This window comes from Atractosteus spatula, chromosome 6 (genome assembly GCF_055471065.1).
Source record: "Atractosteus spatula isolate fAtrSpa1 chromosome 6, fAtrSpa1.hap1, whole genome shotgun sequence".
NCBI classification, from domain to species: Eukaryota; Metazoa; Chordata; class Actinopteri; order Semionotiformes; family Lepisosteidae; genus Atractosteus; species Atractosteus spatula.
In genome coordinates this window covers 11959399-12031487 of record NC_142711.1, presented here as the reverse complement: position 1 = coordinate 12031487, position 72089 = coordinate 11959399, and the positions used below count along the sequence as shown (strand labels likewise).

General features: G+C 36.9%; 4 protein-coding genes and 1 non-coding gene across 5 annotated transcripts in view; 2 read left to right on the top strand and 3 right to left on the bottom strand.

The window, feature by feature from the left end:
* Positions 1-22272, top strand: part of rgs20 (regulator of G protein signaling 20) — a 28173-nt gene extending 5901 nt beyond the window's left edge. Inside the window, exons 2-5 of the mRNA XM_088918647.1 lie at positions 11338-11486; positions 15852-15941; positions 17172-17406; positions 19302-22272. Coding sequence (XP_088774773.1) covers positions 11338-11486; positions 15852-15941; positions 17172-17406; positions 19302-19490 — 663 coding nt within the window. The 3' untranslated portion in view covers positions 19491-22272. The remainder of the gene's footprint in view (positions 1-11337; positions 11487-15851; positions 15942-17171; positions 17407-19301) is intronic.
* A 9206-nt stretch (positions 22273-31478) lies between these two features.
* tcea1 (transcription elongation factor A (SII), 1) lies at positions 31479-46889 on the bottom strand. Its single transcript, XM_088919072.1, has 10 exons — positions 46682-46889; positions 44308-44370; positions 43494-43599; positions 40407-40515; positions 38209-38354; positions 35769-35825; positions 35350-35504; positions 34981-35127; positions 33416-33487; positions 31479-31779 (listed from the first exon to the last, which is right to left on the bottom strand). The coding sequence occupies exons 1-10, from the start codon at positions 46754-46756 to the stop codon at positions 31771-31773; spliced, it is 939 nt and encodes a 312-aa protein (XP_088775198.1). The 5' UTR covers positions 46757-46889; the 3' UTR covers positions 31479-31770.
* trnac-gca (transfer RNA cysteine (anticodon GCA)) lies at positions 36713-36784 on the bottom strand. Its single transcript has one exon. It is a non-coding gene; the product is annotated as a tRNA-Cys (tRNA).
* Positions 46890-49245: 2356 nt separating the features above from the next.
* On the bottom strand, positions 49246-58020 carry lypla1 (lysophospholipase 1). The gene is made up of 10 exons (XM_088919754.1): positions 57886-58020; positions 56896-56979; positions 56217-56248; positions 55703-55768; positions 55258-55305; positions 53821-53891; positions 52664-52737; positions 52422-52523; positions 50141-50317; positions 49246-49715 (listed from the first exon to the last, which is right to left on the bottom strand). Exons 1-10 carry the CDS (start codon positions 57907-57909, stop codon positions 49662-49664), a joined length of 732 nt encoding a protein of 243 aa, XP_088775880.1. The 5' UTR covers positions 57910-58020; the 3' UTR covers positions 49246-49661.
* Positions 58021-58109: 89 nt separating this feature from the next.
* mrpl15 (mitochondrial ribosomal protein L15) lies at positions 58110-63628 on the top strand. The gene is made up of 5 exons (XM_088919652.1): positions 58110-58252; positions 59664-59821; positions 61042-61207; positions 62269-62392; positions 62949-63628. The coding sequence occupies exons 1-5, from the start codon at positions 58148-58150 to the stop codon at positions 63284-63286; spliced, it is 891 nt and encodes a 296-aa protein (XP_088775778.1). The 5' UTR covers positions 58110-58147; the 3' UTR covers positions 63287-63628.
* Positions 63629-72089: the final 8461 nt, after the last annotated feature.

Below are 72089 nucleotides of genomic sequence, written 5' to 3'. Positions count from 1 at the left end.
TCCTTTGATAAATTATCTTGATAATTAAGGATTATCTGGTGCAGAAGCTTAAAACTGAATAGGGCTGCTGAGGTTGACTACTCTTGATCAACAGTAGTGGCTCTTGACCTTTCACAGCAGCAATATTGTGATCTATATTGATTAAAGCAACATCTATGACATTATAAGTGGTGATTCCGAATCTGCAGGAAAACCAGAAAGACATCTCAGTGCTAAAATCACCACTTCGATACAAGGAGGCCTCCTTCAAGTTTCAGAATTAGCCATTAAAAGAGCGTGACTCAATTATGCACCAAAGACAACATGTGAACTTTGCAGAGCTCCTCAACCTACACTGCACAGAAGAGTCTAGTACATGGAAATGCATGTGATAGTTCCTGAGGTAGAATTGCCCTCTATAATAATGACCTCTTAAACCCACCAAGAGATTTGAGAGGGCCTTGCCTTTTATAATTTATCCACAGCAAAGAGACAACAGTTAATTTATTGTTTTTATCTGGAATGGGAGTACATTGTTATGACAGGGCTGTGTCATACATGCAAGTGTTGTGTGTAAATGCTCTTACTGGGTGTAAGATATGAAGTAAGACAACTGAACTTGAACCTTAAGGTGCCAGTGTTAATGCTTCTAGCTCAGTATCCTGAGAGGTATAAAAATGGGCAAACATTTAGGAGTAAATGTAGAGATAATGAAAGAGAAGGTTTAAATGGGACATGGAGGGAAGTGGAAAGAGCTTGCAGGTCATTAACTCATCTGTATGATATAATTGCCACCTGAGAGACCTTTCTTATGGAGAGCCAATTTAGTGGGTATTGTTACCATGGGTTTAATAGTGACTGTTAGTCTATCTAATCAACAATAATCAGCCAACAAGGAATACCACTCTACATGGTTGGGTGGATTGCAGACATTGTGCCTTGTGAATTTCCAGTGTCTTCTTCATGTGATAAGCTATGACTGTCAAACAAACATTAACCTTACACCTGGAACTGTGGCTTTACCTTAGCAAACTCAAGAACAGATAGGAGTCAATTTCATACTGGGATATGCAGAAAGGTATTCACTGCCATTCACTGTAAAATTTGGAGCTTATGAGTCTATCAACACTACTTCTCCGCTGTACCTAGAGCCCAAGGAAAATAATTATACTGTACAGATGGAAATCTGTTTCTTCATATTGCCAAGCCCCAAAAAACACATGTACTGTGTAGTTATATGCTTCAATAGATGGTTGAAGTATACCCATCCATTTTCTTAGCTCTTTATCCAATACAGGGTCGCATGGTTTTCAAAGGTGGAGTACACACTGGATGGGGTGCTAGTCCATCACAGGACACACACTGATGCAAACACACACACCGTGGCCAGATTTCCCAGAAGTATATCTTTGTACTGTGGGAGGAAAACGGAGCACCTGGAGGAAACCCACACGAACATGGAGAGAACATACAAACTCCACGCAGATAGCACCACAGAAATTGAACCCAGGACCCCAGTGCTGCAAGGCAGGAATGCTAACCACTGTGCCTTATCTGCATCTGCAATGGTATCTGCAAAACAATTTAAGCAATCATAAAAGAACATAATTTGTTATACATCTAACCATGTGACTTTTACAGATTCTAATTTTATTGTATTACAATGACATCACTGTTCCTTAAATAGCTGAACTTAAAACAGGATGTCATCAGACAACTGGCTTTTTGATTTAATACTTTCATGTGTTTTTATTGCAAAACTGCACAACTTATATTTGGCTCTTCAGGTGGCTAATTTATATACCAAATCCTTGTCTTGCCCATATTTTGCATAACGTTTGTAGAAAATAATGTTTTTCCCTCATATGGTACCAGCACACGAAAAAACACAGATGAAGAGGATCTATGTTTGACTGACTCAAACAAGATGATTCAGAAACAGAACCCATCCCATTGAAGGAGAAAGTTGAATTATTGAGAAGTTTTTTTACTCATTATTGATTTAAAAGATGTATACATTTTTAGATCTTTACAGTTTTCATAGCTTTAGCTCTACTTTTGACATTAGTACTGGTAAGTTTTTGAGATTCAGTTAAATACTTGTAATTAAAAGGCTCGTAGAGAAATGGAGGGGACGTGAAAAGACTCCAAAGACCACCTGAAGTTCAAATTGGGCCCTAGAGTCAAGAGGCTACCATGTCCAAAGTACATTTTGTCATTATATGGAAGGAGGCAGATAGTAATTGCTTTTTTTCTGTATAGCACTGACCCTCATGCCTGGCCTGGTACCTGTGAGCTTCCAACAATATCAGCGATCAGTGAGAACTGCCTCAAGTCCCCCAGCTAATGCCTGTAATGCACTGTATGCATGAAGCATAACAGGGAATGGATGACAGTGGTTTGAAGGCTATGTGTGTGGATTATTCTCCTTTAATGTTTTTTTTTTTAATGAAAATGTTTGTTGCAACCATTGAACCTGTGCAAGGAAAGTACTTTATTCCACTTCTCTTTCTCTTTGTCTTTCTCTCTCACACACACACAAAACACGTACACAAATAAATGCTAGCTTCATGAAACTGTCCTTTGCATGATTTACTGACTGTCATGAGATTGCAAAGGACTGTAGGGATTACTGTGTCGTCTGTGCCAAGTGCTGTCCTAGAATTCACAGACCTTTCTGCACATGTTAATTAATCTCTGCTTAAGCACTGCAATTGTCAGACCCATCCTGTTAGACAGCAAGTAAGATCATTTTCAGTGCTTGATAATTCTCTCCTTGATGGAACCCCAAGAACTCTTCTACTTACATGTCTCTAGATCAAAGACAAAATAAATACATTCCTGCTAGGAAGCCAGTTCAGCTGAGCATTCTCTAGGAGTATTAAGAAAAGTTCATCTTGACAAAATATTTACACACAATACAGATATGCTTTTTATAAATAAGAATTTTATGTAAAATTTATTTACAGGAACAGTGACAAACTGTTTGTTTTTAATAAAAAAACAAAAAAATAAGAAAAAAACAGCATAGAGCAACAACATTTACCCCACACCCTACCTTAGTGTTAACGCCCTGAACATTTCTGGCTGAAGATCTCCTGAACACAATCAAACATCTGCAATATAAGTACTGTGCAATAAAAGATTTCACAGCGTCAGCAGCAGCACCAGCGTCCTTTTAGCTGGGGTAAGACTAACCAGCCAGATGCTGCTGTGAGTTACCATGATTAAAACCAAACAATGGAGGATTATCTATATGGCAGGGCTTTCATTAACTTAAATTTAGAAAAGGTATGTCTTGTCTTGTTGATCTTTACAAACAACCAGTGTAACGGAAACAAACAAAGCATATTTTCTGGTATGTTTATATTTTCAGAAAGCTTTTGATGAAGGTCCTCATAAACGAAGACCTCAAATATTGGTGCTTTAAATAATGCATCTCTTTAGAGTGAGAACTGGATAATGGATTGAACACAGAGTGGGGGGGTGGGAATGCTCACACTGGGGTGAGATCATTCTAGTACCTCAGGGGTTAGTATAAGAAACACTCTCATTTATATCACTGATCTGGATTCTGGTATGGTAGTAAAATAGTCACATTTACAGATAATACCATAAAAGGACCAGCAAAGAACGTAGAAGATGGAAAATAAAATTAATAAGATTTGGATACAATTCAAGATAGGGAGACATGAACACCTACCTGGCAGACTTGTTAAAATTGTACTATGAATTAGTAAGACTTAATTTATAATATTGAGTACACATTTGATTAACATGTTACAAAAAACATATTGTTACTCTGGAATCTGTACAGACAAGAATAAACAGATACATTGCCAGGCTTAAAGGAATGAGTAGACTGTGAGGGGACATCATTCAAGTTTTTACAATCCTCAAAGGCATTGATAAAACCTTCCAAATGGACAGGGTCTGTCTTCACATCAAAAAAATATATTGTTGCACTGGAATCAGTCCAGAGAAGAGCAAACATTGGGGTTTCTGGCACTAACAGACTGAAGAAACTAAACCTTTTTTAAGTCTTTAACAGAGAAGACTACTTGAGGATTTTGAGTACTGACCCAAGTACTCAAAATCCTCAAACTGCACTGGAAGTCAACACAATGGATTGGGAAAAATCAGCAGGGAAAAGTGAATAAAAGGACACAGATTGTAACACATGGAAGTGTATTTAAAACTGAGAACAGGAGGCATGTTCCTACATGAGTGTCGTGAGAGTCTGGAACAAGCTACCCAGCTGTGTTATTTAACCTGATACCCTGGCTTCTTTCAAGAAATGGATAGATGTGATCACTAGATGGCTGAATGGCCTCTTCTTATTTGAAACTTTCTTTTATCTTCAAAACGTAACCACATCTAGGCCCCTGGCATTATACAGGGAATTAGCTTCATATGACTGCAGCTACAAGTGGTCTATGAAAAGTAACTTAAAGTGAATCATTAAATTACTAGAAATTATGGAACCCATATTTATATTGTTCCAAATTCTTTTTCTAAAAAAATGTATTCAAACTTTTCTTGGATATTTTGCTGTACAACTCTGCAACATTGAAGCTCCTATTCCAAATACCCGCAGCAACTGAAGTTTTTTTTATAGAGGCTACTAACAGAAAAGTCTAACAGAAAGCCAATCATTTTGTCTTGGCACCTGAAAGACCTACAGATACTACATGAGATGTATCAACAGCCTTGTCTATGGGGACACCATAAGTAAGCATTGCAGCACAGAACACCGAATTTATTTCTATTAATAACAATACGCCATCCTCATTGAAAATATCTACTAGCTTGAGAATTCCCTTGCTATTCCAAAGAGAACAGAAAGGAGAAATACCTGGAAGGAGTTTCTGACTATAGCAGTAGCATGTTTTCTGGGACTTCATGAGTCTTTCAATCAAAGGCAAAGTCGAAACTAATGGCGTGATTGTGGGGTCAGAAACTACCAGTGCAGTCGTGAGAGCCCTCCATTGCTCTGAATAACTTTTGGAATATAAAACTGAGACAAACATGAATTTAGGAGAAGGAAGGAATGACAAAAATATCATTATACTAGACTTGTGCATTTCCAAGCAAATATTTCAGCACCCATTGCTGTAGAGTTTATGAAAGATTATTTAGAATTCATGTCAGTAAATTCAGGATCCAGAAGTAGTAGTTGACATTTATATTTTTATATAAAGCAGGTTATTTGTTCTTTGTGATTTCTTTTGCTGTGGACTGCTATGACAAAAACCTAAATTGTTAACAAGTGTTACAGTTATTGTCATTTACAAGTATTTATATCTGTATAATTTTATCAACTCAGCCTAGTAGTAATACATAGTATATTTTTCTGACAGGTTTTCTCTAGTTTCAGAAGCATAGTAACTGTATACCTGGATTAAAGGAAGGTAAATGTATGAGCCAGAAAGCATTCAAACAGATTAATGTTTTATTAAAATGACGGCACTTATTTTTAGACTTATTTTTGTTTATTTCATGACTGGATTTGTTATTTTAGAGTTGTCAGGTGGTAAACTGTAGGCCTAATTAAACTCTGAGGAGAGCACCATGCTGATCTTTTTTTCATTTATACTTTAGTGTTTTTCCAGGAAATCCACCAGGGAATGAACATTTAGTTAATTAAAATAATGGGCCTATAAATTAGAAAGAAAAATTGTATTATATAATTGTTCATATTAATCACCCTACTGGCATTTGTGTCACTCTTATATAAACTTAACATTAAAATACTTTATACTTAACAATGAAATATAAATCTTTTCACTTAACTCTATAATTACAAAATAACTTAATTTATCTGATGTTTCTCTATGTACTTAAACGCCTTACATGTACACGACTTAACACTAAAATCTTTAAACCAATTACTTTTTTGTTTTAATGGAAAGATATAGAAACCAAAATGGTCATTTTACAACAAAAAAAACATATGGCAATACTGGCTTTAGCATAATATTAGACTTTTAGGTATACAGTGAAAAAACATATTAATATTTTCTTTTAGTGGAGTTCTAATTATTGGATGTTAAGATTTATGAAAAAAAGATCTGGGAAAAATGTAAAAAGGAGCAATGTGCGCCCATAAGCTTTTGATACTGTTATAATACAGTGCTCAGATTCCCATTCTATTTTGGATTTTAGCATTGATTTATAGTATTCAGCTCTTACATAAGATTCAAACGTCTGGCACCTGATGTTTTGAAGATGCCTGCTTTTCCTCCTGCACCTGCTATTATGTAATGTGTGTGCCCAACACAAAAAAGATGAAGAGAGTAGGAGACACAAATCCCCCTCCTAGGGAATTCTGCCTCCTGGAGGCAGATTGTGGGTATTTTTATTTCAGAGCGCTAAGTGCTCAGAGGCCTGACTTTTGAAATACAAACGTACACGCTGTACTTTTGAACAGCATGGATTGTTTAGCAGTAGATTTTCTTATTAGGCCTCTGCGATCAGTCAGATAGCTGTGTTTGCACTGCGCTTGGGCTCAAGTTCGAACATTAATCCCTTTCCGTACAGTTTCCAAACGGAATGGCATCATGGTTGTGTGTTTTCTGTGGTAGGCATTGCATTCTTGCTCTCCCTACTTAAATGAAGGATTAATTAGCCGTTACTAAACAGCAGTTCCCTTGTGTGACTTACATTAATAACCCCCGGGCCCCCGGCTAACCTGCAATTCTGATGCTGCTTTTTGTCTTAAATAATATTGATTAGGGAAGGGTCTACAATTTCAATTTATTTAAGGAACACATGATGGTTAACCCATTCCAAAACGCCGAGACTCAGTTAGTAGTCATACATTGATGTTATGAGTTTTTATGTTACAAATACACATAAAAAGATAATAGTACAGGATTTTCCTTTGAAACAGAGAACCTTTTAAGTGTTTTATTCTTATTACTATTTACTTTAATTTAGTGTATAATGTCTTGGGTAAATAGCAAGCTCCAAGAGCACTGAGTTTCAAATACTATAAGGGAATCATCATAAAATCAAGCTAATGAGGAACTAAAACACATAAGAGTTCTTACTTGCATGGGCATGCAAAGTCGAGAAATTAGCCACATTACTGTCCTCAGATAGATTAGATCAGATTAGATATCTGATTATCACTTTGATATATTCCATGATGGAATCTTGTTCAGACAAGCATAGAGGGATATAATTTTGTACTAACTTAGATTCATAATATATTGTACTTATCTGTAATTGTTTTGAATTGAAATAGTAATATATAGAAGCAATGCAGTCACTTCCTCAATGAAATATCTAATGAGTCACTTTTTAAATACTGAGAACATTTTAACTCAGAAGGCAAATTTGAGCACTCTAAAACATCAGGATCAGCATGCAGTTTATTAATATATAGCCTTTATATATAATGATAGAGGATTACAATAGCCAGAAATACATTTGGTTTGCTGTAGGTACAAGTACAGGTTGCAACTCAAATGTCTGTGTCTCCTAAAGAGGTGTTCACCAGCAGTGATCGGGCTTTGTAGTCAGAGGGGATTCATGAGTTCTTGTCTCTTCCCACTACAAGCAAATCTAGACCATGTGAAATACCTACAATGTACTTGTGTGACCCTAAGAACACTATCAAAGCAGTTAGAAGTCCAGCTCAGGCAGTCTGCTAAACCACAAGAAGCATATTTTGGGTTGGAGGCTTGTCCGTTCTTAACTATTGTAAATGTTATTTGTTGATATTTTACGTAACATAAGAAAAATGCATTCGAATGCCACCCAATGGCTACAATAGTTTACCACTGTGACCAATTAAACAAAATTGTTTTGAGAAGACTAAGGTTTTTGTATTCTGTTTCAATATCATTTGAGTACGATACACAGTAGTGTGACAGTTTAAGATACTTCATCTACCAAGTTTACCAACCTTTTTACAAACACACATAGATACATAAACACAAACTGCATGCTCTAGGAATCAGTTTATATTTTTTAAGAACACTTTTGAGATGAGTTTGAGAAAAAAATAATTTGGACAAAATGTCATCCCTTAATGCTATCCTAAATGTGGTTATGTGTTATTATTGTGCATCAATGATGTAATATATTGCTGTTGTTTTATTGTGCTTTAGAGTTTATTAATTATAATAACTTTATTTTATGTAGCACATTTCTAGGTAGCTTCACAAAGCACTTTGAGCCCTGGGAATGATCCTAGTTATGTCCGACCTTCTTTGACTTGACTGTTTTGGGCATGTTACCTAATTGTATCTCCCTCAAAGAAACAAGGTTCATTGTATGTGACTAATACTGGTCAGAACCAATTTTTCATTTCTCTCTCAGGCCATCCTGATGCTTGGGTCAACTTAAACGATAGAATTGCTATTGGCTGGTAGCCACAGGAGACACTCTAAACAACCTGAAAACCTGGCCTGGGGTTCTGCAAACTGTATAGCTCTTAGACATTGCAGAACCTATAGACAGGTGGTCTGAGCCTGAGCAGGTGGCCCGAGCCAATACCTGAATCGGTACTGAACGTAAAATGGGCTGTTCCATAACTCATATTAATATAACTATAATCCATCTATCCAATTTCTAGCTGCTTTATCCAGTGCGGGGTTGCAGAAGAGCCAGGCAAGCAATGGGCGCAAGGAAGGATACACCCTGGACAGGACACCAGTCCATCGCGGGGCACAGGCAAACACAAGCAGAGACACATACACACTCACAGCAGGGCCAGTTTTCCCATAAGCTAATTAAGCTTCCAGTGTGTCTGTGGACTGGTGGGCAGAAACCTGAGCACCCGAAGGAAACCCACGTGACCACCAGGGAGAGCATACATGCCACCATGCGGCTCCTATTCTTATAATTAACATCTGCACATCTTCCCAACATTAACCCCACAGCTGGGTTTGTGGTGAGGGATCCTTGGCTCAAGATGTGGTCAATATCATGTACCATGTATTCAACATGTATTCGAATTCAGCACACAGGTTGGCAGAATGCGGCTTTATGGTATTCAGTACCGCCATGAAATGAATAATGAAAGATCATCGTTATCAATTGAAATGTGGGAACAATCAATTGGAATAGTTCCAATACCGTAATTGGAATTCCAGTAGAATGGGAATTATATTGATAATTGGAATTATCAATACTATGTACTGGCTTAGTTCTGAGTTTCCATTATAAACAAGACATTGGCAACACAGATTTAACACCTTTAAGGAATTATAGATTTTTTTATTGCATCTTTCAAAAGGTATAAAGTTTGTAAAGCACTTAGGGACATAATACTTGATGATATATTAAAAGTTTTTTTTTCTGACACAGCTGCTCTTTGTTCTAACCAGTTGTCTTCAGTTTTACTATTTATTTTTATTGAGTAACAGACTTGTTGTGGGGTCATCTTTCTAAGTGCATATACTGCAGGTCATATTTATAATAATAATAATTCCTTACACTTATATAGCTTAGCTTATATAGTTTTGATGGACGCTCCTCTCAAAGCGCTTTACAGGTAAAGGGGACTCCCCTCCACCACCACCAGTGTGCAGCATCCACCTGGATGATGTGCCAGTCTGCTTACCACACATCAGCGATTAGTGGGGAGGAGAACAGAGTGATGAAGCCAATTTATAGATGGGGATTATTGGGAGGCCATGACTGGTAAAGACCAATGGGAAATTTGGCCAGGATACCAGGGTAAAACTCCTGGTTTTTTTGAGAATTGCCCTGGGATTTTGAATGACCACAGACAGTCAGGACCTCATTTTTACATCTCATCTGAGAGCCCATCACTATACTGGGGCATTAGGACGCACACAGACTGCAGGTCGAGCGCCCCTTACTGACCAGTAAGCAGTAGTGGAAACAGTATTCCTCAAAGTACAAGAAGGTCATTTATTGAGAACTGGAAGTAAACTAACAAGAACAAACGCAAGATAGCTTGTAAAATACTGTCGTGTATTTTAATATAATATTTTATGATTTTATATATATATATAATGTGAATTGTTTAAGACGTTTGTTTTAAATTTGATACTAATAGTCAACAAATTAAACAATATTTGGCATCACATGGATTTCAAAAGAGAACAAGACAATGGGATCTGAGCAAGCAGCATATCAGAAGATGTAAAGTTAAGAAGCAAGATAAAATACAAAACTAGGCATCATGATCTCAAAATTAAAAGTGGAATTATTTCTAAAGCTTAGACGTAGGTTCTCAAAGAATGATGACACAAAGAAAGAGAGGGCTTTACTTTAAAGCTTCATCGTACTGTGAGGACAGATGGTGGGCCATGAAGTGTGAACAATGGCCCAGAAAAATTCTGTGTATTTTTGCTTAAAGAAATGTAGTGACTCTCATCAGTGTCAGGACTGTGGATATCACTTTCATGCCATTTATAGAATACATTCTGATGAAAATTACGGGTATGGTGCACAAAATTTGGATTCATTGTGCTGTAAAACAGAAATTCAATTAGTCCACAAGATGATACCAAAGATTACTGTATCTCACAGACCAAGCAAAAAGTATGAAAAAAATCATCTGACAACAACTTCCTTCAGTAGAACAAAGATCTACAGTTAAAGTCTCTAAAGTTGATAGAGGCCACAGAAATTAAATTAATATATTCACTGTAGTTGGTGAAGTAACAAGTGATGGATTCTTTGGCAGTTGTACTCCAGTTGTATTTTTCCATGTGCAAAAAAGTTTCTTAAGATCTGATGATAAGAAAGATAAAAAATATGACTTAAGTCTGTTTCTACTCAGAAATCAATATCAGAATTACACTCTGCTGTGCAATGCTCTTGCAAAACTAAGTGTCAAAGGATAAAATACTTTTGTGTTACTAACAAAGGTTTGCCAATCTAATTGTCATTCAAGTTTGTCATGTTGCAGAAAATATTGTTCCAGAATATTGGGATTCTCATCATTGCTTTATTTCCATTTTGGACTTTTGTAAGTAGGAGTGTTTTGTCTACCCTTCAAATAATCATTCAATGATCACTCATACAGTACTTTTTCATCTGCAGGTCTTTCATTTCAAATGGTTTTAATTCATAACTTACTAAACCACATATTTGCGTTACAGTAGTGTTGGCTTGTGTTTGTAAAATTAACATTTCACCCAATTCATTCTTGGCGCTCTGTAGAATACACTGTAGAGAAACAAGCAAAATCTCAATATTTCAGACTTTACCTGTAACTGTCAGGCATTATACACAACACAAGCTAGGGATTGTGTACAGTGCCCGAAAGCTAAGAATTATATACTTTGCCTGTAACCTATCCATAGCTAATTCACCCTTCAGATGCAGTTTCCTTCACTGAAGACGTAGCTTTTTTCTCTCCCCCTGCGGCAGCCCATGGGATCGGAGCGGATGGAGATGCGCAAGCGGCAGATGTCGGGGCAGCAGGAGCTGCCGAGCGCTGCACGGGCCCAGCAGGATGCCGGGAACCGAGGGTCCAATGCCTGCTGCTTCTGCTGGTGCTGCTGCTGCAGCTGCTCCTGGTATGTTGTCCAGACAGATCCGCTCGTTCTTTTTTTCTTCTGTGAGCAACTGCTTCTGGCAGCTCTTAATGCGAAGGGCCTGCACATAACTTTGAATCGTGCGTACCTGGGGCAAGAAGTTAGATTATTTGCACCTCACAAGTCTCCAGGCAAAGATTATAATAATAAAAAAATAAACTTTATTTTGTATAGCGCTTTTAAAGGTGGCTTCTCAAAGCGCTTTACAGAATGAGAACAACAATAAATAATAAAAAGAATACACAAGATGAAACACAATTACAATATACAGAGGAGACCGTGGATGGTGGTACTAGGAAAAGCAGAGGGGTGAAGAATGGAACCAGTTCAGTAAAGGCTCTTCTAAAGAAGAAGGTTTTGAGCCTGGATTTGAAGAAGTTTAGAGAAGGTGACTCTGTGATATCCTTGGGCAGAGCTTGGGGGCATAACAGGAGAAGGCCCTGTCACCCATACAATGTAGAGGGGCTTGGGGGACAGTTAGGAGACCAGAATTAGAAGAGTGAAGGTTGCAAGGTGGGAAGTAAGGCAATAATAGTTCAGAAAGGTACTGAGGTGCCAAGCCATGCAGAGCCTTATAGGCGAGCATGAGGATTTTAAAGTCCACACGGAATTTGACAGGAAGCCAGTGCAAGGACTCCAGGATAGGAGTAATGTGACCACTTGCACTAGACCTGGTCAGGATCCTAGCTGCTGAATTTTGGACATACTGCAGTTTGTTCAAAGTAGATTTAGATACCCCAGCGAGTAGAGCATTACAGTAGTCAATTCGAGAGAACTCAAATGTGTTGATCAACTTTTCAGCCACAGTTAGTGATAGCATAGGGCATAGTCTAGCAGTATTTCTAAGGTGAAAAAAAAGATGTTTTGACAATATGCTGCACATGTGGGTTGAATGTTAAGCCAGAATCGAATATCACCCCAAGGTTTTTCAATTTAGTCTGAAGCACAAGTACAGAACCATCTACAGATGGGGTTACAGGATTGGCTTTACAAAGTTGATGGGGGGTGCCAATAAGCATGACTTCAGTCTTGTCACAGTTAAGATGAAGGACAGTTTGAGTCATCCAAGTTTCTATGTTAGAGATGCAATTAGATAGAATAGAGACAGCCACATCAGTGTCAGGTTTGGTATGGATGTATATTTGAGTATCATCAGCGTAGAAATGATGGCTGAGGCCATTGGATCTTAAAAGCTGACGAAGAGGTGGAGCTGGAATTGCAAAGTGTCTCAACAAAGGAATTCCTTCTGGGACGTTTCTCATTTGGTGAGGATGCCATGTGTTGTTTAGGTGTACTACTCTTTTTTTAGCTACACAAACTGAATCACCACAGTTGTTTTCCGCATAATTTTTTCTTAACTTCCATTTTAAATATCAGATGAGATTACATTTTTTTTCCTTCTGTGTCGTTCCCCCCCCCCCCCATCAGGTTTTGAAGCAAAATGCAAAATACATTTCTGGCTAGGGACACTTGTTCGGAAATCCAGATTTTGCGTTCATGGCCTTATAGAGTTCTATAGGCTGAATGGTAAAAACCGGAAAAATGGAAGTGTTGTGAGAAGGAGGATTCAAAATATGAACCTCACGAAGAAGTTGAAGCTCTGGGCTTCAGTCTGCCATGGATGCTTAATGTTGAGAAAAGCACTGATAAGGCCCAAGAGGGCTCATGGGCTTGGTTTTTGAAAATGTTTATTCTGACATGACTTTTGTGTGGCACGTCGTGTAAAAGCCAAGTTACAGGACCTAGGATTTATCAGCATTGTTTTTTTGAATCTCTTTCCCGTTGAATTTCTAACCGGCAAAGGCTGATAAGCACCCATGCCAGGAGGATTACGTGTAGATAAATAACGAGCTACACTGGGAATCTTCTGAGCACGAGTCTGTGGCATAGAGGAAACAACCCCAGATGGTTTCCTCTTTTCTGGCAGTGGTGCTTGTGTTAGGATTAAAATGCCATTCCCAACTTTAATCTTAATTAAACCCTACTAATGTTTCACAACTAGTTATTAAGATCTCTGAATGTTAATTGTTTTGGCTACAGACTGGTTTGAAAATCTTACTAGGTTTTAATGACATTCAAAAGATGAAAAGCTGCTTTTGCACCTGGTGAGAAACCTTGGCTCATCTTAATTATGGTAAAGCAAAACCTAAAGCCATTAGAGGAGCAGTGTTTACAAGATGTGCATCACTTGGGATATATGCACCAGGGATATCTGTTTTTCACAGATTGGGTACAAGTGTTTGCTTCATCTTGTAACATCTTTTAAAAAATTAAAGGGAATCTGTAATGCTATTTTTGTTTCAGGGTTAAAAAGAATCAGCAATGATGAGCACATTTTAAAACCATAATAAAAATAAAATGTACACAGTAGCTTGTGTAACCTCTAATTTACTGTATATTTATCACAAAATAGACTACTTTTCCAGGTATGCACTGCGCCATATTCTGCTATTCAGAACAAGGCAACAAAACTTCCAGTGACATGAAGCAACCCCATTACATTGTAAACAAGCAGGCTTGTGAATACATCTTTTAATCCTATAGAAATATTGCTCTCGATTTCGAGGCGGTTTTACCGATAAATGAAACTTACTTGTTAACTCTGCATGCACGTCACGTTGGGAAATTTTCTGCAGTGAAATATCTGCTGCACAACCTGTACTTAATTCGTTCATACATCACTTTACAGTAGTCATTACAGTGACTAGTGAGCAGGAAGGACAGCTCCCCATCACAATTTGTGGGAACTCCCGCCCATGGAGAGACCAGGGGTTTGTACTTACAGTACTTTCCCAAAGTTAACGATTTTGTGCTTAATTTGGAATTTCTAAAATTTTTCTACACTGTCAATTAAATTATTTTGTTACCGAAATTTAATAACCCGCCTTGTGACTGCAATTCCCCTTTAATCTACCAGAATGCTTTTGGATTGTGGGAGGAAACCACCACACCTCTACCCAGAGAAAAATCCATGTGAACACGTGGGCCACGTACAAACTCCATGCAAATAGCACCATAGATCTGAAATTGACCCCAGGGCCACAGAACTGTGAGGCAGCACTACAGTACTATCATTAGCACCATCGTAGCACAATGTAACAACACAATGAAGTTTAAAGTGTTTTATAAATCTTTCAGGATTATGGAGAAGGGGTCCGATTAGAACTTTCAAGGCTTTAAATTTTGCAGCCTTACAAATGTTTCCTTTTCCAAGAAAGCAGGGTAAACATGGCTTGCATGACTATCATATTATCTGATATTTATATTACACTAAGTGAGGTTTTGTCTTTTATTTTATTCAAGCTTTTGACAGATTTTATGTTATGTGTGGTTTGAAAATGTGTGACCCTATTTCAAAACAATTAAAAATGTAAATTATTGTAGGAAGCATCTATCAGTGTAATAACCTGTGTTTTGAATATAAGGCCTATGAATGTATTTCCCTGAGAGTTCAACAAGGACGTAAGACGGTGTTCAGCAGAATTATCTTGAGTTTTATCATATTATAGAAATAAAATGTTATGTCACCTAGGAAACATCTTCATTGTATCATTGTACTAATTTAAAGTGTGAAAAGAGTAATTTCTTCTTCTGCCAAAACAAAACTATCAACAAACAAAACAAAAGGATGACATTGATAGATTAGTAAATTAAACTATGGATGATTCATTTATTAATTGAAAAAAGTAACTTGTATCCAGCTGTTACAAAGCAATGAATGAATTAATGAATGAATGAATTAGAAAGCTTTTGTCAGATTGAAAACTGCATGTTCAACAGGTCTGTATGCTTTAGAGACATGACTGTTCAAACTGTGAAATCAGTGTGTCATGAATATAGAGCAAAAGTGCCTTTTATTTTCAGAATTATCAATGCAATTTGATTTTGTAAATTTTTTAAAGTTGAAATTTAAATGACAAATATATTACCATTACAGAATAATTCAAAGTTGTATTTGTACAAAGTTAAAGTCAGAGAAAAGTTGGGGGTATATCAACACAAATTATGACTTTGATAACTTAAAATAAACTATTAATGATTTACATTTTTGAAAGAATACCATGACTTAGTATACTCTTAGCTAACATTTTTTTTTGCTACAGACAGCAGGAGAGGTAGCAAAATAAGAAGTGTGACTGAACTAAAAAAGACCTTTCATATGTTCCCTGTAGGTGATGACTATAAAGCAATTCTTATTGCCCTACTCTCACAGATTATATTAACTGTAAATTTAGCCCTGTGGACTCTAGTCCTCTGAAATGTGTGAATTTAAATGAACTAAACTGCAGATAATTTTCCTGCTTGTTATCTGCATGTAGATCAAATGCTTTGTTTACTACCTTGCAGTCTCACTGTTAGGAATGAAGAGGGAGAGGGTAGAAGCAGGAGGCCCTCCTGTGATGTCAAGGCAGAAAGCACCACCAACTGTGAAGAAAGGTAATGAATCCACTGTTTTCAGTAGCGTTTGATGGGAAGTTTTTTTTTCTACTAGAAATGTACTTCTTTTGGAAATGTTGAAAGACAGCACTGCATTGTTGCTATGTTATAACCTTATTTTGAAAGAATTGTGATTTTGTTTTAAACGTAAAACTTTTGCATGGCCTTGCAATCTGTCATCTGTAATGCACAGTGTGCTTCATACAGGCTTAATTAGAATTTAAGCCGAATTTGAAAGGTTCTTTAAATGCATGTGTTGATTAGTTCATTATTTGCCCTTTTAATTTGTCACTATATTTATAGAGCAGTTTTTCAAAATTGTGGAATATAGTAGGATCTTTTGTCTTCATATAGTAGAAATTTAAAGAACCTACAGTAAGTGTGTCATTACAATAGAACATTGTTTGCTACTAGTGTTACTAGATACAGTGTTACTGTGTACAAATTTATTAAAACACATCTCCAAGATTTTGGATGTTCTCAAACACTGAATCTGCTGCTGTTAAAAAATCTTTTTTTTTAATTATTGTTACTGTTGTTGTTATATTAAGTATATGCAACAGGTACAATAAGGTAAAAAATAATTAAAATATTAATTACTTATACAATACAGACTTACTTAAAATGTATTTGGGTTCATGCTGTGTCTGCTTTGATGATTCTGAAATGCTCTGGTGCACTTTTAACATGTTATGCAGTTACTTTAGAGTGAACATGGGCGAGCTTACCATTGCCAAATGTCAATCTACAATATCATGTTGTTAATGATTAGGTAATCAACACATCACAGTATAACTAATTACAAACTGTGCTGTTGTCTTAATTATTTCTCAGACTGGTTTCTTTCTGTCAGCTTGAGGTTTCTGACTCAGGTGTGTCAGGTAATTCTAGTTCACCTGTGAATCCCCTGTGACTCTCCATGCATTTCCCTTCCCCAGGAAAAAAGAACCGTGAATAAACAAAGATAAGTGGGCTCTAAATGTTTCTAACAATTTGTAGTGCAGTACAGTTACTGTTAATGAGAAATCGGAAATTAATATTTGTCAAATTATGCAGGTCCTTTGCAACTAGAAAGGACGGCATAAAATATTATCAATGAAATAAAATGGTCAACCACGTTCATGGGCCTGGTGTTTTAAATCAGGATTTTTTCAGCGCTTTTCCGAAATTCAAAAAACAGACTTTCGCCATTTATCAAAATGTCTTGTCCTCCCTTTCCTTTAAATGAAGCCCAAACCCAACTTTGGAAGAGGTGTGTACATGGGGCCAGTCATTTGACAAACTCATGAGGAGTGCTGGGGGACGGAATGCGTTTCGTGAGTTTTTACGGACGGAGTTCAGCGAGGAGAACATGTTGTTTTGGCTAGCCTGTGAGGACCTAAAAAATGAAACCAACAAAAGTGTCGTAGAAGAAAAGGCTAGGCTAATATATGAGGACTACATTTCAATTCTTTCACCTAAAGAGGTAGGTGTTCTCAAGTTACTTGTAACAGACTATTGCAAAGGATGCTGTAATGAATTAGAAACCTGCACGTGTACATTTTAGAGACGTGATTGTACATCAAATTGTGAAATCAGTGTCATAAATATTAAGTAAAAGTACCTGTTAATTTCAGAATTATCAGTCCAATTTGTTTTGTACATTTTTTTAGTTTAAATATGAATGATAATGTATTACTATAGCATAATTGTAAGTGATATTTCTAAAAATAGTTCAGGAAATGTTCAATGAAGTCAGCTGAGGTGTAAATAGTTCTTTTGTTTTTTATGTGTATATAGCTAGTTCCAAACATCTGCTCTTATTTATAGTTCCAGACATTAGGTGAGGTCAAAGAACTGATCAGCCATTAAAAGTCTTCTCTGTCAGGGGTTTGTCACAATTGAGCATGAACACAGCATAATAGATGCTTGAAATGGACCAAAAGTAACATGATTCTCACCAGAGTAATACACAACAGCCAGTGTTGTTATTTCTGTGATATGTCAAGATGGAATCAAAAGGCCAGCAATATGATACAGTATATACAGTAAGTGCAATTAATTATGCATTAGGTTTACATTTGACCACATGTACAGTAAATGTTTTTTCTGTTTTTATGACTGTGAGTTATGATTTTATTACACCATTCACACACAATCTGTTTTTTTCCCATAATTTTCTAAAATGAACCCACTGATGTGTGCACAATCACAGTTTTATTCATTCACTATATGACTTTTTATAGATGATTGAGTGAAGCTGAGGGGTAAACACACAAAAAAGTAATATATTAACAAAATTAAAAATTGCAATACAGTCATATTGTATTAACAGTGCTGGCTTGTGCTCACATTAAAAATGAAAGTATATCAAGTTTTATTCATTGGATAATTATATATTATAACAAATTTTCCAATAAATCTCAGTTATAGTTACTGTGAATGTATCAGTGTTATAAAATAAAATGTTTCTATTTACCAGTAAATAATTAATCTCATCATTCTTTCCTTTCTCTCCCTCATTGGGACTGTTTACTAAATAGAAAGTTTACTATATCTCTATCTTATCTATCTACCTAAACCATAAAGTATATTGTCCACTTAAGCACTTTGACTTGAAAGGGATCAGATTGTATTATCTAGCAGTTGTAAATTAATTTGAAAATTCACATAGATAATAAAAAAGTTTTGCAGTCATTGATTGTTTGTTGATGTCTGAGCCGTGATCTCTTACAGCCTGTTCTGAATTTGTCACAGTAAATAATATACAGGTTGCTAACCATATTATATCTTCGACAGTGTTTTAGTATTGTTGCTCTGTTAGTTAAAGCTTTAAGAATTTAACATACTTAAAGCCACATATTCAGTACACTTAAACCACTTTTATCTTTTAAATGTAGAGTAACATTAAGCAACTGCATTTATTGATGAAAAACATTGGCATTTTTTGGAAGACATCCTTTTTTTTAATATGTTGATGTTCTGATCAATTAAAAAATCACTCTTACTATAAAAGATTTGTTGAATGATTATTATGTGTATTGTATATCTCCAGCTGGTTATATGAATTGATAAAGGCATTGAAGAGGGTAACTGTGTGATGGAATAGAAATTAAAACAAAGCTGTTATAAAAAGATCAGTAGATCACATACCAGTTCATTTTCCATTCAAATATGTATAAGCAGTGTCCTACATAATAAATTCACCCATAGTTTAATGGTAATAAATTAGTAGTGCTCAATTTCTCTATGTCATAGGATCTTTGAGGGAATATTTTTCTTCAGCAAAGGGCTGCGTCTAAAGAATACACTTCTAACTTTACCTGTTAAACTTTTTAATACTTTCCTTTCTCACAAATGTTTTGTCTTTTTTTTTGATAGGTGAGTCTGGACTCCAGAGTTCGTGAAGTGATAAACAGAAACATGCTTGAACCAACATCCCATACGTTTGATGATGCACAGCTTCAGATTTACACCTTAATGCACAGAGACTCTTACCCTCGATTTATGAACTCTTCAGTCTACAAGAGTCTGCTCCAGACCCTTTCAGAACCACCCACAGAATCATAGGAACTGGTTTACCCTTTCATAATTTGTTTCTGTTAGAATATGTCAGAGGGCCAATCAGCTCTTTACAGGGATTTTACAGCTAAGGGATCTGCACCTGAAAGTAATACTCAGGCTTCTTTTACTATGGATTTTAAGGTCTCAAATCTCCTGAGGGCTCAACACCACAAGCTTCAGATCAACAAAACACTCCAAAGGATAATAATGATGGCATTATTATTATTATTATTATTATTATTATTATTATTATTATTATAGCAGTGGGCTATTTTGGTAAAGGTGATTCTGGTGAGGCAAAAATGATTAGTGTAGTTTTTTTACAAAGGGTATGTAGAAAAGGGCATACCATGAAAAAGCAAATAATTTTTTAAAACTCAAGAAACACTTATTGAAGTAATGTGCCAGATATTTGTTTTTAACAGGGACAATGCTGTTAGCCAGTTTTTCTTTTTTCTCACTTTTGCTTTACCTACTTTTTAATGCACACATTTCACAAACATGCACAAAGATACACAGTACTCACCAAAAATAGCCGGGCAACTTCAAATTTTAAACTTAAAAAAATTCCAAAGGAAAGGAATTTTTACACCTAAAGGTGCAGTTTGTGTTCAAAAACTATAATTGTTTTAGGTTTGTCATAAGAGTGCACATACAAATAAGCTTATTACAGGGTAATTAAGGGTTACATTATATTTTAGGAGCTAGAAACATCAATATAACTTAAATCTGAATGAATGAAAACTGAATGAAATTATATAATCTTTAAATATCTGGATTATCTACCAATGTAAAGACAACTTTATGTTACAAATTAAATGAGAAGTCAGTGAAAGTAGCATTTTTGTAACGAGTTCTTTGAATGTTCAAAAGATAATTAGCTACACAGTTCATACAGTACATAAAAGATTAGTCTGAGTTCTAGGAGTGATATCAGAAGAAAAAAGTATACTCCCAATACTAGTAACACATGTCCACTGTTAAAGCAGCAGGAACCTCAGATCAGAAGAAGTTCAGATCAATCTGACCTTCTGGTCTTCCATCATAAACTACGAGATCTACACATACTGTACATGAGATAAGACTTTTGCTTGTGTTTTCTCAGAATGTGTTTCTACTGTCATCCAAATTTTGACAACAGGGGCTTGATAAAAATAGCAAATGGATTAAGATATAAAAAAGGGAACATTATGAAGCCAGTCTTTTTACAACATTATTTTACTTCTCAGCTGAAAAAAGCACTGTGCCATGCAGGTAATATTTTAAAGTAAACCTGCAAAATATATTGCATACATTCAATTTATGCGTTAATCACTTAAGAAAACTGCTTTAATATGTGACAGAATAATACAAATTATACCAAATTATTGGTTTAGCGCACTACATTTACTCTTAATTTTGTAAACAGGGACGAGCACTGCAAATGCGAAGCACAGGGCTCATTACAGTGTTTTTTAGTGCAAGAAATATATGTATTTGAGTCTGTCTCGGTAAAAATGATCACTGTGATTACATTTATTTTGTGGAGTATCTTCGTGTTTTCTGAATGGAATTCGAACTCATAAAGCTTTCCATAACTTCTTAAAAAATAAGAGAAGATTTTCATAAACCATTGTTATGTTAAGGTAATCCTCAACTGAAACTATTTGCAAAAACTGCATTCTTGTACAGCTATGGAAAAAATATGGTTTACTGGAATGTTACTATTGTGTTATCGTAAACTACAATAATGATGATGATGATGATGATGATAATAATAATACACCTCAACACTTACCAGGACAAGTTGACTAAAAATGGATGAGTGAATAATGATCATATCTGAAGTTCTTTTTTACTGAATATATACAACATAAATGAGTAATGTTTAAATACCATATTAAAATAATATATAACTTATTGAAAGACATTCAATAACATAGATTTGTCTGTAATAAAAGCACATGTATGTAGTTCTATAGAATGTTGGTATGGATCTATGGAAATACATTGTTATGACAATTTGCCTGTGAAATTTTAATCTTTTGAAACTTCTTATTTTTGTGTCCTTCCCTGTAGCTCTGAATGACCCAAAATAATGTACAGTGTGTAACTTCCTACTGATTCTTATACTGTTGTTTTTTATCCTGGCATTTTATATACAAATACACTCTTACATGTATAGCGAGAGTAACACTGAAGTGAAATTATAATATTGCAGTAAGTACAGAAGTTTTTATATATATATTATCTTATTCTGCCTTCACTTTCTTATTAAATGTTTCAAACTAAGACTTTGGAGTTGCCAAGTTACTTTTTGATAGAATTATTTATGTACTCAAAGACAAGAGCTACAATCAGGGAAGTGCTTTGAGATTTAGTTTGTGACATTTATGGCATGGGAAATCTTCATTTAAACCTCTAGTCACATTTACAAATGACAAATTTGTCTTAGCCTACACTCTGCCAGTTAGCAGTAGTACTTCCACTTGTCTTGGAGTATATAGTACTTCTTTTACACCGAATATCCATTCAATTTGAGCTGATGGAAAAATAATATAGATCAACCTCAAATAATCTACGCCAATGGTTTGGAATAATACTGCCTATTATTTATTTTGTTGTTGTAAAATTTGTTTTTTTATATCACAGTTTGCTTTAAAAATGCATTTTTAATTATCAACTTGTGAATGTTTATAATATGGTTTAAAAAAGTATTGGGTTTTAATTTACTGAAGAAAACAGTGGAAAAATTGTGGGCATTTGAATTCTTTTGAACTATAATAAAGCACAAGAATTTTATCGAGTTTTATTGGCGCCCTGTTTAATGCCTTCAGCTACATCGTGGGTTGCACAAAGCAGAAAAAGTCAACTTCATACAACTGAGTAAAATATTGCAAATACTATCGCTAAATACAATATTACAAGATACATCACACTAAAGGCATGTTGTTTTGGACAGAGGGTGAGGAAGTACAAAATGAAAATCAAAATGAAATAAAAAGCACATAGCTAGATAAAACTAACAATGTTTGGTGATCAGCAGGCAAGGTATGGCAGGTATTTTGTCCATATTTTGAAACACAAAGGTGTCCTAGATTTCCTTGCAGTTGTCATTAATTCACATCTTGTCACCAGCATTGCTTCACAAGGGGATTCCTATCAGAGCATCTCATTCCCTCATTAAACTGTAAATCCTGGCTGGAGAGGATACAAAACACTCATGCAGATTGCCAATCTGCTTACCGTCTGTTAAAAAGGACAGTGGAGGAAAAATGTTTCAGAGAGACTTATGACTTGAATTTGTACTTGAGCTTTTGATATATTACAAATTTTATTTATTTTGATTGACATTCTAAGAGTTTTTGTGTCCAATCAAGTGTCCACTAAATCTTCTATTACTTTCCTTAGAAATTACTTCTGTGCTTTTGTCAATATAAACTTAGTTTTATAAGATTGATGGCTGAGTGATGGCTTATACTGTACTTCCAGTGAGAAATAATTTGGAGATTGTTATTTTCATTAGTTAGGGGGATTCACTCTTGTCCGGGGAGGATAAGGTAGTCTGAGACATTTGCAAATTATAAGGGTTGTAGTTACAGATGTAGCCATTCAAAATGCACTACTTCATCTTTCATCAGTTCTTCAAAATCCCAAAGGTAGTGATTTACTAATGTTCAGTGAAAATATTCTAGTAGGAATTCTTTTTTGTATATTGAAAACATCTCATCATCCCTTAAATAAACCACTAAAAAATAAAGTACAGAAAGGTTGCTGCTGTTTGTGCGTATGTGTTATGTTGTGTCTAACAAACTGCAACTTCAATACAAGGCCTGAACAAAATGCTGAAACCAATTATATTATACCCACATGTTGTAACACACAGTACAGATTCTATGGGGTTTCTTTTGTATTCAACAACCTACACCAATCTTTAAAAATATATTATACTGAGTATGGTATATCTATCAGTATCTGTATTATATCTGGTCAAGGGGTTCAAATAAAGGGTGAAAACTTAAATTGGTGTGATACAATTAGCAGAGTATCACCAGGATCTGTACTAGGGCCACTGCTCTCCTTAAGTTATATGAATGATTTAGATTCCATTATAGTTGGTAAACTAGTCAAGTTGTCAACTAATACCAAATTAGGAGGATTAGGAATCGCTGTGGAAGCAGCTCATGAAATTCACAAAGTCTTAAAATTCAAGTCAGGGCAAACACTTGGCAGAAGATGCCTAATGTAGACAAGTGTTCAGGATTTCAGATGTAGATCATGAAACATGAATTATAAATACAAAATGGGAGAAGCTGAGCTAGAAGAACCTGCTTAGAGTTAGGTGTTTTTGTTGACACTTCATTTAAATCATCTTCTAGAAATTCGGAGGAATATTGTGTCCAATTTTATGTAGCATATCATAAAAAAGTTATTGCTGCTCTGTAAATAGTTGAGAGTGGACATTGAAATATGAACCAGAAGAGACAAATTGAAACTACATGGAAGTGCATAAAACTGAGAACGGGAGGCACTTCTCTTCCCAAAGGGTTGTGGGAGTATTTATCATGCTACTTAACTTTGTTGTTAAAGCTTCTTTCAAGAAACTGCTGTAATATATGCCTGGATCAATTATCTACTAACTACCAAACAGGCTAGATGGGTCAAATGGCATTGTCTCATTTGTAACCTTTGTGATGTTTTCATGAGAAGTTAACAATACTTTACATATACAATAGTTTATAATACTTTAATTCTTGGGAAAAGCCAAACAATGTTTTGGTACAGTAAATAAGAGCTACATGCCATTGCTTGATAAGTAAAGGGTTAAGTGCATCAAGAAAACAACAGAATCAATGAGGGTATTCTTAAGATTATCATGGTCCATGTGACAGAATGTGACTTTCCAGAAATAAGTTATGTGCTTATTTTAGCCATTTTGAAAATATGTGTAACACACAGGAAGCTTACATATGGATATGTTTTAATGGCTGATACTAAATATAAGTACCGTGCAAATTACAGTTTTCCTGAAGACAAAGTGCTTAAGCTTCAGCCATCTGAAAAGCTGTAATCAAAGGGTAATCAGAATTTTCTACAGGACACCTGCCATTTTACAGGTAACTTCAAGGAGCAAACTGTAGTATGTACAGTTTTTATACATAGTGCCTTGAAAAAATATTTACCCCCTTCCAAATATGTCCCATTTGCTTAAATTACAAATACAGATGAATTGAACACTTTTATGGGTGAAAGAAACACTAAAATGCATTGCACAATTATTCACCCCCTGTATGAATATTTGGTGAAGCACCTTAGGTTACAAGGTTAACTCATTCTTCTTTGCAAATGTGCAAAAGCTGTTGGTCAGTTGGTTTTTGGATCATTGATGAATAACAATTTTCAAGTCTGTCCACAGATTTTATATAGATTTCTTCCTGTTAATTAGCTTCAGTGTAGTTTTGTTCCTTTGTTTTGGGTCATGGCCCTGTAGAAAGTTGAACGTTTGTCCTATTAAAGGTTTCTTTGGAAGACTGAAGCAGCTTTTCCTTTAAGATTTGGTTATACATTGATCCATTTCCCCATCAATATTGACAAGCTTCCCAATCGCTGTCGATGACATGGCCCCAAAACATAATGCTGCCACCACTATTCTTGACAGTAAAGATGGTATTAACAGGATGATACCTTGGACTGGGTTTGCACTAATGTAACATTTTCCACATTAAATAAAAAGTTTCAATTTTGATATTCACTGACCACAAAAACTTTTGCCATGTTCTGGCTGTGTCTCTTAAATGTTTGTTCCAAACTCCATGCTGGATTTTATACAGTATGTTTTTGTTCAGTACATAAAGGTCACCTTGTGAGTGACTGGTATGACGTTGACTTATGAACATTTTTTCCATTCATTAAATCCATTGAACTCAATCACAGTGGAATCTAACCAGTTTCTTCCATTTCTGGCAACTTAGTTAGGAAAGACTAGGCAGTATCTGGGTGGTTTGATAAACCAATTGATCAACTTCAGTATTTAAAATGATATTCAGTGTTCCTCTTCAATTATTCATACCTTCCCCTGATTACAGTTTTTATGCTTGATTTGTTTTGAAAGCTCCTTGCTTTTTATATTTTAACTGATGTTTGAAATTTACTGCCTGACTATAGGATCTTACAGAGGTGGATTTAAAATAATGAGAATCACTATTATTGTGCACAGAGGTCATTCAACTAATTGTATAACTTTCCTTAGAAATTTTGTACACAGATAGTAATTTAGGATTTAATTCAGATTTGACATAGCATGTGGGGATAGTTATGCAATCAACATATTTCTATGTGTTAAAGGGGGTGGGTCATTTGCATTTCACATCTTGAAATTCCACATCTAAGAAAAATGTTTGCATTTCACAGACTCTGAAAACAATGGGTGGAAACCTAAGTGTTTGTCTAGCTACAGGTAAAGGCTTAAAGGCCTGTAAACAAGGAGGATCAAAGGGAATATTCTGGTTTACTCTAGTTGGTAGAGTAAATCATTAGAGTCTTCATCAGTCCATAAAAAGAGACATACTGTAGGTAGGAAGGAAGAAGACACAGGAGAAAAGGAAGACAGAAAAAGAGAGGCAGATTGAAGAAACCTCTCTTGTTCTAAGTTTGTGCCAGGTGAGACGACCTTCTACTGATCAGTTTTGGAGACCAGATTCTGGCTAAGTAATTGGAACTTCATTTTAGAGAGCTTTCTGTCCTGTTTTTTTAAACAAATGCTGATTTCTTTTATTGTGGAATCATCAGGCTAAAAATATTCTCTCCTATTTTGGTGATGCATCTTTAGAATACAAAGATAGATACCTATTCATGTTTGAGTATCCATGTTACAGGGAGGGGCATTTAGTGCTGGGTTATATTCTTCTGGCACTACTAGCCACTACAACTGACTGTTACGTTGCATACTGCATGTTTTTTTTTGTTTATTATTGTATATTGTAAAATATATATGTTGTATTGCACTGTATACTAGAAGATACACTACTCGCCTACTGCTTTTATTTATTGTTTCACCTGCTTCAGTCTTCGCCTGTCTGTACAGAGAACAAGCACAATTAAGAATTCCAATGCACTTGTTACAAATGGCAAATAATCTTTGAACTTGAACTTTACTTAGGATGCAAAGTATTTCTCTTCTTGGCTAGGTGTTATATGGTGTTTCAGGTTAAAAAGTTAGCATTCTGGGTTTTCTGGTCTGTAGAAAGTAGTATGAATTATATATTTGTTCATCCTAGTTTGCCTCTGATTTATTACTCTTTCACCAGAGCTGTGCCAGAGAATAAAAAACTTACGTGCCTCAAATAAGATCTAGCATTCAGGTTATTTTTGATATTCGGATCTAATTATTTAATTTAATTTAATTTCCAACAAAAGTTTCTTGAAACCTCATTTGCAACAATATATTAGTTTCTGATTTTGCTTTGCAGTAGTTGCTGACAAATTAAATTTGTCGATGTAAATGTCTACACACAATTTGTAATTCAACAAGATGTGTGACAGTTACAATATGATAATACTTTATTGTCTTGCAAATTTGTCTTCCATCAAAGCATCTTTGAAGAAACATACAAACAGTTAAAGTGAACATTACATTACGTTATATTCACTGTTCAAAGTGAATATAACACCACTCCTACAGGAATGCACACAAATACTGTACACAGCAGTACCATGAAAACTTGCTTGAGCTATAATCACACCAAACCCATATAATCACCATTACCCCTTCAGTCTTGAACATAATCCACCAATGGCACTTGCCCCTAAACCATTTCTTCTTTATTGTGAACTCAATTATTGATAGAGTAATTTAACTCAATATGGGATGAAATAATTCCTCATTTTGTTAAATCTACATTGAAGGCAAGAGCTGATATAGGCAGAATATGCAATGGATCAGAGGACATACTAAACACTGTGGACATACTAAACACTAGTTTCCATCTACTGTTAGCCTAAACAGTTGGAAAGTTACAAGGTTACAAGTTTGAAAAAAGTTAACTCATGTAAGTTTGAAAATAAGGAGCAAAAATGTGAAAATTGTGAGCCTACCGGAAAGGACATTATGAGTATTAGATATAATAATTTTGTTGAGTCTTGAATAAAAGGGCAGAGGATTGAAGTAAAAAAGCATAGTCTTTAACTAAAGAATTCAGGTTTCTCCAAGTATCCGCAAAACCAGTGTTCCTGCACAGCTTTGTGAGGGTGATCTGAAGTTGAGAACAAGGACAGGGGAGGATTTATCTAGATTATAGCCTACAATACCGTTGAAATCACCTGCTAGAAAACCCAAATCTTTGCAATGCATGTTAATCAAAAGCAGCATATCAGCCTTCAATTTATTGGAATTGTAAACATTAAGAATAGTGACATGCTGTCCAAATATTGAACCTGATATGAAAACAAACCTTCCACGTTGTTGACTTGCTGCTCTAAAATAAATGGAACTGGTTTGCTTATGAGGATAGCTGTGCTCTTTTTACATTAATTAAAAGGTGAAAAATAGACCTGCCCTATCAAATCTGCCTTGAGATTTAGATGCTCCTTTTTAGTAAAATATGTTTCTTGAAGCATAGCAGTGTCTGATCTTTGTCAGCATTTTTTTTTATTTCATGCCCTATGCAATTAATATTCCATATAATAAACCTGGGTGAAGTGGTCATTGATCAGTATACAAAAGCTAAACACATTCAGGTACATTCTATGTGGGTCAATTAAACTTAACTGATGTCTGACAAGCAGGGATGTGGACACTGCATATTCACAACCCAAGAGAAGTATAGAAGTCTGGTTCTAACCAAGATTAATGAAATGAAAACAGACAAGGCCCCAAACAGTGCATTGGGTATTCAAAACACACCACATTATTACTATGTAAATATTGTAGGGACAGAAAAGATATAGCAGTCACTGATCAGCTGGGTACTTTAAGCAAAGGGCGAACACAGTTATGATGGAAGACTTACTTAGAGTCTTACGTAGAGTTACCAGATTCTAATATGTACTGTTGCGATTTTCTCTGTCCAAACATTGGTTAATATAAGAAGGGCCTAGGAACTAATTCCTTTCCTTCATTTATATTATTACACAATTTCTTGAATGTGACGTGAAATGTTAGTCTTCAATATTGTCCAAAACAGCTTTCACGGATGCAGGTCAAGTGAATAAATGTAGTTTCCCATTGAGCATGCAACTAAACGTGGCCAGGCAGGCAAATTCTGAGACACATGTTCCAGTCAGAAAGTTTCCTTCACTGTTAAAACTCCTGTTGTTTCCTCATGACTTCAGTCAAGAGATCCTGGTAGAATGAGACAGCTACAGTTGTGAATAATGTTGCTCTTCTTCAGTAGAGTTCAAATGCATCCTCCTTTGTCAGAGCAATGGAGAAATCACACTGGGGTTTCACAAACGCTTGTCAGGGACTGGAGAAGGCCAGAGTGATCTGTTGGCTCATTGAATGTCCACAATTTTATCTGAGGGAAAATTAAGACACTTTAGCAGCACTGACTGAAGAAATTTGGCAAGCAGTGTAGAACCCCTTGAGTTTTCCAGTAGGCCCACGATTTTCACATTTTTGTGCCCTGTGTTCGAAAACATCTACTTGATCTTGCATGTTTGACTTGATGTCTCAATAATTTGGTTGGCTTTTGTGGGTACAGCCAGCATCTTCCACTGTGGAAATCTGATTTTTCACCTTCATCACCCACACTTCAACTTTAACTTCTTTTAAAGAACACAATTTGTTACACGCAATAAATCAGGCCTCCATTTTACACCACATATTGCTGCATTGGTTGACCCACCTGAAGAAGGCTCCACGGCCGAAACTTTGTTTTCTTACTTCTTTCTTCAGCATGGAATAAACCTATTACTTGTTCCTTTGCACCCTACGCATGCTGACACAGCTACCCACCTGAACCATTCACAATGCAGTTGTGTAAGTTGTCTCCTGCTTATCCTATTGACAATCTTCATTTAATGTTAATTGTCATCTATCAGAACATGTCTTAGTCTTAGATTGTGTGTGGTGAGAATGTCACTGTGATGAGTAACAAAGTTTGTGAGTTTCTTATAGATTAAAGCTGGCCCAAATCAGCCTTGATTGTTTAGTATTTGCACAGCTGCCCCTAGTCATCCCTTTAATTGAATTGAAGTAGAGGGAGTTAACTTTTCCACACAGGCATATTGGATGTAGGGTGACTTTATGAATAAAATCTCTGATAACATTCAGCAGCAAAATCATGCAAACATCCAGAGATCCTGAAAGGGGGTGGATACTTTTTCACGGCACTGTAGCTTGTCGGGTGAAATTAAGTTAATTAGCCTTATTTCATAAACTAGTATTGGTTCTCATTACCTGGGTTGGTACGAAACATTGCACGCACAAAGCCAGAGCAAGAATCCATTTGCTTCAAAACAAGATCTGGCAAGCATTGTTCTGGGAGATGATCCCCCCTGGGAGCCTTCAAGAAACTGCAGGCATCACTCCATAAACAACAAACGAAACCTACGTAAAACTAGTATAAGTTAAAAATACCATGTAATTAAACCTTCACAACAGCAAATGTATGGGGAAAGTTTATGATATCTTAAAGACAAATGGAACTCTTTCCTGTTCAGTAAAAAGGTAAAGTACTCGTGTGTTAATCACAATGACTGAAACAGGCATTATTTTGACCAAAACATTAACCCATTCAAATGCATCAAGGAAGAGATTTCTGACAGGGCCTTGATAGTGCACCACTTCATACAGTCGGCAACATTTGTGACCACGGATAATGAATGGATGACCTTGTATTGTTGAACACTTAAGTGGATGCACCTGCGAAGATCACAAAGCAGAGTGCATTTCCAGCCTAATTGTTAGTTCATGTTCCCACTATACAAGATTAATAATGCATAAGATTAAAATTCAAACACTTCTAAACAATAACATCTCATTTAAATTTCTCTCCTGGTCAGTAGCCTCCAGCATGCATACTAATACAATACTAATAGCCCAAGCATACACATGAGCCTGCGTCTAATGATTTTTAGTAAAAGGGAAACAGATCCCTCTGCACATGGGTCTTTTCCTCAAAAATGAACTAATATCTCCCTTAATCATTATTAAGTAGCACAACAAAGTGAATACAGATTACTTTGCATATGTTTAAAATTACTAAATCCCCATAGGACCAAGAATGTCGTTTACACTGCTGCTAGGGTTAAATTATACTGTTCTAATATCCAGAAACAAGCTTCTTTTAGACCCGTTTCAGCCTTAAGAAATTACAGTGGCATTTTCTAGCCATTTTACAAAATGGCTAATTGAAGCTAGATTTTTTTTTAGCAATGCTTCAGTTTTCTGCCAATTCTAACACATTCTCAGACACCAACTTTCATTATATCTCAGTAGAACACTTCTTTTTCTAAATATATTCACTACAGGATGATACAGCTGGCATATTTTCCTAAAAGTATCAAACACATAAGGAGACGTACAGACTCTAATCAACAGGCCGATGGGTTATAGAAAGCCATTCAGATGAGATTGGAGACGGTAATTGGAGAAGATGGCTTTGAGTGGTCTTTCATTGAATTTACCAAATTATTTTAGCAAAACATTTAAAATATTATTCCAAGAAACAAAAATGTTTTTGCATAATATCTATAATATTATGACTTCCATAATTTCTAAATTAACTCTTGATGGAACGAAAATGAAAACCAATGAGCTGAGATATTTAGTGATGAAAAATGTGAAGACATAGTATGTGTACTCTATGAACTATAACAGACAATTACAATTATACTTTAAATATGTATTTCATGTTTCTTAATGTACAGACTTTGCATATATATTTTATGTATATTAACTTCAACTAAAGGAAGCACATTCAGATTCCACATAAACACGTGTCAAATCATCCGTAAGTTGTTAAAGCATGACATGACATTTTTCTTTATAAGAGAACACACATGAAACAGAAATTATTGATAAAATTTTAATGTCAAACTACATATAAAAAAGAAATACATTAACATCAACCATAGTCTGAGAGACTGTTCCAACTACCTAATGTTAATACAAGGAATAGTTCCAAGGACATAATGGTTAAAATCAAATAGTGGTGATGTTTTTCTGTGGCCATCTGTGTACCAGGTTCCACTAATGCAAAATTCCTAACTTTTCTTTAATCAACAAATATAGGTAAAAAAAACAACAGAAGTCCTGGTCCGGCAGTCTATATCCTCTTTGACTTCGGGAAATTCACTTTCCTCCTCAACAGAACTAAAACAGAAGGGAAACATCATTAATGCACAAAATGTTTTACAATTTGGGTTTCAATGTGGTGGGCTAGTGCTACAAGAGACTAATCTACTTTTCTTAAGCAGAAACAAAAGTGCTCACAAACTTATTTTGTCTAGAAGAAAGCCATTTGAAAGCATATCCTAACCTGTCACAGGAATATTCATTAAGTGATAGTCTTTGGAAAGTCTGGTAGTGGATAAGGTAAATATAGTTACAATTCTAGAAAAAAATATTTATTAAGATGCATAGCTGACATTGTCTATCGTTGTCTGTGCATCTATCAAGATTAGAGATCTGATCTAGGGATGGCCATAAAATGTGGTTTCTGATGAACAGCATGACCATCCTTTCTGATCTAATCAGATCGCAAAAACGAAGCAAGGTGATACATGCGGACTAGAATTCCAAACCAATGCCTTAGTATGGTGACAGAGGACAATGTCCTGTAGGGGGTGTTGTCCTTCAAATGAGAAATGGACTGCCAGTCATTAAAGATGCTATGGCACCATTTGGACATTTAGGGGTGTTAGCCACAGTGTCCTGGCTAAACGTCATGCTGCACTCTCTGGCTGTTCAGTGGAGCTGCTGACACCTAAGGGCTGCCACTGTCACCCAGCAGTGGGTTAGGTGGGCCCCTCCTATATGTAAACAGATTTGAATTCTCTGAGATAAAAGTGCCATATCAATACAAGCATTATTACTTTTTCCTGCTACTAAAAGCTAACAACAATCCTTTTATACATTACAAAACCAAAGATGATCCATTTTACCTAAAAGCCCCTTCACGAATTGGAAATAATGTGCAAGAATATATTGTAATTTATGCAAGTCTCAAAATAACATAATATTACATCACTTTATTAGCCCTATACAATTTCTTGGATTAGGAATTTGTCTTTTCGCATACCCCAGCTTGCTCTCCATGAGACACAGACACACAGACAGGGAGAGAAGCTTGGGGTCAGAGCGCAGGGTCAGCCATTGTACAGCTCCCCTGGAGCAGTTGGGGTTAAGGGCCTTACTCAGGGGCCCAACAGAGTAGGATTCCTCTGCCGGCCGCAGGATATAAACCGGCAACCTTCCAGCCACAGGCGCAGATCCTTAGCCACAGAGCCACCGCTCTGCCCTAAATAACTTAAGGAACCTTGTCACTGAAAATAATACCACTTAAAGATCTGGATTTACAATACCAACCTATTAAAAAAAATCTTTAAAAGTCAGTTATTAAACATGGTAAAATTACATTTTTGTCCAGAAGCACAGTGAGGACTTCTAACTGTAAATAATTTTATAAAAGGATTTATTTTATAATAACTAAATTAATTATGTTGATATTATTTGCATTGGAATTTTTATTTTTTATATATATTTTATTCATTTTAAGTCATTGTACGCTTGCTAAGCAATTAACTGCAATATACGTACAATGTATAATGGGTCTTCATATTTATGGTTTAGTTTTTCCCTAATAACGTCCAAGTGTTTTAAAGTTAATACAAGCAAACAGAACAATCTTCAGATTTTTACAGCACTTACACACCTGTGTAATATATTCAATTAAAATGAAAAACAAGAAGAAACGCAGCCAAATAGCTTAAATATTGAAAAAGGTTACCTTCCACCTATTTCCACATTCATTGCAGAAAACAAATGTGGTCATTGGTTCATCAGCGCTACGAGTCTGAACCTGCAGGACAGTAACAAGGGAAAACATTAATTAGGCCTGTTGACAACTTGCATACAGTGTAACATACTTGCTCATCCAGGCGAGAGACAAAAGTGTGTTTAATTGGAGAAGGGTTCTTAGAAAAACTCTTGTTTAAAAAAAACTGTTTACAAAACTATGCATACATATACAAAATGATCATATATTTCATAATGTAGGTAGTTAATATCAATTTTCAATGATTCAATCACTGATTCAAAAGTATTCACATGTGTAAATGAATAACTTTTAATGTGGACTATTTAGCTTTAACTGTGTTAAATCACACCTTAGAAGTGTAAGGATGTTTACTGTCCACTTTTGAAATGGCTCATATCCAGAGACAGGGCAGTCAAGCACCTCATACTATGCAGGCATAGGGGAACAGCAACTGCAATTTTTACATTACGGGCTTAGAAAGAATCGGCATTGATGAGTGCTTTTCAAACCACAATGAAAGTAAAGTGTACACAGTAATGTGCAAAACCTCCAATTTACATCACAAAACAGACTAAATTTTTAGGTATGCGCAGCATTATATTCTGCGATTCAGAACAAGGCAACAAAATGTCCAGTGACATGAAGCGGCCCTATTACATTGTAAACAAGCGGGCTTGTGAATACATCTCTTTTAACCCAATAAAAATATTGCTCTCGACTTCGAGATGGTTTTGACCACAATTGCAACCTACTTGCTAATTCTGCATTGAGATAATACTGGAACATTTCTGCAGTGAAATGTCTGCGGCACTACCTGTACTCATTCACTCATGCATCGCATTACATTAGTCATTGCAGTGACTAGTGAGCAGGAAGGGCCGCTTCATGTCGCAATTCTCGCAAGCTCTCGCCCATGGAAAGAGCAGGGGTTTGCTACAAAATGGAGACCACACAGCATTTTCACAAATTTCACGATGCACTTAATTCGGAATTTGTCAAATTTTGCAATACCGTCAACTAATTAATTTTGTTACCGAAACTTAATAACTTGTCTGAGAAATCGGGACTGCAGCTCTCCTTTAAATTTGTAATAAGAATTGGAGCACTGTTACAACTATGATGGTAAACTGACACCTGTATTTCAAATCCTTAAGAAATTCTTCCACCTATTGAAGTAAAACGTAGGGGATTTCATCATAACCAAACTCTGGGGACACTCCTAGAATTCTGCAGTAATAAAGAAAGTGGGCTTTGCTTTAGAACAGGGTTCTCAAACTCAATTCTTGGAGGACCTACAGTCTTCTGATTTTTGATCCACCCACATTCTCAGTTACACAGTCGGCCTAATCATTTAATTAGACTCAAAGGACTGCCCTGCCGACTCAGAATGAATGAAAAGATCAGGGAGACTGGTCTCAAGTGGGTAGAGACTTGCTTGGAAGCTCAATTTGTTTGTTTTGTTTTTACTACTGTACAAGTTTCTAGAAAAATGTGTCGAAAAATGATAATGCTACAGTAACATTGCTCTCGTGTACCTGGGTGTATGTACAGTTCTTCTTTTTGCATTTGCCACAGCAGAAGAGATCAGTCTGAGTGCCTCCTGTTCTTGCCATCTGGTGCTCTCGGATTGCCTCTTTGGTCAGGTTTTTACGCATCTCTTTAAGTTCATCACTGGCCATTTCCTACAGGACAAAAGACATAGGACATTTGAGTTGCTGTCTGCTGCTCTACTTTGTACTACACTTTGTGTGTAAAATCAGCTGTAAAACACCATTCGGCACAACTATATTAAGCCATTACAACCTGACTGAAGCTGTGTGTTAACATCGTAGGCTTAATTTAATTCACACAAGAAACTTCGTAAGAATAGATTTCGCATCTCAAGTAATCTGCCGTGTTCACACCTCTGCTGTCATCTTGGCCATTCTGTCTGGAGGTACGTTTCCACAAAGGACATTCCTTCTCAGGTTTGGGTTCTTGACATCTTTCAGGTTAGCGATTCTGCTCCGTACCCTGTTTTTGTATTTCATGTCAGTGTTTTTGAATTCCTGAAAAATGCGTATCGATTGGTTAAGGAGGTCATCAGGGCACTTGATTAGGTTTAATCTCTAGCACTCCGATTTGAAGTCATACAGACAAATCAACAGGAGCAGAGCCAAGTAAAGTTCTATACAAAATGCAACTGACTACTTATAATTTAAGGCCTCACTTTGGGAACTTTAATAACAGTACACTTTCAAGAACCTGTAACAGACTCCTTAAAAATAAATTAAATTGATTCAACTGAGGTTTTTGTTTTGCGATGGTTTAAAAAAAAGGATATAGTCTTCAATCTGAGCTCCAAGTTCATCACAATCGGCACCAATAGCAATGTAGTCATCTGAAACGGACAAATGAGGAACTATGATTAAAAAGGCAGATGATTATATAGTGAATAATGAAAAAAATAAAATCCTTGCATTATAACAAGTGCTTTTAATCGCTAAAGCAAAAAACCTCAGAGCCATCCACAACCTGAAGTGTGCAATGAAACCACAAGACAAAAGAAAATTAACTACATAATTTTGTCAAATCAAATATAAATGATCATTTTACAATTCTTACTCCTATGTGAGGGACTAGTTCCCAAATACTCAATCACATATATAAGCATTTCCTTTTGTAGGTACTCTGATAAAGTAGCTACAAAATCATCAACCATGGCATTTTGGTTTCTGCTCCTGACATTTCTATAGGGGATTTCCCAGTCTATGGGGGGAAAGTTAACATCTCCCATAAATACTTCACAAAAATTCTTAAATTTCCTTATACTGTTGAATTAGAATTAGCATCTGCACTACTAACACTATACCTTCAGATTTTTTTACAAGTCTGACTCATTTTGAGACTCCTTTAGAATTTTTAAAAGTTTATTTCTTAAATAAGAATATAATAAGATAATAATAATAATAAGATAATAAGATAAGATCACTTCATTGGCCCTATACAACTTCTTGCATTAGGAAATTGTCTTTTCGCATACCCCAGCTTGCTCTCCATGAGACATACAGGGACACAGACGGGGAGAGAGAAGCTTGGGGTCAGAGCGTAGGGTCAGCCATTTATACAGCGCCCCTGGAGCAGTTGAGGTTAAGGGCCTTGCTCAGGGGCCCAACGGAGTAGGATTCCTCTGCCGGCTGCGGGATTTGAACTGGCAACCTTCCAGCCACAGGCGCAGATCCTTAACCACAGTGCCACCACTCCGCCCTACATAGAAAACCAGGGTACAGGGGGCACCCGGATTTGAACCGGGGACCTCTTGATCTGCAGTCAAATGCTCTACCACTGAGCTATACCCCCACAATAACAAGAGTGAGCGTAATACACAAGTCTGAACAGTACAATGTAGGGTAATTAAATGCACAGTTTTCATAAGATGAGATCACTTTATTGGCCATATACAACTTATTGTATTAGGAAGTGTCTTTTCACATACCCCAACTTGCTCTCCATGAGACACACAGACACTCAGACAGGGAGAGGAGCTTGGGATCAGAGCGCAGGGTCAGCCATTTATATAGCGCCCCTGGAGCAGTTGGGGTAAAGGGCCTTGCTCAGGGGCCCAACAGAGAAGGATTCCACTGCCGGCCGCAGGATATGAACCGGCAACCTTCCAGCCACAGAGCCACTGCACCGCCCCATTAATTCATTAAACGGTATTTATTATTCACGTACTACATTTGGAGTTTTATTATTCTAATTATAGGGATAGGGTTTTAAACATTTTTACATTTATTGTTACTTTATTTCTCTCCCTCTTTACAGAGGATGTCTCCTTTCTCAACCTTACGGACTGCTTGCTGCTGCTACATTCTCCCTCTTGCTGTCTACCTTATCACTTGTTAACCATTAAAGTACAATAAACCCAGCAAGCCTGCAGTTCTGTTCTCCTGTCCCTTTTTCCTCACTGACAGACCAGCTTGAGCAAATACGAGAGGATTGCTGCAATATGACAATGGTAATTGACTATTTATTCACAAAATAACTAAGAAAAGCTCACTGCTGACCTGCATAAGATTCAGATTACATAAAGACACAAGGAACCGAACCCTTAGGTAATCTTGGGAATGGGTGTATAGTCCAGAACAGTGTGTATTCACTAGTGTTACACTTCTTCTCTATCGTTTTTGGGTCACTATGTTTCCGTGATTTAAATTACATGCTGCATTTCCTGCTGGTGTTGGTAGCTTTTACCTCATGTATTCTGTTTCTAACGCTATAATGATTTGTCAACATAATTACCAGTAGTGAAGGATCAGCGCTCCAAACACGGCCGAGATAAGCTTAACTAACAAAAAGGCTAAAATGTCAAAATATGGCCATTTATTTGTAACATTTACAATAAATAACTGCTCAGGATTTCCCAACAGGTCACTGCAAAGGAATGCAAAGTTGACATTGCATAACTTGATTATCTTTTTCTTATTATCTCATCTTTATTATCTTGTTTATACCTGTACAATTACTAAGTGCTGCATGCAGCATAAATACAGCAACAAGAATGAAAGCTTCACAACTACGCCATCGTCTGGCCAGTCACCAGAGCTATCTCAATGTGAATAGTGATCCCATTGTGGGCAATATCATTGGTAAAGCTCATCACGACTCACTGGGGTAAAAGCAACATAGGTTCTTAAAAGCCTCACCAGGCTGGTAAATCTTGGGTAAGTGAAAGGAAAAGGGGTACAGGGTACATGTGGTGGAATAATGAATACTGAACTTACTCCCAGATTGAAGAGCACTGGAGAGCATCTCTCTGCATTTAAGCCGCACTGAGTCTGAGGTGTTGGGAGCTTGAGGGAAAGTGGTGATCAGTGTGTTGGGTGGAGCATCACCCGTTTCACTTTTGCTGCTTGAGTTGCTGCTCGAACTGCAAGGACAAATTAAATAAGCACTTTTAATACAGACGAAACAGCAAATTAATAATAATAAATGGGCTTCTTACTTGGAATTCAGTGAGATACAGTATCATTTATTAATAAATACTACAAGTAAGGCACCAAATAATGTGACTTATTTGCGCATTAATAAGACATGTTCAGGTAGGTGGCTGCATCAGCATGTGTAGGCTGCAAGGGAACGGGTAAAGATTTATTCCAAGCAGAAAAGAAAAGAGACTGTTTTGGCTGTGAAGCCTTCTTCCACAGCTGAAACATTGTCGCTTTTGATTTCCTTTCAGCATGGAATAAAACTTTACTAATTCATCTATAAGATACGTCTTTTTTCCTCAAAAAGGAAACCTAAAATAGACTTGAACCCTGTCTGTGATATAATACCGTTAATACTCAGTGAAATATTTTTAGCTTTGTCATTTCTCAAGATAAACCTTACTGTGCAATAACACATATTCACCTTAAAATGATTTTATCATGTATTTATTATTAGGTAATACATTTGATATTCACAATAAAAAGACAATACATATTGTGAATATTGAATAGTGGTAATACTGTGTGGAACAATTTTAGCCTATGCATTCCTAGACTCAAATGCAATATGAGGTTAGAAGAATTTATTGAACCCTGGGTGGAAATACATCACTCTCAATAAATAATAAAATATAAGTACTTTACCAGTACTCTAACTAATAAGGTAAACTAATGTTCAGTGAAACAATTTTAGGTCTGTCTAGTGAGACACATCTGTAGCACTGAACTATATGCTGAGGGTAGACTTCTTTCATATTACCTATATTGATTAAGGCAGTATCATTTTAAAATACTTTTGTGCAAACTTAAAAAATACTGTTATAAGACGAGTCATATACTGGAAGTAGTAAGAGATCATAAAGAATGGCAAAAGAGTAACCGAAAGACAATTTGATATACATTCAACCTTTGTTTTATACTGTACAATTGAATACTAGTATTTACCTTATACTATCATTCACAGATGCATTTTCCAGTGAGCTCCAAGTAAATATTATACAAAGTAGGAATCAATTTTTTTCCCCAAAATATTTACTCCTCAGGTTATGGTGCTTTATAAATCAGTGTATCCTATACACCAGCAAACTCAAAATGCAGCAATGCGTCCCATCTTATGCTAGAAGTGAAATATACTGACATGTTCACTGGGGATATATCAGTATTTAAATTTCAAAGGACGTTCTGTTTAACATTCCTGGCAAGATGCTGGCAAATAAAAAACCTTGAATTCCCTACATGCAATAATAGAAACACTGCATTTTGGTCTTTTTAGTGTCACTCTATCTTTATAATTTAACAGATTATTCTTCATAAGAAGTAAGCAATCTATGAAGATTCCATTACTGTAAACCCTCACTTTAAAGGACTTTGGATTTAAAGGACAAAGTATGCTAAAGGAGAATTTTGTCTGTAAAATCAGAAATACTGGACTTTCTCTGCAATACATGAGAAATGCACCGATGTTAAAACAAGGAAAGAACAAATACTACATAGGTTTAAAATGCAATGTCCTACAGGGGTAGTCCAATTGCTTACAACAGATGTTGCGTGTTTCATGTGCTTAAGCAAACTTTATACCGTATATTAATTACATAAAATACAGTGTATTTTTAAGAAAAAAAGACAGGAATAGTTTTCAATGACTGTGTTGATTGTAATTGTTCAAAATATAAGTAAAAAGATTCAGAAAGTATATAAAATATACACACTCATATAATATTTACGGGGCTGAACAAAAAAAAAGTGATTTAACGGACACCCCTTCCCCACTATTAGTCTGATAAACTTTATAGGATTTACTATATCTTTACTTCCCACCACAAATCAGTTTAGTTCAGAGAAGAGAATAATTATAATGATAATAACTGAATTATAATTGTTTATCCTACATTTTAGATTTTTATCAGTGCAATATTTATCACCAGCTCCTATAAGTCAACACAGGGGCAGACAAATGGAAAGATATCCTTGCCACCCCTGTGGGACACATCTACCTCTCCTCTCGTGGCTCAGGGCTGCTCCGTGTGGAGGCTGACGTGGGAGTGGGAGGTGTTGGCTCCTTTTTCTTCTCTTCTGATACCTTCTCACCTCCTCCTGGTTCATCTGTAAATAAGTCAAAGGGGGGAAAAAAGCCAACACAGAAAATGATTTATTGTAAAGAGATATATTGTAAAATTGAAAACGCCCACATGGCACACTGGCACAATGATTATCACTGGTGCCTTGCAGCTCTGGGGTCCTGGGTTCATTTCTGGATCTGGGGCGCTATCTGGACAGGGTATGTATTTTCTCCCTCTTTATGTGCGTTTCTTCCGAGTTTCTCCCACGGTCCAACAACATACTGGTAGGATCACTGGCTTCCAGGAAAACTGGCTCTGGAGTGAGTGTGTGTTTGTATCTGTATCTGACCCTGTGATGGCCTCGAGTCCCATCCAGGGTGAGCCCTGCCTTACACCCATGGCTTGCCAGGTTAGGCTCTAGCTCCCCTCAACCTTGTACTGGTCTACGCTGCTAGATGATGGATGGAAATTAAAATATTTCATTTTTTAAAATAAATTCTGGATTCTTAACATACAGAATAATTGTGTCCACTGCATCTAGCGCTAAGTAGTGCATTGGCTTTTTTTTCTTCACATGCATAAACTAACACATTACTACAAATTTGACTGGCCGTGGAATGTGGATAGAAGTGTCGCCAACAGCAGATAAATGTCTTCTAGAGGAGTATATGATAATCATTTACATATCATCACCATTTTTAAAGATTACATTTGGGATTGCCATTAAAACATGGACACCACATATTTATTTTCCAGGGAAAACATTCCAGGTCTATGCTGACCTTTACTCTTCTGTCCAAAGAGGACAGCATTCATAGGCACGATGGTAACCCAGCCCACACCCCATATGCTTCGTAAAGATGGGATAATCCCAGCTCTGCTATGACTCCAGCTAGTGGACACCTACAGCTTATGTATGCGCTTCTTGAGTAATCAATGTTAAAAGCCAAGATCCTAGCAAATCATTTTCCTAGTAATCTTTTAACAGGCATCGAGTCATGATGCATAAACCAGTGCAGCCCACCCCTGTCTGTGTACATATAAATACCACATTTTTCCAATAAAAAGCAGATACTTCTAGAGCAGGGGTCGGCAACCTACAGCAAAGGGATTTTTAGTGACAGGCAAAATAAACGCATCATGTGCAATAAAGGTCTATTAAGCCACAAAGAAATTAAGCTAAAAAAACAATAAAAACTATGCTTGACTGTTCTGTAATTCTCTTCAACATGCCACCCAATGAAATCTCCTTAGAGTAGAACTCAGTTTATTTACTTCATTATTTTTAATGGTACAAGCTTGTAATCTGTGACGGTTTATAAAATGTTTTACACTTAAGTGTAAAGTCAAACATATTGCACAAAATGGCAGCTGCTTACAAAGGATATTAAATTGGCTCATTTCTATCATTTTGAAGAAATGAATGTGGATTTGTTCAACATAACCACTGAGCTATTTGTGCTGTATGTTGTACTCCGAACTCCATGATGAAAATGGGATGCAAAACTAATTCTAATCGACCGGTTTCTAGTCGACATGCATATGAATGAGCTCAACCTCCGTGGAAGGCATTTCTTTCAAAATCTGACATTTTTTCTCGGGACACTGACACCTCAACCTTCCACTATTTCCAACATCTTAAAGAAATTCCAAAATATTGTACAATCTGTGTTGCTAATTTTGGAGTGTGCATGCGTGAACTAGTATAAGAATTCTGGCCAAATATTTTTTTTTTCTGTCTAAGCCAGATAGCTTTGGCCCAGTGTTTTATTTTCTGATTAAACCAGACAGTTTGGATACCAGCAACATGGGTTTTTCAGCATTTCAACGAGTGTTCAGGATTTTGAAATGCAGCTGATTGAATTGCACTACACAGACTTATTGAATGTCGGGGAACTGCAAAACACTCTTGAGGCTACTAAAAGCAATCACAATGTCTCCATCGTGACCTGTTGAAAGTCCTTGCCAGTGAAATGTGACTGCTTGAAGAAAGTGTCATTTTCACTGCTCCCAGCATTTGGATCAACATACCTCTGGGAACAGGTGTTTTCCTACATAAAGTCAGTTTTTGTCAGTCCCATAGCCAGCTAACTACACAATACTACTCTTGCATGCTGCTTAAAATGTTGAGCTACAACTCTGAGATTGGAGAACTCAGCAATGGAAAGCAAGACCAATTATTACATTAAATGGTAGGGCATGCATGTAAATTTATTAATCTTAGATATGGTTATATTTTAATATATCACATTAATACAGTATTGATACAGTATTAATACAGTACTGATGGCACACAAATCCACAAAAACAAGTGCACGTGTTAATTCATGGCATACCCCTTCTGAGAGGTTACCAACCCCTTTTCTACAGGATAGGTAGTATATATGTCCTGATGTTCTGTATTACAAGATTTTTACTTGCTTTATTTACTTCAGAAATGTAATATAAATTCAAACCAAATGTGAACATTTCTTCTATTTTTTAAGCTCACACTATAAAAATTATTCCGTGCTTTCTATAATGACTGTTCTTCATTGCTTTTAACACATTTCTTTCATTAAGCAGTTAAAAAATATATATATGACTGCAGCAAAAAATTAGCGGTTAAACTCATAGTACTCAACCCAGTATGGACATAAATACAGTGCCCTCTCCTGGTACTATAGGCAAACAGCTTCTCAAAGGAAAATGGTCACAAGGAAGCTTGGTTGTTAGAATGTCATAGATTTCAGAATGTCATCCAGCTCTGACCGGCAAATTTCCAGAGAGGCACCTTCGACCGGACTGCTGGGCAATCTGTTCTAGACTCTTTACCATGTCACCACGTTAAACAACATCAAGCAGATAAAAAAAACACGAGACTGAAAGGACCAGACAAATGGGTAGATTCATTGCAAATGCTAATTTATTCTTTTTTACTGTATCTGCAAAGCTTTCGTTGGCAGATGATTTCTTATCATGTGCACTCTTATATGGATTTATTATGGATTAACAAAGGATGTTTTAAGTATTTTTGTTTACCTAACAGCTTCTTCCAGGATTTGATGAGCGATTTTGCAAGTGAGGTGACCTCTTCATCTGTGCTCTGTTTCCGAATAGCATTCACAGACATTCCAATCCTGGTAGACTGCAAAAGAAAGCAGAAAAGACTGAGTACATTGAAAACTTGAATGCTACAAGTTTTCCTTATGGTCTCACAAATTATCATAAAAAATGCCCTTAATTAGGCTTTACTTCTTTCTTATGCTCAAAATGAAAAAGTTCAACAATGTGGGTCCTACAGCGTGCAGAGAGCAAGAAAAAAATAAAACTATGAATTTTTCACTTAGTCAACTCCTGGGGCAGTGACTTATCATGACATGCTGCCGTAAAAATATACTGTCAATCTAAAGTGTAAACTGGTGAACACTAACAATACAGCAAATGGTCATATCTCTTATTTTCCGAGTTAACATCTATTAAATTTACTATTTTTTTGCCTGTTCATATTCCAATATATAGGGGATTGGGTCCCAGTTTACCAGAAACTGCAAAGAAGGAATTCTGATCAAATTTCTGTACCACAAAAACGGAATGGCTATTAACGATGGAAGGTAAAGTCATTATTACGTGTAACTTTCTGCAGAAAATTGGATAACTAGGTGGCTAGGATTGTTTTTTTAAAAAATAACTGATATAACAATTTTTAATTATTTTAACGTAGATTGCAATTTCTGGCAGCTTCTAGACAAAAGGTTCTTTTCTATGTTTACATTCTTAGGCTAATGTTTATTCACAGGAAGTGTTCATATTGCAACATACTCTTAACTGCTGCAAAAAAACTTTAAAAGTTTACCTGTAGTAACTCAAGAGTCATGGGAATGTTCTTTAGCTCCTTCAGCAAATCCAAAGCTCCAGACTGCATCAGAAAATACATGGTAATATGTTTCATGAGATATAACTTCAGTTTTGTAAGTAAACAAAAGCACATTTGTAGTAAGTAGAATACATGAAAATGCTTAAAATCTGAGTATATTTTGGCAATCCTTCTGCACTGATCTGAAGACTTACAATTACATTAGGGAAAAAACGATTTCCATTTCTATGGCCTTCTTGGTTTATTAAAAGAAGCAAGACCTGTAGATTTTGATGATACAGCCTTCGAAAATTCAACAAAACACACAAAACCTGTAGACCCCAAGGCTCTGTATTTGTTCATCAACAAAAACAAGAACTTCCCCTAAGCAGCAATATCACCCTGCAACTCACAACTGGCACCCCACTGAAGCTCAGCAGGTGTGAGCCTGGTCAGTCCCTGGATGGGAGACTCCTGGGAAAAACTACGGTTGCTGCTGTAAGAGGTGATGGTGGGGCCAGCAGGGGGCGCTCACCCTGCGGTCTATGTGGGTCCTAATGCCCCAGTATAGTGACGGGGACACTATACTCTAAACAGGTGCTGTCCTTCAGATGTAAAACCGAGGTCCTGACTCTCTGTGGTCATTAAAAATTAGAGGGTGTTTCTTGAAAAGAGTAGGGGTGTAACCCTGGAGTCCTAGCCAACTTTCTCATGGGCCCTTACCAATCATGGCCTCCTAATCTTCACAACCTATGAATTGGTTTCATAACTCTGTTCTCCTCCCCACCAATAGCTGATGTGTGGTGAGCGTTCTGGCGCACTATGGCTGCCGTCGCATCATCCAGGTGGATGCTGCACATTGGTGGTGGTGGAGGGGAGTCCCCATTACCTGTAAAGTGCTTTGAGTGGAGTCTCCAGAAAAGCACTATATAAGAGTAAGCAATTATTATTATTAAGTCAGTTTTTTCCTAGGCTACCTTCTACAGAAAAGGCGTATGTTGGTAAATAAAGAAAACACAAAAGCAAACACAGATATGCGTTTTACAAGCACAAACCATTAACTTTTAATGTTAAAAATGAGACAAACACATTACTCCCTTAAAAGTATTGAGCTTTGATTAAAAACAAAGCAAAGACGTTATATTATCTATTAATGGAAACTGAATTTTCATTCCAGGGGAGAGATTGAAGCTGAAGCTGTTGTTCTAACAGAGAACAACTGAAATCGGAACCCAAACTGTAAAAAGCACAGCTGACTGAGAAACGCACTTTCCCATGTACCGTAAATACTCGAATATGGTCACACTGCGTTTTCATTTTATCACTGCGATTTAGATGCGTAGTAGCTCCTTCTGTTTATTTTGACCGTCAACTGCTTGTTAAAAATAATCGATTCAATTAGAAGACCTTTGTTATCTCAGACGTCGGAAATTCATTAAAGGCATAACGGCAGCTCCGCTTTTTCTATTCAAAAACGTGTAAATATCTGAACTATATATAGCTCCCGAAGTTCTTTTCCTATTCAAAGAAAAAAAAACAACACATCTATACGCACAATTCTTTAGTACGCTTCTAATTAAAAAAAAACTACGCAAAAGCTTATGAATTATAAACAATCAGTTCAAATGAACTTTCATTCAAAACAGCGTTGTAACGGAAAGATCCGAAGTTATTTCGCTATAGTATAACTCAGTTTACGCACATTGCCTTGGAATACTTAAAAAAACTATTTTTTTGCTACATTGAGTCATTATTGACGTGTCTATACTTCTAACAACGTTGTTGAAATTCGTAATTTAGTCGAATTTCTTCAGCTAAACCACAAAAAAAAACAGTAATCGCGCATCTCGACAGATTCCGTGTAAATGGCGCCCCAGACAACCCTCGCCTCCTCGGCTCCGTGCTTCACTCAAAGCCCAGGCTCTTAGGCCCTCACGGTTCAGTCCCGTAAATACTGAACCCGTGGGGTGCTCCCGAGTACACAATCCAGGTACTTCATGCCAATCCGAAAAAAAAAAACAACCGCAGGGAATAAACAGAAACCCCGCGCCCAGGGACAGCATTTCCGAGGCGCCCGCACCTGACAGGTCAGTGCCAGGCTGCCAGGCTGCAGCACCCCAGGACCGGCGTCTTATCCTGAATGAAAAAGCAGCAGGCTGTCCATGAAAGTGACGACAAAGAGACAGGGGACAGCCACGACACTTGTTTGTTTGCAGTCGAGGGCATGAAGCTCCGTATTAGAAGTCACCCGCAGTTTACGGTGAACTATTACAGCGGGGGGGTTATGGAAGAAAAACACACCAGCTCTCGCGCAACCAAACCAACGGCATCTATGGCTCTCCGTCGGCCAACATGTCAAGAGACCCCATCTCACCGCATTCTTTTTCTGCGCCATTTTATCCATCTTTTTCGCGATCCTTATGATCTCTTCTTCCTCCTTCTTCCCCATTATGATCCGCGTGGTTGTTTGGTTTTCCCTACAAATAAATATTAAACGTTAAAATTCACCCTCCCGCCTCACAGCACAACATAGAGCGGCGGCCGGCTCAGCGGGCGCATAAACCGCAGCGCAGCAGGCGAAACTAATCGCCCAGAGATTCCGAGGGTAGGGCGATGTAATGGATACACGAGTGACTGATGGGTAACGGGACTGACGGAGTTGATCGCAGGTTTTGCGCCAAGAGTGATTTCTCCTTGAAAACGTATAGCATCTCGGAATCCATTACTTATCGGGGGTGAAGATTTGACTTGGATACAGATGATAGACCGCGAACTTCAAGATTTATGATACTGTATTCTTTAGTTCTGTCTGTATTCTAAAATATTAAAAACACGTATTTTTGAGGAAAATGAAAAGCTGTACAAATGTTTTAATATTACTGAGCATAGCTTGAAAGGTCCATTTCAATGAAAATAAACGATAAAAGAAAGTTACAAACAAGGCCATAGCATCTAAAGATCTCATCCAGCTGTTTCTTGGCTCCTGTTCTCCGTCTTAGAACGGAGACTGAACTTCCTCACAGTTTTCACTTGTCTCTCCTGGTTCACGTTTTTCTGATCATTCTGAAGTCAATTGGATTGACTTACAATCTTTGAATCAAGTCCCTTCCTAATCTTTTCTGTTGAAGACTATGGCAATTCAGTTAATTTAATCGATCAACAAAAGGCAGTCCTTTAAACCTGGGACATCTTGTCACACCAAGCCAGAGCAGTAATATCATTTATGTGGCAATAAGAATTGTAACCAACGTTCCCAACCAGGTCTTAAAACAAGCTAAAGGTTTTAATATAACATTCTTTCATTTAATGTCACAATATCACGATTAGCTCACAATTAAATTTAGGTGTACTGATGTTGCCACCACTTTAATTGCTTCCCTATAGTGCCCAATGTGATGTGCGACCACTCTTTTTAATTTCTTTTTTTAGACAGCTTGAGCACAGCATTTTCCATCTTTGGAAAGAGAGCTACATACTGGTCCACCAGCTCCACTTACTGTAGCACCTGGTCTTCCTAGGTGTTCTCCCACTACAGGACAGACCAGACTCAGAACCCTAGAACCCTGATAAAAAACCAACCTCTTAAGGTAATACAAGATATTAAGCATTACAACTGTAAATAAAAGTAAATAAGAGGACTGTAGGCACACTAGCTCTCGTAGGCGTGCTTGGCGATTTTTTAAGAGAATAAGACATTTTTCACCCCCCAATATTTATATTATTTTCCAGAGCCGACCGCCTAAAGATGAGACCTTGTAAATTGACAGCGGGGAAGTTGTGTACTACAATATGATTAATTGGAACCATTCGTTTTCAGCTCTTAAATATGTTGGAGCTTTAACGGCTTTTATTTTATAAGTGTAAAATCCCCAACTTATATCTGGAAACAAACTGCAAATATTTCAATGAAGCAACTTCTTAGATCCATGTAGGCTTCAATTCTCCAATTTAAGTGGGGTGTAATGAAAATCAGGAGATACAGTATGAGAGTCACCAGGACCAGGATTGGGAAGCCCTGTCCTGGAAGGTGGTAACACTTCCTTGACTGGGACAGAGTTCCCAATCCTGACCACTTTACCTCCAGCGCGAACTAGTTTCCACCTTAGACCATCACCTTTATATATTGTACACCACAGAGTTACAAAAAGACCAAGGCCATTACACTACATTTGTTCTGTAATCCCTGAAGCCTCGGATTACCAAAATGAATTGACCATGCCAGTTTGCTCTGAGCTTAAATAGCAAGCAGAAAGGGTTCTGAAAATACAGCAATATAAACTAAAATCACCACATGTTGGTGCAACTGTGGGAGCATAATGTCTGTATATTTCTAAACTTCCCAAAGCTGCAAGTGCAATGCAATGACTTTCAATATATCAAGGATACATCCACAAAGACAACACACATCTCACATCACTTCCAGCTGTCAAAAGAAGACCAGTTACCAAAAGGTCCATTACAGTACTTGGCCCTTTTTTTAATATTAACCGGTCAGATACTTAAAATAATGTATAAAATTGCATTGTGATGGAAGTGAATTATGTGGTTGCAAAGCATGTTGTTTGACCAATAGTTAGATGCTCTGATGAGACAATTGATCTTACCTGGGTCTTTTTGAGTTTATTACAAGATGCCATAAGGATTCAATGGAAGGAAAGTGATTTTGCAAAGCTCTAGTCATTTAAATAATGATTACTAATGCAATCCACAACTTACGTTACTGAGACTGAGCACTATGTGCTAAATAAGTAAATAATTACTGTATTATAAAAACAAGTATATTTAGCATTTCCAACTTTATTTAAAAAAATCCATACTTTGGAGATGCGTGTATAAATAACCTATTTTTTAAGAATGTAATATCATGATTTTTCTTTTCCTTTGATGAAGAAAAAAAATCTTTAAACACGCAAATAAAAAAAAATACAGAGGCCCCCAGTACAAGAATTACAATATTTCCATTTATTGTAAATCCACATAAATTAAAACTTTAAGATGTCCGTTCTTACAGTGTATTAATCAAATGCATCGTTTTACTTGGAAAAATGGCTTCTTCAATAGCAAATAGTTACAGCCACAACAGTTGCGACAACACGTTAGCCACCTAAATAATGTAGGTTCCTTGCTGTTCTCGCAGTGAACTTAACAGTTAATAAACTACTAAAGTATACCTTTTCACTGCTTCTCCACAAGTCCCAGAGTTGTATCTCTGCATGACAGGCAAAATGTGGCAAATATACAGCAGGTGTAGAACAATGTATTTGGAGTTTTGCAGTTTCTTGGGGAATTAGAGCTTAAGTAGAATTCAGTTATAGCTGGTGCTGGTGTCTCATTAAAAGGCCTCAGTTGTGAAATTAATTGATTGGAGGTAGTTGCTTTTCGATAAACTGCTTGATATCCATCATTTCCTGTGGAAGAAAATATATCACAAAATTAGAAATAATCAATGCTGCACTGCATTTTTCAAATGTAAACAGATACCAAGCCTTGCAAATCCAGAGGATCAGCTTAGCTTTTTGTTGTTTTAAAGCTTGTAGTCATAACACACTGAAGTAGAAATAAATATCAGTTACATACATACCCTGCTCTACACATTTAAAAAAACAGAAGTAAATAGATAATTGATATGAAAGAAAAATGGAAAACGTGTGACTGCATAAATATTCAAACCCTTTTTGTTTACTTTATTAAAATAACTTTATTTGATTCAAACGCCAGTATCAATTGTTTGGTTAACAGTAATTGAATTATATTATATATTTCAGCAAGGGTAGGGCCACTGGCCACGTCCTGTTTGATGCAGCTGTTAACTTGTAAATGTAAGGCTACCGACCTGGGGGCAGGAACTGTGTGGCATCCTTGGATAGGTCTTGAAGCTGACGTTTGCTGGGTTTACAATACTTTTTAACTTTTCCACCGTGAGACACCCAAACACTAGGGGAACCAGGGGATCAGCCTCTCCATGGCACTGCAGAAAACCGACGTCTTTATTCACACTGTTGGCCGCTGCCTATAGGTGTCAGGGATTACAGGGACGAAGGCAAACAGAAGACAAGCCATCAGGAATGCAGTTAAGAACCTTTAAGTTGTTGTTGGCAACAGAAAACACCGCAATTGTACTACTCTATACAACTTGTACTAATCTATACAACCGAAGATGTGTAATTCTTCTACTTATTCCAACAGGAGATTATAATATAACTGGCAGTCAAGCTGTAAAAAATATAAGAGTACAGCTTTTGGCTCATACGGTGTCACAGCCAGTGGAGCCAGGAAGGTTGGCTTTAGACCTCCTGGGAAAGCGAAGGTTGCTGCTGGAAGAGGTGTTAGCGGGACCAGTAGGGAGTGCTCACCCTGTGGTCTGTGTGTGACGTAATGCCTCAGTATAGTGATGGGAATACTACACTACAAAAAGGGTGCTGTCCATGGGATGAAACATAAAAACCAGGTCCTAACTCCCTGAGGTCATTCAAAAATCCTAGAGCATTTCTAGAAAAGAGTAGGGGTGTTACCCCAGTGTCCTGGCAAAATACCCCCTTGGCTTTACCAATCAAGGCCTCCTAATAGTGTCCATCTATGAACTGGCTTAATCACTCTGTTCTCCTCCCCACTGAGAGCCGATGTGTGGTGAGTGTACTGGCATCGCTCCATTCAGGTAGGTACTGCACACACTGCCTGAAAAGCGCTCCGAGTGGAGTGTCCAGAAACACGCCAAATAAGTGTAAGGATTAATCTTTTTGTTTAAAAACACATCCAGTATGGGGGGCGGGCAATTGGCTACACTAATTTTAATAAGAGGCACAATGCTGTCCCACACTCACTGTCCCTCAGTTCCAGCCAAATTAAAAATGATCCTGTTCACTGTCGCATTTCCAAGTGGAGGAATTAATTTCACTCAGAAAGGTCATCTTTCAATCCATAAAAGACAGGAAAAAGTGGGGGCTGACATGCAAATTTGTCATGTGTTCTAATGCTATTTTCACCCCAAAGTAGGGAAAATGCACTTTCCATGGACATAGAATATGCATGTGAGAGAATCATTCCTGGGAATGAATGCCGTCTCAGGTGGCCACTCGTCTGAGATCTGGTGCAATAAGCTGTGAAACTGTGTAACTCCGTCATGCCTTGTCGTTAAAAACCAATTATCTTCTAAAAGCCATTATGGGGTTTGGCAGCTAATGTTATAAGTAAATAATATCTCTACTAATTAATCCTGTGGCCTTTTGAATGAAATAAACACTCACTTAACCAGGAGGTACGAAATTAATTTGCCAAACCCAGCTGTGCAGATAACCATGGCTGAAAGCTAGTGGAGACATACGGCTATTGAGATAGGAGTCAAATCCTTACCACTCATGCTCCTGAGGATGTCTTAGCACAAACTTGTTTACGTTTTCATGTGAAATGCAGATTAGCTCATCAAAATGTAATTTCCCATTTTACATAGCTCTAACTTGATTCACTGTGCTTCTCTCTCTGGGAGCACAGGCCTAATTCTGTCCCTCCAAATGAATACAGGCACAGCTAATTGCCAATAGCCCTATTAGTACACCCCTCTATAAAAGCCAATCGTATACAGCCCAGCTAGGAAAACCATGTGCCCAGTGCCGATCTTAAGAAATCTAGTCTTTTGTATTCAGATAAAAGAGTACAATGCTCAGTAACATGTTAAAAAATATAACTTTAAACAATGTAAGACAATGAATGTTGCATGCATTATGCAAGTGCCTCAGTGAATGCTTTCACATTTGAAATGAATTATACATCTTATAATATAAAATTATATTATAGTATTACATGATTGAATAAGGGAATGCATACATAAACTATATTAATGAAAGCAGAGCACAGGATATGTTGTTTACACAACTCCAACCACTGAACTGTACAAGTATGAGAAAAAATATTTTAAATTTCACTTAACCCTGTGTAGCACAAACAGATGCAGCAGTTACAGCACTGGTAGAAAACCCTTCGAAATGTTCAATCGAATAAGGTTACTATTTTATGTATACCTGATACCAGCAGTTTTTCCCACAGAGAACATTTAAATAACTCAAATACCAAAAATTATGAAACAGAACTAATTGGTACCAGAAACGACAAAAACATACCTGTGGGAATGAACTACGCAGAGGAAGCCAGCAGCTCAGGGCTACCACGCCTGCCAATTTCTGTTGTGTGGTCAAAGCTGTGTACAGAGACAACGCTCCTCCCTGCTCAAAAACATACAATTCAATAGAGGTATTATCAGAAAATAAGAGATGTATACAAATAACACACCTTTTTACTACAGATGGTTCTCATTTACAGGTTGTCGTATATTGAGAAATCCGTAAAGTATATTTTACAATACCTGTGAAAATCCGCCCAAAACAATTCTGTGAGAAGGTATTCCATTTTTTACTTCTTGGTCTATAAGTGCTTTAACTTGAAATAAAAAAAACACAGAGAAGCAAAAAAGACATATAATGACATCGCAATAAAACTGGCAATCCAAATTTTAACCAAGGGATAAGTAAAACTCAAAAAGCAAGTAAAACCCCAGACAAAAATAACAACTAGATATAAAAGGTTTTTCATAAGTTAAGGCAGGGATTACTAAGTGAACTCCAGGGTAATGGTCATAACAAGCATAATGTATAAAGATTTCTCTCAGTCTTGGTCAAACTAGTAGAAGACTACTCCAATAATCATATATCCATCTTAATTTTTAAATTAAGACGGAACATAAAAGATCAACTGTGGCTGCAATGGAGTACTGTCAAGCAATGGTGAAGGTGAATGTGGAACACAAGTAGTTCCATATTCAAGCTCCAGTGACTCATCGGCCCAGATGGGTTTCCTGGTTATCCTGGTTTCCATGGTGTTAAAAGAACAGTCCATCCCAGGAACTACCACCAGCAATGCTGCTTCCCATTCATACAACTGGGTTTTCTGCACAATGGTGATGATGCACCTTACTCAAAGATCATGTGGAAATATGCCAAAAAAAAGTTTATGCATCATCATTTTCTCCAGACTCATCTTCAAGTTTTAACTAAGCTATTACACGATATTTCACAAAAAAGTGTTGAAATGGGGACATTGAGACATTTTGGGTGCTTTGTGAAACATGAGGTGACCCACCGGAGAAATAGCTATACCGCACAACAGTACATACCCTGCTGTATCATTTTGTGATCATGCAATAACAATGAAATTTTACACAAAAAAAGAAATCAACCGATTTAGCTAGATTTTTTTACCAACAAAAATGGAAAATGGAATAGTAATTCTGCAAGACTGAAGATAATCCATTAATAATCAATACTAAGTACTGTGTGGTACAGTTCATTCATGAAAATTCAAGAGTACCATTTCTGTTGAAATGCAACTTTGAACATTGCTTGCGCGACCACATTTAAAAGATTATATCAAAAGGTCGGTTATTTTACATGTCAGACAAAACAAAGGGTTTTGAAACTGCAATAGCAAAACAGACAATTATATATTCTCCAATCCCACTCTTACTATTTTCTGCTGCCTCTTTGATTCCCGAATCATCTTCTTCTGCTTCAGGGCTAAGTCCGATTATATCAAACCTGAAAATAACAGGGAACAAAAAAGATTCCATACCACAAAACCTACTTTATTCAGTCTAAGATTTAGATGACATGTGATTCACATCTCATACGCAAATACATCGCTTTCGCCATATAAAATCAACTACATGGTTTTCTTCTGAGGAACCCAAATGAGTAAAATGCAGCAAACTGCCGGCTCGCATTTTGTTCTCCTATATTATTCTTGCATTAATCCCCATTTCCCCCCTGTTAAGACTCCATCTGTGAAAGACTCCAGCAGATCAAACCCCCTTCTACTTAGCAAGCTGAAACCAAAATGTTTTCACACATGATGAAGCCAGGAAGAATTCAATTATTTATTTTGGGAATAAAGTGCTAACAGGATGTTGACCATATTCATGGAAAAAAAATACATTAACAGCATTTAAAAAATGAAATATTTTTTGTGACATTGCACATTCTATGCTTTGTTTTATTCTTAAGACTAAAGACAGGTGGTGGTGCTTTTCAAGAATATAATGGTCGACCTTTAACTTATGCACTGGACTGACTGGTTCCTCTCATTAGCAGGGATATTTGTGTTGTTCATGACTATCACATGATCATGCATTAATTTTAAACCAAAATGTAAGGTATATTCTCTGCTATGCTCTCTTTGTGAAACTGGTGATATTCATAACCAATTTATGGGTATTAGAGATCACAAATGCCGAAAACTTGGACACCACACTCACAGCCTCATTACCGATTTCCAGGGAGAGAGTTTTAGAAAAGATTCCCGGAAATTAATCTCCATTTTTCCAAGAATACCAATCACCCTGGTTTCACACTTTTCTCCCCCCTTCCCTCTGGTGAGCGATATAAGAGCATAAAGGTACGAACTTCCAGTTTCAGAGACAGTTTCTTCCCACAGGCTGTCAGATTACTGAACTCTACCCCTAGCGCACACTGATTTTTTTTCCTCACACTGTTTGTCTGACTTTTTTTTTTTAAGTTGTATATTATTTAACTTGTTGTTGCTGCTGCTGCTGCTGTTCTGTTTATGTTTATGTTTTTGGCGATTCCTTTAATGTCTTTGTAATGGAGCATACATGCAAATAAGCATTTAACTGCACTTGACTTGTGCAGATAAAAAACTAAACTGAATTCTACTGTTTTAAGGGTATTAATCTCCAGGTGGTCCTACCATTTTGCTTACAAGGACTTTGGTGCTTGGCCTGACCTTCCTGTTTATGGCGTAATATGGTCTATTGGAATGATACTTTTCACCCCCAACAAACAAACATAGCGTACTAACATAACCTCTTTATGCCAACAAAAAAAAAAACGATTCAGTTATGGTTATTTAACTTAACAAAAACAAGCAGACAAATATAGATCTTACCAGGATGGCATGGCCATATTCATGTTCAAGGTAACTGGCATTATTGGCCTAGAATATTGAGAAATAGAAAATTAGGCACATTCAATAATCATGCAAGAATCTAGTGGAAGCAGAGTGATGACACTTGAATGAAATAAATAGGCTTCATATTTAGTGTTGTTTCTTTAATGCTGTTTTGCAACTCTAAAAAGGTCCTTTTTAGAGGTTTTGGTTGCCTCCTTTAATGTTAGCATTATCTATTTTACTTGGATAACCCATTTTATTCTGCAGCAAATACATCATATTTGTTTTAAAAAAAATACAGTAATCCACAACTGGTCTCGTCAACATACAACAAAAATTGTGAAATGTTACTACTGGTATCATCAGTGAGAAATATTAACATCACATGGATTCTTGAAGAAAAACGGGAACAGCATTTATACATGAAAAACTAGATACTTACGCATGAGGGCAAATATATTTAACATAGGGGGTCCTGATGCCTGCAAAGGCTTCTGCCCAGCTGTGTCTGTGTAGGAAAATCAGTAAAGAAAAATATATTTCTGGTTATATTTCACATAAGCAGACTGGTCATTCTGATGCCATTTCAAATAAACTGGTTTTGAAAAGACAGCCTACTTTTTACCACTACTTCTACCTCCTCATACATTTCTGGGTAAACTGATAATCTATCAGACAGACTTTGCAAACCTCAGTTTTGTTTGATGCCAGCGCTGGCTTTCCTATCCATGTACAGTGTTCAGTTGTTGCCAGATGAGTCCTCTTTACAATTACTGGGCTGAAATTCAAACAACGTATGAAAAATCCCCTTCTCGCTATTATTTTCCCTAAAATTGAAATGGGTGAGTTGAGATTAACTGAAAAATGCGATATACAAATTCTGCCCTGTCTAGATGTTATATTATATGAATCAGAACTGCTGTGAAAAACAATGACATTTACAAAATGATACATACCCAGTGTCCCCCAATCCATGGAGGAATATTACCTATATGGAAATAAAGAATAACAATTTAATATGGCTTTATGTTTTGTTTTACTTTATCCTGTGTCACATAGATCATACCAGTCCCTACTCCGTGTTTCCCCATTTTGTCTCTATAGTTTAGTTTTCTGCTACCTGTATGTGAATTTTGTCTACATTAAACGTTGCCTGTCAGGTGTTTACCAAGTTGGGAATTCTCTCATAATCTTTTTTAAATTAAATGAAACAATCCACCTTATCCACAGCACCGCAAGCTCGGTACAAGAATTAAACTCAAACAATACCAAAGCTCCTTTCAAATCTGCAGACCTAGTTACACAAAATCAGGGACAGACACGAATTTCCCTGAATTGAAAAGCACAAGCAAGCCTGTACTGTACTCCGTTCCATTCATTTATTGGATCACACCACGAGGCGGCCGAAGCACCCACGTCTGACAAACTCAATGCCAGATATTAACCCATTCAGACCACTGAAAAATCCCAGCGTTTTTCTTGGATCTCGGGAGGAGGCGGTCTGAATCAATAAACGAATCTGACTTCATTCCAAAAGGTCGAACTAACCGGTCTCCTTATTTAACATAGCATTGCATGCAATTAATACATTTATACCAATACCCCCCGATAAGTAATGCACACTGCACAACTTACCGCTGCCGTCGCTTTCCGGGCGGCGGGTACAATGGCTGGAAGCGGCGCTGACATATTATTACCGCACATACAACGGACGGGCAACTGGCATCCAACAAGAAAATAAATATTCAGTATATAACTGCTGGACGTACAAACACAGATAATCAGGGATTACGCCTTTGCAACGTAGGGAGCTCTTCCCCTCCACCTTGGTCTGCTGGCGATTCTTAAAAATACGTGTTCCAGTTTGTTGCTTTATAATGTCAGGTTAACCTATACAGCTGATTCGCCCAAGTATTAAGCAATTGTGTCGTCTGTCCTTGTAGTGTATTGTGAAGTTTGAAGAGGATGAGGTAAACAACCTATTTCATTCGGTGTTTCTCGCACTGGCACACGTTTAGGAAATCCCGCCTCTGCTCCTTTCTGATTGATGAGCAGGTTTTGCCTTGGCAGAAAAGATCGCCTATTGTTGGTTCGCGTAATTGTCAGCCAAACCCCATTCTGTTCCAAGGCTGTATGAAATTACTGGGCTGGCAAGACTTCTAGGGGACCTTGAGTGATAATCAGGACGTCGCGACGACAGGATCAGCGATTTAATGTACTAGTGCTTCCCATTGCATGTCTGTATTGATTGTATGACGACAGCATTATTAACATGATACCTTTCTGATAACTGCACCCCTGAGCCATGCTGCGGCAGTGCGCAACAAAAGGTTCGTTTTCTGCAATCAGAGGAGCGGCTCCAGAAGAAAAAACACAATTGTGGAGCGGATGGCTAATCTGATATATGCTGTATTTTAAACTGATGTGTCATTACTCAGATCACATTTGTTTTTACTATAGCAAGTAAGGGCACACGTTGTATCTGACACTAGAGTACTCGATCACAAGGAAATTCTATATTGCAGACAACGCTGTGGAAATTGTGACCTTAAATAATCAAACTGAACACAAATTAAATATCCTAAACGCAGTGCAAATTAACCATATTAAAAAAATATATTGGACCTTCCATCTCAGCGATGATAACATTTCGATCAGGTCAGGTGGTATGACACGAGAAACAAAAAAAAATACAAAACTGCAATTGCCCTTCCTTCACCCGCAGTATCTACTGATTTCCTTCTTGGACTCATCTCATCTCACATGGCTGCCGTACACTAAACTAGTGTCGCGCTTATATCACTTCCTGTTTTTACCTTAGCCGTAAAGCAATTTATCAGGTTACTCCTCAGCGTTGGCCAAACCTTGCCCTTGGACGTTTTCGAAGATGTCTGTCCCTAAGAAACCGGGTGGAAAGGCACTGGATCTTCTTCGAAATTTGCCAAGGATCTCTCTCGCGAATCTTAGACCGAACCCGGGAGCCAAGAAGCTTGTGAGTGCGGACCTGAGTGACCTGTACTGGTTGTAAATTAGAAAAGACTGTAAAATCAGAACGGATCCGTTCATGCGGGTTTTTACAACAGAAACACAAAAGTGAATTAATCATTAGTTAAACGCGCCTTCTACATGCATAGTACACAATTGTGAATGCAAAATGTCAGAAAAACGAAATTAAATCTAAATTCCTACTCTTAACATTGCACGAATGAAAAATGTCTAGTGTGGAGTAGTTTTTGCACGTGCAGTTAATTGTATACTAAGTATTGCGTGTTTTAAAGACCCCAAAATGGGTAGGTGTTTTTACTTTAACGGTGTTTGTTGTAATCCATTTTTATATGTAATAGATACAATAGTTCATATTTACAGTCACCGGCACGTCTGTGTGGGCACGATGCCAATAATACAATTTACATAAACGCAACATGAATAAAGTTTAGATTTGGATGAATTGCTTTTGACGGCTGTTGCATTAGGCAGTCGAGAAAAAACATGTAGAAGACTTTTAATTCATGTTAGACGGAAGGGTAGTTTTCATTTTCAGAATGCAGTGTAAAGCAGTAGAGGCACGGTGGCACAGTTGTTAGAATTGTTGCCTCGCAGCGCTGGGGCCCTGGAGTCAGGTCTGTATTTGGAGTGCTATCTGTGTCGAGTTTGTATGTTCTCTCTGTGTTCATAGGGTATCTTTAGGTGCTCATGTTTCCTGTCACAGTCTTAGTAGGTTAATTGACTTATGGGGAATTTGGCCCCGGTGTGAGAGTGTGCGTGTTTGTGTGCCCTGTGAGGGACTGGCATCCCATCCAGGGTGTATCCTGCCCTATGCCCATTGCTGGCTGGAATAGGCGCCAGCTCCACCACAGCCTTGCACTGGATAAAGTGCTTAGACAGTGGATTGTGACAGGGCTCCACCTTTTGGCGAATCAGTGGTCAGAATCAGTTCCTCGTGAGTCCAGTGTCCGGTTTTTATTCTGTCCTAGCTCTCAGTTGCATTGTTGATGTACTATTTAGGTAGCCAGCTAATTGTAATACTTATCATCAGGATGTGAAGTGTTTTTATAATGAACTGCTTTTAAGTAAAGTAAATTAAGTAAATTGAATGCTTTGAGTAATAATAAAAGTACCTTAAGAAAAATCATTAGGTTTTAATGATTAGATTAAAGGTTCAATTAACTCCCCAGGTTTGAAGGAACTGCCTGTATTTCTGATAGCACAGATTTCCATATGCGTGTACTCCAGACACATTATTGTTAACAGGTTAGCTGTCTTGATCACCTGTATAGAAATTGAAAATGGGGATAAATGCACTTGGCCTTAAGTTAACCAGTGCAATTTGATGGAAAATTCCTTTTTTTAAAAAAAAAAATTTGTTTGGCCAGAATGTGAACGAATGGTTTTCTTCCAATCAGGAGAAGAGGCGAGGCCGAGGAGCCCATGGGGGAAGCAAGAGTGGCCGTGGTCACAAAGGAGAAAGGCAGAGGGGCAATCGCCCTCGGCTGGGTTTTGAGGGAGGACAGACACCCTTTTACCTCGTTATCCCCAAATACGGCTACAATGAGGGGCACAGGTAAGTTTCCATCACCCCTCTTTCGCAGTCAGAGCCTTTGCAGGCGAGTGATGTCCCATTTTTTTTCTTTCAGATATCAAGTATTTTTTGCTCATTTCAAATTAAGCTCATGTACAACTTCTTGCATTAGGGATTTGTCTTTTCACATACCCCAGCTTGCTCTCCATGAGACACACAGGCACACAGACGGGGAGAAGAAGAATCTTTGGGTCCAAGCGCAGGGTCAGCCATTTATATGGCGCCCCTGAAGCAGTTGAGGTTAAGGGCCTTGCTCAGGGGCCCAACGGAGTAGGATTACTCTGCCGGCTGCGGTTTTGAACCAGCAACCTTCCAGCCACAGTTGCAGATCCTTAGCCACAGTGCCACTGCTCCGCCCAAATTCTTATGTGTCTTTTGCGTTCCAGTTTGTTTTTTTGTGTTTGTTTTCTCCTTGGCTGTTTTTGCTCACTATCATTTCTGTTGTTGCTTTTTTGCTTTTTTTTTAAGTGACTGTCAGACAAAGAACTCTTGTCCAAAAGTATCTTCCTCACTGTGGGGGGTGGGGGGGGGGCTTCCTCATTTTAGGACCACTATACTAACAGTGATTAAGGAGGAAAGTTTTTATGTCCCTGGTGTTGCTGGGGTTTTCAATAGTAATTCTGAACAGATTGTTCAGCGATATCCATATAAGAAGGATCGAATCGTGCATATTATGAGTCATTCTGCAAGTGGACAACACTAAAAAGACATAAAGATAGTGGCTAAAAATGTTTTTACTTTATAGCGAGACAGTTACTTAGCCTTTTTTTGTTAAGGCTAAGTAAATATCACTATTGACAATTAAATATAAGTGCAAATAGTAACTGTGAAAAGGTTGATTAGATTCAAGATTGTATTGGTGCCTCAAACAAAATAAGACAAACTACAGCTGTGAATGTATCTTCAATTTTGTATCATTTCTAGGGGGACTTCAGAATAATCACTCTTTGCACTGATTGGGATGTATTGACCCTTGGAAGTGAAGGGTAAAAAAGCAGGGGAGAAGCTGTATTGTTGGTTTACAGGACAGATCAGCATTGTATTTCTTGCCTTGCATGTCTGCTTGCTGTCAGTTTCAAGGAGTTATTCACCTCTGCTTTTCTTGATGTGGCTAGGTTAACTGTAATGTAACCCATATGTTTTTTTAAAGAATTTAGAATTTAAGGGTGATTGGAACGTAATGCTGTATTTGTTTCACCCAGTCGCCGGCCTCAGTACCAGCCCTTAAGTCTGAATAGACTCCAGTACCTGATAGATCTGGGCAGAGTTGACCCCAGAGAGCCCATAGACCTCACACAGTTAGTGAATGCCAGAGGAGTGACAGTGCAGCCATTAAAGAGGGACTATGGCGTTCAGCTAGTGGAAGAGGTAAGAAAAAACGTCTTGTGTTGCGTTTTGTTTCGATCCACCGTACACACTGTTATCCACAAAAGATCCTTGGAAGCATGAAACAAAATCCAAATGTAGCATGAACCTTGAATTCTGTTTCAGTATGAGTGCTCATTAAAATACCAGTTAGTGCATCTACAGTGCACTGCAAAAGTATTCAAACCCAGTCTGCACAGTTTTCACGTCTTGTTGTTTAAAAATTTGAAGTCCTAACACTTTGAGAGTAGCAATTAATATGTATTACAGACACAGCCTACTTTACAGACCTAAAGGAAAGAACTAAATAAAAATTGAATGAAAGAAAATGATATGTCATGGATTATGCATAAGTTTTCAAACTCTTTGCTATGTCAAATAAATTATGTGCACAAAATTACCTTATTTATCAACAAGGGTGACTGGCCTGTGTGTGCATATAAATTGGTAGATTCTTATAGACTTGTGACTATACTGTCAGATGGATTTCCACCAGATGTTGAGATTGTGGATCTTGGTACTTATGCAAGCATCATATTTGTTTTGAAGACATTTACTGTACTTTTATCATACCCTTTGAAGGTTTTAGATTGAGCGTTCTTGTTTTGAATAAAATATTAAGTTCTAAATGATGCCTTAACTTAATTTAAATTTCCTGTAGTGGGACAACATAAGAAGTGTCTGAATACTTGAGTATGCCTTTTCATCACAAAAGGGTGGAGGCTGCGTTCAATTGTGTATGCTGAATCTGCTGGAAATAGATGTCTTGGAAGATGTGTAGTTTTGACACTCTAGACTGATCAAAGAAACAAGTTAAATGAAAGTCTAAACAAGCAAAACAAACATTTAAGAAAATGAGTCAGGAAATTTAAGAATTAACAATAGCTGTCCCTTCAGAACCAGGGATGTAAACCATTTTAACTATTGCGAATTTCAGTTTGTTCACTAGGTGGCAGCAGTTCTGTGTTTTTGAAGACTTTTAGCATTTCAATATCTTGAACTAACATTTGATCTTGTACCAATTTGAAAGCAAATCCTGCCATGTTATGTGTTTTATCTGTTAGGGTGCTGACATTTTTTCAGCTAAAGTGAACATTGAAGTTCAGATGGCTTCTGAACTTGCAATAGCTGCCATAGAAAAGAATGGTGGGATTATTACAACAAGCTTCTATGACCCCAGAAGTTTAAGTAAGTGTTTCTTTTTTGTTTGCTGTTTTTGTGAGTACTACAAGATGAGCTGACCTCACTGTAAAAAATTGTAACCAAGCAGAATATTTAAGGCTATTTATGTGTCCGACCCAATTTTTGATTAAAAATGTTAATTTAGTGTACCATAAAATAGTTTTGCCAAAAATCACTGGTATATTACATTCAGAAATGTGTTTTAAGTGATTAAGTTTTGGGAAGTATACTGTTTTACATTTTAAAAATGAGATATTGTGTAATTCAGTTCTTCTAAATGAAAATCCACATTCAGTGATTCAAGTTTTAGCTTTGGGTCACCATTGCAATTTAACCCTGGCCTTTGTCTATGAACCTGTCTTGAAGTCATTTATTAGTTTCCACTTTTGAAGTTTCAGATTGGAGGAACTGTAACAGATCTTGAGAAATGACTGTATTTCGTAGCCAGACTCCAGGTTGCGTACTTTGTAAAATTCAAAGCATATCCCTGTTTTGCATAGCAAGCACAGCTTGAACCCTCAAAGGTCTGCATATAAATTGAATAATCATCTTTTTTTCTCAGCTGTCCTCTGTAAACCTGTTCCGTTCTTTATGACTGGGCAACCCATTCCAAAGCGTATGCTTCCAGGAGAAGATTTAGTCCCATATTATACGGATGCCACAAACCGAGGCTACCTGGCTGACCCAGCCCAGATTCAGCAAGCCAGGCTTGAACTTGCCAGGAAATATGGGTATGTTTTACCTGACATTACCAAGGATGAGCTGTACCAGATGCTTACAATGCGGAAGGACCCTCGACAGATTTTCTTTGGCCTCGCCCCAGGTTGGGTCGTCAACATGGCGGAAAAGAAGATTCTGAAGCCCACGGATGAAAGACTGCTGAGTTATTATAGTTCATGAATCTGAAAAAAAAAACTTTCTGTATTGCGTAAAATGTGCTGTGAAATTTTTAGGGGATGATAATTTGTGTGGTGTCAGGCTGCACAGAACATTGCAACTTTGGACCTAATGTACTGCAAAAGGATAGGGATGAATGCAGACCTAGGCCAAGGAAATGCACATTCTAGTCTGTTTTATTTCACTGTTGTTGCCTATTGGTAGTGAAAAGAGACGCGTTCTGTAAATATTGAACGATTTTACAGGTGTTACTATAGGTGTTGCTATAATCAGATGACTTTAATGTTTCTCAAAGTGTTATTTTGTGATAAAGAATGTTTTGAGTAAAATGTTCTTTTAAAAACAGGATATCTTGGTGTGCTGCCTTATTTGACGCACACTGTAATAAACAGAAGTTCTTGGATACAGTCACAAAGCAACGGGGTAAACAGGAGATAAAGAGCGTGTCCTTAATTAATTGACTGGGCCAGGAACTTGAACAACAAGGGGCTTATTGATATGATACAAATCGTGTTACTCATTTCCATGGTGTGCTTTTCAGCTGTTGATGAAAGTGCTGCAGTGCAATTAGAAGAGAACCCAGGCTGTTCACTTAAAAAGAGAAAAGGGCACTTGGATGGAAGAAACATTGTGGTTTACAGGTGAAAGGGAAGCGAGGCAAACAAGATAGCTGCATGAATGAAAACAGGAAACAGATGCCAGCTGATGTGCATTACATGCTAAACTGTACAGCTAGGCTGATGTAGGGAATGCAAAATTAGTCAGGAGCAGCTGTATCCTGGTTAGGATTTAGAACGAAACACATCCCCCTCCTCACGAGTGCAGACAGGCACACATCCACAAACTGTTCTTCCAGCATGATACAAACCCAGATGGAATATCAGGTGCTTTCCTTGGAATACAGTTAAAAACCGAACAAATATTTGAAAAATTCTTTGATTCTCGGCGCAGTATGCGGAAATGACTTCCCTGATACTTTCAACCAGGATGAACTGACCTGAAGAACTGCTAACATTTCACTGGAGACCTATCAAACAGCATTACAGCACATTCCATACATGCCAGACTGAAAGCTGCATGATTAACTGCTGTCTGTTTAAACATGATTTATTGCCAGCACCATTCAAAATTCCACAATTATGAAAGGAATTCTCCTATTTACAAGGTTTTGCTCCTCTAGGACACCTCTTGCATGAATCATTACCATCATCAAGAGTGTTGTATCCTCGCACATTAAACTTGTGAGACATTGTCCTCATAGTTAAATTTGAGCCAGATTTTTTTTTTGTGAAACAATTAAGGTTTCGAGTCCAACATGTTCATAGGATGTCTAATCAAACCATTTGTGATAGTAAGTGTGCTACTGCAGACTCTTATAAAACCTCAAATGTAAGGCTTCTCAGAGGCTAATCCTGGTAACATTAAAATCTTTTCACATTGTTAAATAATACAGAATAACTTTCCAATGATCAGTAAAACTGCTGTTCAAAGTTGTCTACTTTTGGCAAACCTAAATACATATACACAAAACAATCATCTAAATGTTGAAGATAATTTTATACTGACTGCTTGTTAGCTTGTGTGTAAATACAACCCTTACCAAGTATGTTATACTAATTAACCGATTGATTAAATATCTCTTCCCACCTGTAAAATGAGTAGCTTCTATTACCTACATTTTTCTACGTTCCCCTTTCTAGCGAATCAAATGTAGTTTGTGTGATTTTCATGTTTTCATGTATTTTGACGTAATGTGTATTTTTAGCAGTAAAAATGCACTTCAGTGGAATTTCCACTGTGAAATGAGTGTAATTCTAGGTCAGCAATATATTTTCTATAAAGTGATGACTAAACGTGTACATTGATACAAGTTAAATAAGGCCTGTGCATTATTCAATTTTAATGTGACATCACTTGTTTTGGTCACCCTATAGATGGGCACTACATTGGCAACTCTTCGGTCCCAAATACAGACCAGCTCTCTGCTTGAATGTCTAATACACAGCGTCATTAAGACAAAAAGCGAGTCTTTGTTAACAATTAGAGGAAAACAAGCAGCATGAATAGCTGGTAGTTCATAAATACCATAAATTAAGCAATGAAACATAGAACTTTAGAAAACAAGGTACAGATTATTACTTTAATTCACTTCTTCCTGTCAGCTGCAATAGAATGAATCATCTACAGAAATGCCACTGTTTGATGGCATTACTGTTATTACTCTTTTCATTTGAAAGCAAATCTGAATAATTTCTGCAAAACAACCCCACAAAACCCTTTTAACCAGTGTTTGAGAAAAGGAAAAATAATTCTCCTGATACCTGGTACAGTTTTATGTGTTTGGAAGCATTTAATATGTAAATATTTTGTGGGCAATATCAGTTTAGAAAAAAGAGTGTGAAGTACAATTTTCTATTTTTTTAATTGAAGGAGACCTGTTTCATAAATCAAGGCACACATACAGTACAGAATTTGTTTGGTACCCACAAGGATCTTGCAATAACAGGAAAGGTACTTGTCAGGTAGTGCAGAAGGAAGTTATCAATGTCTACCATACATTCTCTTTTAAGTGGTAACTGATGGAAAAAAAACACTTCCTCAGCCATATGAATGAACATCATGACAGATTTACTGTTCTTGCATTTATGAGCAGTGGAATAAAACCATTAGGGAGTTATTTGTTGAATGCCATTTGATTAAATAAAGAAGGTAAATAAATCTAGTATGTTGTTAATTTCTTCCTTTGTAAACACCTGAGTGAAATTTAGACATTGTTTAATATACCATAAATTTACATTTCCCATTCTTATCCTGTGTACATTTGTATTTTAATAAAAAGTTTTCACTTGTGCTTACAGTTCATTATATTTTTGTCTTGAACTGGATCCTGTTATTTTTAATCATTTTATATGGTGTTTTTTGGAATTACCCTTGGGAACCATATCTCAAAAAAACATTACAATATAAAAGATCTCGCATGAAAAAAGTATACTGAGTTAAAAAATGTGAAAACCTTAAAAAGTCACCGTTTACATTTTTCAGTACTATAACAGCTTAAGGGGATTTCAAAATTGAAGTAATTAAAAATGTGCTTATAGAGAATAAAAAGAAATGACATGTATTTGCATCAAATTTATTTTATGTAAATGTTTAATGAGGAAGAAATTGATTAAACATTTATGAAAGACTCCCCTCAGTATTAATCACAACAGTTGAAGTTGAAGTATCACAAGGGCTAGGAGTATATACAACAAATACCTACATTTAAAGTTCCTTTTCTTAGTGTTAACTAGAGTACACTTTGGAGAACTGCAAATTGAGCACCAATACATGCAACAGAGAGTCTCAAGTCATACAACTACTAAGTCTTATAGATTGTAAGGTTATGGATGTTATTAATGAGTGAAACCAAAATATTGTGAGATTCTAGGCAATAGTCTGCCTTAAATTGGAAAAGGCAGGGCTAAATTATTTAGCTACAGTATTTTAAGACAATTAACTTGATTGAGAACAAGTTGATGTACAGAAAGCAGAGTTAGAGGAGCAACTTGAAATTGGGGAACCATATTTGTTAGAAAAAAGACCCGCTGTTCTCCCAAATTATATTGATTATCTTGACATTTGGATAAAAACATAAGGTTACAAATGAAGGGAGGATGTTTAGCACATTTAGCTTTTCAGTGGTTAGTAGCTAATTGATCTGAGAACCAGCTGGTTCTTAAAGGAAGCAGAGGTATGTTCTTCAACATGACTGGAGAGCTTTCTCCACACTCCTGCTACTCTCTGTGAAAAAATTGCCTCTTATTCTAGATCTTAAATGCAATTTTCATTCCTTTTCACTTATCGTCCTCAAGTTTTTTGTTTCACTGTTTATCCTAAAGACATTCATTTTGTTGACTGTTTTGGTGCTATATTAATGCACTTGAGGATTTTAAGCACTTGAAGGCGGTTCCTTTGTAATGTCGAATGAAAACGTTCTAGACATAAAATACAGGATTTGGCAAGTTGTGGCAAAAGATTAGTTTATGGGCACAACATCTAAAACGCCGTAGATCAATTGTACTGCAAGGATTTTTAAATAGATTTTTCAAGTAAACAAGGAGAAAAACACCACAAGGCAATATATACCTGTAATTGGAACAGCAACTCGAGAGTGGTCTTAAAAAACATGTTGCTGCGTTTTGAATACATAATTTCTCTAAATACTCTGTGTTTTCCCATTTTTATTTTTATCATCTACACTTTGCTGGTTGTTATTGTTAGTGAGGTTAGTTACAGGCCAGAATAGAAAGAATTACCTAACACAAAAACAAAATAAAAGAAAAAAGTTCATTTGAGCAGCTCGGTCTCTATAAATAGTGCTTGGTATTTGACTATGATATTGTCTAGAGACATGGCTATAGAAGTATATCTGATATAAAGACTTTATCAAAGGAAGCATATGTTTGTGTGTGTGTGCTGAAGTATGAGCATTGTGTAAAGTCACTAAAACACAAAGTTCTCGCTATCACACTTTTCCTGATGCAGTTTTTTTTTTTGCATTTGTGCACATATTAGTAAGCACAAAGCACAATGCCACACAGCTTTAAAACATTTCTGTTAAAATCCAGTGCCAAGGAATGGCACTGACAAAGTTCCACACTCTCAAGGTCAAACACATTTAAAAATATGCTATAGAAGCATGTACTAAACTGGTATTGCTATCTTTTTAAAATTCTTCATCTCAATGAAAGATATCCTGGCAGACGTTTAAATTAACTTCTAATGGCTTTAAGGTACAATATTTGTTCATGAAACTTTACCTTGTTTGTTGTAAACTCTGTGGTTTGTAAATGTTTTAAACAGAGTTTGTCAAGCCTGATGAAATTATTTTTAGTAACGGTTTTAAGAACAGTGAGGTTGTTCAAATTCAGTAAATCCCCTTTCCTGGAGCTGGAGGGCTGGTTTTCTTTAAATAATCTTCTAATGACAGAATTAAGCACATTGTCTTGAATTAAATGTAATTATTAAGTTAAATTAACTTCTCGTATCTCTTCAGGTGCTGCTGTTTTAAAACCTCCCAGATAATGATTGGACACCGCTGAATTCTAAAACGTGACCAAGAAAGAGTACTGTGTTAACTAGCATCCACTAGAGGGGACTGCTGTGTGTTCCTTGCATCCTCCTACATCTATGCATAAAAGCTTTCCCAGTTGGAAATATACATACATGGAAATATACATTCAACAGAACGTAAGAATATTTACAGTGCAAATCCAAAAGCATATGTTAACTGGAATGCCTTGTGATTTTGAGGGCTGCAAAACCCCAAACTCTAAATCATCTGAAATTAAATGCATTCACTCATACACAAAACTAACCAAGGACATATCTTTCCAGGTAAATTGTTGCAAATTCCTATCTACGCAAGAACACTTTTAAGAAACTCAAAGATCAGAACATGTACAGGTTGTTTATTACAACCCTTAAAATTACTTCATACAAAAACAGCCTGGGTAATTTAAGCAAAAGTCATGGGAATCAACTATTTTCTGCTTGTACACTAATTTCCTCTTCTAGCTTTTTTATTTGTAAGGGGATCTATATTTAAATATAGTTGGTATGTAACTAGAGTTATAAATTTTGTTTTGTCATCTGCCGCTTATTAATAGGAGGGGTTGTCAGCTAGTTCTTGTGATTAAGTACTTTCCTGCGTCAAATGAAGCCAATAATATACTACACACGAGTAGTAGATATTTACATGACTAAAGCTGGCATGCTAACTGCTTTGAAACCTTTCAGTGTAATACCTTAAATAAATCAAGAAGCAGGAAAGAAACTACACAATTATTGTTTATAGGAGAGCAGGAGTCCTTATCTTCAAAGCAACAGAAATCCTTTTGTATTTGAACTATTGGCACAAAGCTGAAGGAAAACAAAATCTGAAGCTTTTTCGTTACTAATATGCGGAGTAGGCAATGGGGTTAGGTATTATATTAAGATTAGCATTGTTTTCTTGACATCCCAGAAAGCATCTTACTGTCCTGCAATTACATCAGATACATACAGTGACTCTATTTACTCATTTAGTGTGTGAGAGTACATAAATAACTACGCAAAGCAAAGTAAATCCACGTGTAAATTTCTAAAGAGACAAAAATGATAGATCTATTTAATACTCTTCTTTACTCTTCTTAGTGCACTTCTCACTGTACTGATTGTATTGTATTATTATTATATCATTCGTTACACTGTTGCTGTGTTGCCTGTGTTAAGCTGCTGTTGCACTGCAATTTCCCTCACGGGATCAATAAAGTATCTATCTATCTAACAGTCATGCTGTTAATTCATCGCAACTGTTCATTGTAATTCACACTGTAACGTGGAAGGGTGTCCTTCATAATAGATCAATTGGATAGATCCATACATCACTGATGTCTAGGAATAAAGTTCCTAGATCCCATATTTTCTTCAGATTTGTTGTCCGGTAATAAAAAACATTGTGGAATGCAAATGGATAAAAAGACCACTGGTGATGGTTTAGCTTCTCCTTTTATTTTCTTCACTTTCTTCTTGTTTTATTCACTTTTATTACAAATTGCGTCTCATGTTTTACTGGAGAAAACTGCATTCCAAGAGGGATTCTCATGAATCAGGAACATTCTTAACAGCCTTTTAGCTGCAGAATCAAGTGATTAGGATGCTGCCTGAAGGTCTAATCATTTCAGTCGCACAGAACAGCTCAATGTTTGTGCCTGAACTCATTCTCACCATTTGATTAAATGCTTAAACTTGGAACTTTGGAACTGTTGCCTTGTACCAAAGGTGGCCAACTCCAGTCGTGGAGAGCCATAATCAAACTGTTTTACTGATCGCTTTAAAGCAGCACTTTTAGAGCAGGGAAAACCTGCTAAAGTGTCTTTAATAATGAGTTCAACTGGGTTGTTGAAAGAGCTGAACTGGAATGAAAACCTGCAGACACATCAGTCCTCCTGGATAGGAGCAGGACACTCCTGCCCCAAACCAAACCCAAACCGACTAGATGAGAACATTGTGGCTTTATCACAGTAGGGACCATTCTGAGGAAACGGCACCGCCTTTGTTGTCTCACTGGCTCGAAGGATACAGACTCATCCCTAATCTCTAAACCGGGGCAGGCTGAGCAAAGGTTGCCATGAAATGTAGGTGTGTTCTTCAGTGCAAACCTCACAGGAGCTGGAGAGTGGCTCAGGCTAGGCCCTGTGTTTGCTTGCGCAGGTATCAGACACCTGATTAAGCAAGTTGACTGTACAAATAAAATACAGGGGGATCCAGCTGGTGTCGTGGCCTGCTGTGCTGAGACAATGCTTTATTAGGACTCAGGCTATATATTTTACAGTGGGTACAGAGCTTAAAAAGAACACTCATTTGCTTTAGACCTTTCCTAATATGAAAAATCAGTTTAAATCTAGAAAACAGCAGCTTATCGAAATGATGGATTGTGATGATGCTTTTAAAGAATCGTAAACTGTTACTTGAAAACAACACAACAGAAACGATTGCCTAATGCACAGGTACATGAATATCTATTTAAATGTACAATAATTTGATGAAAAATGCCATGCAGTATCAGTTAACATTCTTGCTGTTTCAACAATTGATTAAATCAAGACAACTGAGCTGATGAATGTACCTATATCAGCTGATAGCTGAAGACATAGACTAATAATTTCACTTATCTTACAGTTCTTTCTTTTCTTCCATAATCTTCCTTTAAACCTAGATAGAGTCTATTTGATTGAGATACATTTTGATGTTCTTAAGTGCATTTTTTCCCATTTAATTTAATCTATTAGAACACTGGCACCTGATTAACAGTCAAGGCTTTCCATTTAGACTTTGGACAAACAGTGGAAGCAAGCTAAGCTCATCATTTTAAGGTCGTTTTCTCCACCCTTTGTCTGAAGTAAACTATGTCAAATCCGAGTCCTGAGTCCCATTTTAGATACTGCTTTATTCAAGCTAGGGACTTGACTACTGGTTAAGCCTACAGGTACCAAGCTACAGCTACGTTTTTCAAGTATGAGAACAAAAATGATGGCTTTTAAAATGTCCATCCTGCTTCTTAAAACCTTATGAGGTTCGGTGACGTTATACTTTAAATATATTACAATCTAATGATGTATTAGTGTTTACTAAGCACAACCATCCTAAAACTACCACAATTATGTTGTAAACCTATACAGTTAATAATCAGTCAAAAGACATAAACATCTATTAAGGTTCTTGTACACAGAATGAGGCACAGTGGGTTCCAAGAGGTTATAGTTTTTGGTACATTAAACAGATTAAAGGAATCGGGTTGTTAATGTTAAATGTTAAATGATATGGCTTGCATGATCATTTACTATAAACATTATATCTGTTTATAAAATGGCACTGTACTGCTCTATACCTACATTAATATTGAAGGCTTCTTTTGTGCTTGTTTCAATACATTGCATGGTTATTTTTAACTTTGTTTCAGACTTAATTGCAGTGTTTTACATTGCAGGAGTCCACCAGTAGTATTACCTTCCATGAAGAGGTAGAAAGCTAATTGTGTTCCACTAATTTGTTTCATTTAACAAGTGTCACTCCGGGTGGCTTGTAATCCTGTCAGCTAGCAGGAAGGCCAAGACAGACCCACTGGAGAAGAGGGAAAACTAGGGTGAATAGACAGTGCCCTGTTCAATCTAGGCCACAGGGAGCAGTGGGCTTTGACTCAGGCAGGGCCCTGTTTTCATCACATAGGTAACAGACACCTGATTAAGCCGGGTGGTAGAATTTGTGAAATACAATGGAGTTT

Excerpts from the sequence above, each read along its gene's own strand:
- mrpl15 (XM_088919652.1), top strand. The coding sequence starts at position 58,148 with ATGTCTGTCCCTAAGAAACCGGGTGGAAAGGCACTGGATCTTCTTCGA. Across the intron at positions 58,253-59,663 it reads ACCCGGGAGCCAAGAAGCTT|GAGAAGAGGCGAGGCCGAGG; the intron begins GTGAGTGCGGAC and ends TCTTCCAATCAG. Across the intron at positions 61,208-62,268 it reads GCGTTCAGCTAGTGGAAGAG|GGTGCTGACATTTTTTCAGC; the intron begins GTAAGAAAAAAC and ends TTTATCTGTTAG.
- lypla1 (XM_088919754.1), bottom strand. The coding sequence starts at position 57,909 with ATGTTATCATCGCTGAGATGGAAG. Across the intron at positions 56,249-56,895 it reads CCCGGAAAGCGACGGCAGCG|GTAATATTCCTCCATGGATT; the intron begins GTAAGTTGTGCA and ends ATTTCCATATAG. Across the intron at positions 49,716-50,140 it reads CACACAGTTCCTGCCCCCAG|GAAATGATGGATATCAAGCA; the intron begins GTCGGTAGCCTT and ends TTTCTTCCACAG.
- tcea1 (XM_088919072.1), bottom strand. The coding sequence starts at position 46,756 with ATGGGGAAGAAGGAGGAAGAAGAGATCATAAGGATCGCGAAAAAGATG. Across the intron at positions 38,355-40,406 it reads CCTGAGCCACGAGAGGAGAG|TTCGAGCAGCAACTCAAGCA; the intron begins GTAGATGTGTCC and ends TTGTCCTTGCAG. Across the intron at positions 35,826-38,208 it reads CAGTGCTCTTCAATCTGGGA|ATGACTACATTGCTATTGGT; the intron begins GTAAGTTCAGTA and ends TGTCCGTTTCAG.